The sequence below is a fragment of the Aegilops tauschii genome, chromosome 5 (genome assembly GCF_002575655.3).
Source record: "Aegilops tauschii subsp. strangulata cultivar AL8/78 chromosome 5, Aet v6.0, whole genome shotgun sequence".
Lineage (NCBI taxonomy): Eukaryota > Viridiplantae > Streptophyta > Magnoliopsida > Poales > Poaceae > Aegilops > Aegilops tauschii.
Genome location: NC_053039.3, coordinates 50,726,237 through 50,798,325, shown reverse-complemented (window position 1 = coordinate 50,798,325; position 72,089 = coordinate 50,726,237). Strand labels below are relative to the sequence as shown.

The 72,089-nt window shown below is 45.2% G+C and overlaps 1 protein-coding gene and 1 long non-coding RNA gene across 3 annotated transcripts; both read left to right on the top strand.

Moving 5' to 3' along the window:
* Positions 1 to 16,606: 16,606 nt before the first annotated feature.
* On the top strand, positions 16,607 to 21,159 carry LOC109781919 (uncharacterized). Its single transcript, XR_002237421.3, has 5 exons — positions 16,607 to 17,323; positions 17,391 to 17,565; positions 18,491 to 18,589; positions 19,422 to 20,814; positions 20,945 to 21,159. It is a non-coding gene; the product is annotated as an uncharacterized lncRNA (long non-coding RNA).
* A 15,056-nt stretch (positions 21,160 to 36,215) lies between these two features.
* Positions 36,216 to 39,281, top strand: LOC109781912 (uncharacterized). 2 transcript variants are annotated; one of them, XR_005756144.2, is made up of 3 exons: positions 36,216 to 37,595; positions 38,477 to 38,627; positions 38,877 to 39,281. XR_005756144.2 is itself a non-coding variant. In XM_040388823.3 (3 exons), exons 1-2 carry the CDS (start codon positions 36,311 to 36,313, stop codon positions 38,524 to 38,526), a joined length of 1,335 nt encoding a protein of 444 aa, XP_040244757.1. In that variant the 5' UTR covers positions 36,216 to 36,310; the 3' UTR covers positions 38,527 to 38,568; positions 38,877 to 39,281. The 2 variants fall into 2 exon arrangements, 1 of the variants encoding a protein (XP_040244757.1); XM_040388823.3 differs by having other exon boundaries at positions 38,477 to 38,568.
* The last annotated feature ends 32,808 nt before the right edge of the window (positions 39,282 to 72,089 follow it).

The following is a 72,089-nucleotide window of genomic DNA, read 5'->3' as shown; positions in this document are numbered from 1 at the left end:
TAGAGTCATCCGGATCAGTGTCAAAGCTTGCATCGACGTAACCCTTTACGATGAACTTTTTGTCACCTCCATAACCGAGAAACATATCCTTATTCCACCAAGGATAATTTTGACCGCTGTCCTGTGATCTACTCCTAGATCACTATTGTACTCCCTTGCCAAACTCAAGGCAGGGTATACAATAGGTCTGGTACACAGCATGGCATACTTTATAGAACCTATGGCTGAGGCATAGGGAATGACTTTCATTCTCTTTCTATCTTCTGCCGTGGTCGGGATTTGAGTCTTACTCAATTTCACACCTTGCAATACAGGCAAGAACTTCTTTCTTTGACTGTTCCATTTTGAACTACTTCAAAATCTTGTCAAGGTATGTACTCATTGAAAAAAAACTTATCAAGCGTCTTGATCTATCTCTATAGATCTTGATGCTCAATATGTAAGCCGCTTCACCGAGGTCTTTCTTTGAATAACTCCTTTCAAATACTCCTTTATGCTTTCCAGAAAATTCTACATTATTTCCGATCAACAACATGTCATTCACATATACTTATCAGAAATGTTGTAGTGCTCCCACTCACTTTCGGGTAAATACAGGCTTCACCGCAAGTCTGTATAAAACTATATGCTTTGATCAACTCATCAAAACGTATATTCCAACTCCGAGATGCTTGCACCAGTCCAGAGATGGATCGCCGGAGCTTGCACATTTTGTTAGCACCTTTAGGATCGACAAAACCTTCTGGTTGCATCATATACAACTCTTCTTTAAGAAATCCATTAAGGAATGTAGTTTTGACATCCATTTGCCAGATTTCATAAAATGTGACAATTTGCTAACATGATTCGGACAGACTTAAGCATCGCTACGGGTGAGAAAGTCTCATCGTAGTCAACTCCTTGAACTTGTCGAAAACCTTTCGCAACAAGTCAAGCTTTGTAGATAGTAACACTACTATCAGCATCCGTCTTCCTCTTGAAGATCCATTTATTTTCTATGGCTTGCCGATCATCGGGCAAGTAAACCAAAGTTCACACTTTGTTCTCATACATGGATCTCGTCTCAGATTTCATGGCCTCAAGCCATTTCGCGGAATCTGGGATCATCATCGCTTCCTCATAGTTCGTAGGTTCGTCATGGTCAAGTAGCATGACCTCCAGAACAGGATTACCGTACCACTCTGGTGCGGATCTCACTCTGGTTGAACTACAAGGTTTGGTAGTAACTTGATCTGAAGTTACATGATCATCATCATTAGCTTCCTCACTAATTGGTGTAGCAGTCACAGGAACATATTTCTGTGATGAACTACTTTCCAATAAGGGAGCAGGTACAGTTACCTCATCAAGTTCTACTTTCCTCCCACTCACTTCTTTCGAGAAAAACTCCTTCTCTAGAAAGGATCCATTCTTAGCAACGAATGTCTTGCCTTCGGATCTGTGATAGAAGGTGTACCCAACTATCTCCTATGAAGACACATTTCTTCGATTTGGGTTTGAGCTTATCAGGATGAAACTTTTTCACATAAGCATCGCAACCCCAAACTTTAAGAAACGACAACTTTGGTTTCTTGCCAAACAACATTTCATATGGTGTCGTCTCAACGGATTTAGATGGTGCCCTATTTAACGTGAATGCAGCTGTCTCAAATGCATAACCCAAAAACGATAGTGGTAAATCGGTAAGAGACATCATAGATTGTACCATATCTAATAAAGTACGGTTACAATGTTCGGACACACCATTATGCTGTGGTGTTCCAGGTGGCGTGAGTTGCGAAACTATTCCGCATTGTTTCAAATGAAGACCAAACTCATAACTCAAATATTCTCCTCCATGATCAGATCGTAGAAACTTTATTTTCTTGTTACGATGATTTTCTACTTCACTCTGAAATTATATGAACTTTTCAAATGTTTCAGACTTATGTTTCATCAAGTAGATATACCCATATCTACTCAAATCATCTGTGAAGGTCAGAAAATAATGATACCCGCCGCGAGCCTCAACACTCATCGGATCGCATAAATCAGTATGTATTATTTCCAATAAGTCAGTTGCTCGCTCCATTGTTCCGGAGAACGGAGTCTTAGTCATCTTGCCCATAAGGCATGGTTCGCAAGCATCAGGTGATTCATAATCAAGTGATTCCAAAATCCCATCAGCATGGAGTTTCTTCATGCGCTTTACACCAATATGACCTAAACAGCAGTGCCACAAATAAGTTGCACTATCAATGTTAACTTTGCATCTTTTGGCTTCAATATTATGAATATGTGTATCATTAAGATCGAGATCCAACAAACCATTTTCACTGGGTGTATGACCATAGAAGGTTTTATTCATGTAAACAGAATAACAATTATTCTCTAACTTAAATGAATAACCGTATTGCAATAAACATGATCAAATCATATTTATGCTCAACGCAAACACCAAATACCACTTATTTAGGATCAACACTAATCCCGAAAGTATAGGGAGTGTGCGATGATGATCATATCAATCTTGGAACCACTTCCAACACACATCATCACTTCACCCTCAACTAGTCTCTGTTTATTCTGTAACTCCTGTTTCGAGTTACTAATTTTTAGCAACCGAACAAGTATCAAATACCCAGGGGCTACTATAAACACTAGTAAGGTACACATCAATAACCTGTTTATCAAATATACCCTTGTTCACTTTGCCATCCTTCTTATTCACCAAATATTCAGGGCATTTCCGCTTCTAGTGACCATTTCCTTTGCAGTAGAAGCACTCCATTTCAGGCTTTAGTCTAGCTTTGGGCTTCTTCACGAAAGTGACGGCTTGCTTACCATTCTACATGAAGTTCCCTTTCTTTCCCTTTGCCCTTTTCTTGAAACTAGTGGTCTTGTTAATCATCAACACTTGATGCTCTTTCTTGATTTCTACCTTCATCGATTTCATCATCATGAAAAGCTCAGGAATCGTTTTCGTCATCCCTTGCATACTATAGTTCATCACGGAGTTCTACTAACTTGGTGATGGTGACTAGAGAATTCTGTCAATCACTATTTTATCTGGAAGATTAACTCCCACTTGATTCAAGCGATTATAGTACCCAGATAATCTGAGCACATGCTTACTGCTTGAGCTATTCTCCCCCATCTTTTAGCTATAGAACTTGTTGGAGACATCATATCTCTCAACTCGGGTATTTGCTTGAAATATTAACTTCAACTCCTGGAACATCTCATATGGTCCATGACGTTCAAAACGTCTTTGAAGTCCCGATTCTAAGCCGTTAAGCATGGTGCACTAAACTATCAAGTCGTCATCATATTGAGCTAGCCAAATGTTCATAACGTCTACATCTGCTCCTGCAATAGGTCTGTCACCGAGCGGTGCATCAAGGACATAATTCTTCTATGCAGCAATGAGGATAAACCTCAGATCACGGACCCAGTCCGCATCATTGCTACTATCATCTTTCAACTTAGTTTTCTCTAGGAACATATATAAAACATAGGGAAGCAACAACGCGAGCTATTGATCTACAACATTATTTGGAAAACACTATCAGGACTAAGTTCATGATAAATTAAAGTTCAATTAATCATATTACTTAAGAACTCCCACTTAGATAGACATCCCTCTAATCATCTAAGTGATCACGTGATCCAAATCAACTAAACCATGTCCGATCATCACGTGAGATGGAGTAGTTTTCAATGGTGAACATCACTATGTTGATCATATCTACTATATGATTCACGCTCGACCTTTCGGTCTCAGTGTTCCAAGGCCATATCTGCATATGCTAGGCTCGTCAAGTTTAACCCGAGTATTCTGCGTGTGCAAAACTGGCTTGCACCCGTTGTAGATGAACGTAGAGCTTATCACACCCGATCATCACGTGGTGTCTGGGCACGACAAACTTTGGCAACGGTGCATACTCAGGGAGAACACTTTTATCTTGAAATTTAGTGAGAGATCATCTTATAATGCTACCATCAATCAAAGCAAGATAAGATGCATAAAAGATAAACATCACATGCAATCAATATAAGTGATATGATATGGCCATCATCATCTTGTGCTTGTGATCTCCATCTCCGAAGCACCGTCATGATCACCATCGTCACCGGCGCGACACCTTGATCTCCATCATAGCATCGTTGTCGTCTCGCCAACTATTGCTTCTACGGCTATCGCTACCGCTTAGTGATAAAGTAAAGCAACTATAGGGCAATTGCATTGCATACAATAAAGCGACAACCATATGGCTCCTGCCAGTTGCTGATAACTCGGTTACAAAACATGATCATCTCATACAATAAAATATAGCATCATGCCTTGACCATATCACATCACAACATGCCCTGCAAAAACAAGTTAGACGTCCTCTACTTTGTTGTTGCAAGTTTTACGTGGCTACTACGGGCTGAGCAAGAACCGTTCTGACCTACGCATCAAAACCACAACGATAGTTCATCAAGTTAGTGTCGATTCAAAGGGAGCTAACAAAGTGTGCAAGCTCCAGCGATCCATTTATGGACTGGTGCAAGCCTCTCAGAGTTGGAATAAATGTTTTGATAGTGTGATCAAAGCATATGGTTTTATACAGACTTTTGGAGAAGCCGGTATTTACAAGAAAGTGAGTGGGAGCTCTGTAGCATTTCTGATATTATATGTGGATGACATATTGCTGATTGGAAATGATATAGAATTTCTGGATAGCATAAAAGGATACTTGAATAAAAGTTTTTCAATGAAAGACCTCGGTGAAGCTGCTTACATATTAGACATCAAGATCTATAGAGATAGATCAAGATGCTTGATAGGACTTTCACAAAGCACATACCTTGACAAAGTTTTGAAGAAGTTCCTAGTCAAAAAAAAGTTTTGAAGAAGTTCAAAATGGATCAAGCAAAGAAATGGTTCTTGCCTGTGTTACAAGGTGTGAAGTTGAGTCAGACTCAATGCCCGACCACTGCAGAAGATAGAGAGAAAATGAAAGATGTTCCCTATGCTTCAGCCATAGGCTCTATCATGTATGCAATGCTGTGTACCAGACCTGATGTGTGTCTTGCTATTAGCCTAGCAGGGAGGTACCAAAGTAATCCAGGAGTGCATACCTGGACAGCGGTCAAGAACATCCTGAAATACCTGAAAAAGACTAAGGATATGTTTCTCGTTTATGGAGGTGACAAAGAGCTAGTCGTAAATGGTTACGTCGATGCAAGCTTTGACACTGATCTGGATGATTCTAAATCGCAAATCGGATATGTGTTTACATTGAACGGTGGAGCTGTCAGTTGGTGCAGTTCTAAACAAAGCGTCGTGGCGGGATCTACGTGTCAAGCGGAGTACATAGCTACTTCGGAAGCAGCAAATGAAGGAGTCTGGATGAAGGAGTTCATGTCCGATCTAGGTGTCATACCTAGTGCATCGGGTCCAATGAAAATCTTTTGTGACAATACTGGTGCAATTGCCTTGGTAAAGGAATCCAGATTTCACAAGAGAACCAAGCACATCAAGAGACGCTTCAATTCCATCCGGGACCAAGTCCAGGTGGGAGACATAGAGATTTGCAAGATACATACGGATCTAAATGTTGCAGACCCTTTGACTAAGCCTCTTCCACGAGTAAAACATGATCAGCACCAAAAGTCCATGGGTGTTAGAATCATTACTGTGTAATCTAGATTATTGACTCTAGTGCAAGTGGGAGACTGAAGGAAATATACCCTAGAGGCAATAATAAAGTTATTATTTATTTCCTCATATCATGATAAGTGTTTATTATTCATGCTAGAATTGTATTAACCGGAAACATAATACATGTGTGAATACATAGACAAACATAGTGTCACTAGTATGCCTCTACTTGACTAGCTCGTTAATCGAAGATGGTTAAGTTTCCTAGCCATGGACATGAGTTGTCATTTGATTAACGGGATCACATCATTAGGAGAATGATGTGATTGACTTGACCCATTCTGTTAGCTTAGCACTTGATCGTTTAGTATGTTGCTATTGCTTTCTTCATGACTTATACATGTTCCTATGACTATGAGATTATGCAACTCCCGTTTACCGGAGGAACACTTTGTGTGCTACCAAACGTCACAACGTAATTGGTGATTATAAAGGTGCTCTACAGGTGTCTCCGAAGGTACTTGTTGGGTTGGCGTATTTCGAGATTAGGATTTGTCACTCCGATTGTCGGAGAGGTATCTCTGGGCCCTCTCGGTAATGCACATCACTATAAGCCTTGCAAGCATTGTGACTAATGAGTTAGTTGCGAGATGATGTATGACGGAACGAGTGAAGAGACTTGCCGGTAACGAGATTGAACTAGGTATTGAGATACCGACGATCGAATCTCGGGCAAGTAACATACCGATGACAAAGGGAACAACGTATGTTGTTATGCGGTTTGACCGATAAAGATCTTCGTAGAATATGTAGGAGCCAATATGAGCATCCAGGTTCCGCTATTGGTTATTGACCGGAGACGTGTCTCGGTCATGTCTACATAGTTCTCGAACCCGTGGGGTCCTCACGCTTAAAGTTAGATGATGATCGGTATTATGAGTTTTGTGTTTTGATGTACCGTAGGTAGTTCAGAGTCCTGGATATGATCACGGACATGACGAGGAGTCTCGAAATGGTCGAGACATAAAGATCGATATATTGGACGACTATATTCGGACACCGGAAGTGTTCCGGGTGGTTTCGGAGAAACCGGAGTGTCGGAGGGTTACCGGAACACCCCCGGGAGAAGTAATGGGCCTTATGGGCCTTAGTGGAGAGACAGAGGGCTGACCGGGGCAGGCCGCGCGCCCCTCCCCCTCTGGTCCGAATTGGACCAGGAGAGGGGGGGCGGCGCCCCACTTTCCTTCTCCCTCTCCCCCTTCCTTTCCCCCTCCTAGTAGGAGTAGGAAAGAGGGAAGTCCTACTCCTAGAACAAGGGTCGGCCGTCCTTCCCCCTTGCTCCTTTATATACGGGGGCAGGGGGCACCCTAGAACACAACAATTGATCTCTTAGCCGTGTGCGGTGCCCCCCTCCACCATATTCCACCTCGATCATATCGTAGCGGTGCTTAGGCGAAGCCCTGCATCGGTAGCATCATCATCACCATCACCACACCCTCGTGCTGACGGAACTCTCCATCAAAGCTCGGCTGGATCGGAGTTCGAGGGATGTCATCGAGCTGAACGTGTGCTGAACTCGGAGGTGCCGTACGTTCGGTACTTGGATGGTCGGATCGTGAAGACGTACGACTACATCAACCGCGTTGTGCTAACGCTTTCGCTTTCGGTCTACGAGGGTACGTGGACAACACTCTCCCCTCTTGTTGCTATGCATCACCATGATCTTGCGTGTGCGTAGGAAAATTTTAAAATTACTACGTTCCCCAACATTGGCCCCCTAGTCCAATTCGGTTTGGGCTAGGGGGGCCGCGCGCCCTGCCTCCTCTCTTCCACCACTTGGCCCATGAGGCCCATTACTTCTTCCTCGTATTCCCGTAACTCCTCGGTACCCCCAAAAATACCTGAATCACTCGGAACCTTTCCGATGTCCGAATATAGTCGTCCAATATATCGATCTTTACGTCTCGACCATTTTGAGACTCCTCGTCATGTCCCCGATCTAATCTGGGACTCCAAACTACCTTCGGTACATCAAATCACATAAACTCATAATACTGATCGTCACAGAACTTTAAGCGTGCGGACCCTACGGGTTCGAGAACTATGTAGACAGGACCGAGACACGTCTCGGGTCACTAACCAATAGCGGAACCTGGATGCTCATATTGGCTCCCACATATTCTACGAAGATCTTTATCGGTCAAACCGCATAACAGCATACGTTGTTCCCTTTGTCATCAGTATGTTACTTGCCCGAGATTCGATCGTCGGTATCTCAATACCTATTTCAATCTCATTACCGGCAAGTCTCTTTACTCGTTCCGTAATACATCATCTCGCAACTAACTCATTAGTTACAATGCTTGCAAGGCTTATAGTGATGTGCATTACCGAGAGGGCCAGTGATACCTCTCCGACAATCGGAGTGACAAATCCTAATCTCGAAATACGCCAACTCAACAAGTACCTTCGGAGACACCTGTAGAGCACCTTTATAATCACCCAGTTACGTTGTGACGTTTGGTAGCACACAAAGTGTTCCTCTGGTATTCGGGAGTTGCATAATCTCATAGTCATACGAACATGTATAAGTCATGAAGAAAGCAATAGCAATATAGTAAACGATCAAGTGCTAAGCTAACGGAATGGATCAAGTCAATCACATCATTCTCTAATGATGTGATCCCGTTAATCAAATGACAGCTCATGTCTATGGCTAGGAAACTTAACCATCTTTGATTCAACGAGCTAGTCAAGTAGAGGCATACTAGTGACACTTTGTTTGTCTATGTATTCACACATGTACTAAGTTTTCGGTTAATACAATTCTAGCATGAATAATAAACATATCATGATATAAGGAAATATAAATTATAACTTTATTATTGCCTCTAGGGGCGCTTGAGGCCGTATTCTTTGGCTGCCAGGACATCGGTCCATCTGTCAATGAGTAGGTCTTGATCGGCTTGGAGCTGCTGCTCCTTTTTCTTCAGGCTTCTAGCAGTAGATATTAGCTGGCGCTTGAAGTGCTCCTGATTGAGGGGTGCCTCAGGCACGATGAAATCCTCGATTCCGAGGCTCTCCTCATCCTCGGAGACTGGATGATAACTGTCGTCATCCGGGTTATTGGGCATGGCCTGTTTATCAGGGTTAACTTGCCCGTTGTCTTGTTCCTCCTGTTCGGATGCTGCTCCAACAGGGTCTTCATTGTTTTCGGCGTCGCCCGAAGTACTATTTTCTCCGGTGCCAGTGTTGCCATCTTTTGAGCGACGAGGCTTAGTACGGCGTTTAGGGCGCCGGCACTTGGGCTGTTTCTCAGAAGGTTTATTCGCAATTAGATCTTCTTTGTCATCGTCGCAAGCTTTTTTAGGCGTGTCAACCATGTACACATCGTGCGAAGAGGTGGCCGTCCAACGTCCAGTGAATGGAGGGTCTTGGCCTTGCTCCTTGTCGGCATAGTTGTCCATACCATCGATGTCTTCGGAGCCATAATCAAGCACGTCGGTTAAGTCATCGACAGTGGCTATGAAGTGGGTGGCGGGTGGGAAGCAAAATTCCCCATCGTTAGCCTCTAGCTCAGACCGAACATAGTTTGGCTGTGAGTCCTTCTCCAAGGACAAATTCTTTAAAGAATTTAGCATGTCACCCAAAGGTGAGTGCTGGAAGATGTCAGCGGCGCTGAATTCGAAAATCGGTAACCGATCCAGCTCAGTGTCCGCAGGCGTACATGGTCCGAAACTTATAGCCGGAGGCGAGTCCGGAGTTCCGTTGACGCAAATACTACAGGGTGTCGAGTCTGTGTGCGGCTCCAACGGCGCGGACTCTGTGGCCTCGGATGGCACGATCTGCTCCGGTTCTAAGGCCATTGCAGCAACAGGAACCATCTCCTGGATGTGATCCTATGACAGATTTAGGTCATGTTCATCGGAGCGAGGGGGAGCGATCGCCGCGGTCTCAAATCCATTGAAGATCAAGTCTCCACGGATATTCGCAACGTAGTTCAAGCTTCCAAATATGACCTGGTGGCCAGGGGCGTAGCTATCGATCTGCTCCAGATGGCCAAGCGAGTTGGCCCGCAGTATGAAGCCGCCGAATACGAAAATCTGTCCGGGGAGAAAGGTTTTTCCTTGAACAGCGTCGCTATAGACGATCGAAGGGGCCATCGAACCTTTCGTCGACGACGCAGTGGAACTCTCAATGAAAGCACCAATGTCGGTGCCAAAACCGGTGGATCTCGGGTAGGGGGTCCCGAACTATGCGTCTAGGATCGATGGTTATAGGAGACAGCGGACACGATGTTTACCCAGGTTCGGGCCCTCTCTATGGAGGTAATACCCTACTTCCTGCTTGATTGATCTTGATGAATATGAGTGTTACAAGAGTTGATCTACCACGAGATCGTAATGGCTAAACCCTAGAAGTCTAGCATGTATGACTATGGTAATGAGTATCTGCTATCCGGACTACGCCCCCCGGTTTATATAGACACCGGAGGGATCTAGGGTTACATAGAGTCGGTTACATAAGAAGGAGTCTTCATAGTTGATCGCCAAGCTTGCCTTCCACGCCAAGGAGAGTCCAATCCGGACACGGGTAGAGTCTTCGGCCTTCATGTCTTCACAGCCCACTAGTCTGGCCATGGATAACAGGCCACGCCCGAGGACCCCTTAGTCCAGGACTACCTCAGAGGGAAGGAAGGGGGAGGCGCTTCAAAGGCAGCCAACCCCCCTTTCCTTCCCCCCCATACACAAATATGGAAAGGGGGGATTCAGCCAGGGCAGGTACCCTAGGGGCTGCCTCCCCTCCCCCTCGACCTATATATATGAGAGGAAGGAGAGGGGCAACACACACCACGATTCCCTAGCCATGTGCGGCGCCCCTCTCCCACTAGTTCATCCCTCGGTCATATTTTCGTAGTGCTTAGCCGAGGCCCTATAGAGATCACTTCACCATCACCGTCACCACACCGTCGTGCTGTCAGAACTTATCCACTACTTCACCCATCTTGCTGGATCAAGAAGGCGAGGACGTCACCGAGTTGAATGTGTGCAAAACTCGGAGGTGCCGTACGTTCGGTACTCGATCGGTTGGATCGTGAAGAAGTTTGACTACATCAACCGCGTTACTAAACACTTCCACTTACGGTCTATGAGGGTACGTAGACACACTCTCCCCTCTCGTAGATATACATCTCGATGGATAGATCTTGCAAGTGCGTAGATTTTTTTTTGTTTTCCATGCAACGTTTCTCAACGGTCGTGGGAGTGGAGATCTGCCCCGGCCGGCATTAGACTAGTTTTATCCTAGTCTCGTATAGTTTAGCTAAAATATGTTTGAAATGTAAATATTTTTGTCTTGTTTGTATGAAAATCATCTGATTTGCATGTAATTCGTCCGGTCTATTTGAAATGCATTTTGAAATGTATGCGGATCGCTTTGGATGGTCAGCTACCACAAAGCTCCCTGGTTTGCTTTCGGTTTACGAAAAACAGATGCTCGGGCTGGTCCGTGGACCGATGTTGGGTGTTGTTGTATGACAAGCTCGGTCCAAACGGCTCGATCCGAACGCTTGTGTGTGGTTTGAGATTCCACTTTGAAGATGCCCTAAGCAATGCTTAGGTCGTTAGATCAAAACAAAATAAAACTGGGCAATCTATTGTTGTAATGGGCTTAACCCATGTACAAATCAGAAATTCCTAAAGATTACTCATGTGATGATTTTTAAGTGGGCTAGACGGCTTCTAAAGATTACTCGTGTGTGGTAACTCATGACATCACATACGATTGTGTGGTGAGAATTGTGTGCTCTACTTGACACACACTTTAATTAAAACTATGTGTGATATTGAGGATCATTCCTCATGATTTCCTCACATGGATCGTGTATGATGTGGCTTGCTTTGTCTAGATGAACAACATCATCTATCGTCTGACCAACATACTTAGAAGGATAGTCACAAAAGCATCAACTTATATATTTCCGTTAACATAAACAATTAGGATTTAGCCGAAATCAGAAAACCAAAATGGCCTGGAATTAATATTATTGGGGAACATTGCATGGAAAACAAAAACATTTCCACGCACACGCAAAATTTATCCATGGAGATGCATAACAACGAGAGGGGAGATGTCTACGTACCCTCGTAGACAGTAAGCGGAAGCGTTTATTAACGTGGTTAATGTAGTCGAACTTCTTCGCGATCCAACCGATCGAGTACCAAACGTACGGCACCTCGGCGTTCAGCACACGTTCAGCTCGGTGACGTCCTCGCCTTCTTGATCTAGCAAGACGACAAAGTAGTGCATGAGTTCCGGCAGCACGACGTCGTGGTGAAGGTGGTGGTGATGCTATCTCCGCAGGGCTTCGCCTAAGCACTACGAAAATATGATCGAGGGATGAAACTGTGGAGGGGGGCGCCGCACACAGCTAAGAGATTGTCGTGGTTATGTGTGGCGCCCCCCTCCCACATATATATAGGTGGGGGAGGGGAGGCTGCCAGGAGGCGCCCCAACACTACAAGAAATATGTCAACTAGTGACCTTCTGTCAGTGACCCTGGAAGAATTGGTCATAGATCTATGACCATTTCAGACCAATTGGTCAAACGCTGTTCGGGGGGCTTCAAACCCTAAACTATAACGACCATTTTGGTCAGAAAGGACGTAATTTCCTTACACGAAATGGTCATAAAGCAGATAGCACTGGTCCGCTGCCTTATTTCTAGCTGATCATGACCAATATAGATGGTCATAACCTTGTAAATTGTGGTGGGTTGCTATGACTAGGCGCCACCTCATCAGTTTTGCCCATGTGTCATGTCCATGTGGTAGTTTTTGCCCTAGGTTGTGAAGCAACCTATATTTCTGTCATTCCCAAAATTCCCAAAAAAATCTCATAAATTCTTTGGGTCATATCTTCGCCTAATATGTAAAAAAACCTTCCTTGCCTAGTTCAAAAATAATTCAAAAATATTCATTTTCCTATTCTGTTCAGAAAAACACTTTGTGAAGGAAGTACCACTTTGGCATGTCCAAATAGTATCCATTTTCTACAGTGCTTTCCTATGCCCAAATAACCATCCTCCACCAAATGCCAGCTCAATCCATTCATTATTTTGAGCCCAGCTTCAACATTCGTATTTATGTCCAGTGTGGTACTTTGCAAAGCAAGTACCACCTAGGCTCCTCCTTTTGAGCTGAAAATTTGTGAAGACGGTCTTCTTAGTAACTGATCATCCTCAGCCAAAACTCACGCCCATTAGCCATGTGCATTTCCCGTACCGCTAATCAAACACTTGGCTGCTTATTCATGTTTGAGCATCGATCGGTCTCCTCGTGAGAATCTTATGTTGTGATTTTCTTCCTAGCACCTATCTGGGGAGTTCCCAACCCACTAGACATGCCTAGGCCACCCAGAACACAAGGCAACGCCACGGTCACGCGGTGACCTCACGGCAGGCATGCGAGTTTACGCGCTCTAGAGTTGGGGCCCTCGGCCACCGTCCAAACCTCAACGTATTGCCACCAAACCATGTATTTCTGATTAAATAGGTACTTATGTAACTAGAAATGATTTTTGGAAAAAATAAATAGCAAACTATGAGGCAGGTGCAGTTCAAAATTGACCCACTTCCTACTGAATCGGCGGGAATTTGTCTTTTTCACCAGAGGTGGATCAAAACTTTTGACACCCAACCATTTTGTCAATTGTGCATTAAATATGTCCTAGTATTTTATAAAATTGATTTGGTCCAATTTTGCAACAAATATATGGTAGGTCCTTCACAAAAAAAACTCATTTCAGGCACTCGGAAAATGGAAAATGAATTTTCCGTGCAAAGAAAATGAAAACTCCCTTAGGCAACATTGTTTGGAATTCCAAGATGCACCCTTGTGCACAATATGAGATCATTTGAACAAACTATGCCATGAATGTGGCCATAAGATTGATCACTTGGCTTGAAAGCCATGAATCTTCACGCATGATAGCTCATTTCTGAGAACACTTTCTAAAATAATTCTCGTATTACAAGTTTATTATTTTTCCTGGAAACTTGGCCACATATAATGACACAATGCGAAGGTTTTCCAATTTTTCGATTTTTTTAATTTTTTATGCCCGTTTCAAAATGCGGTCAAAATGGCGGGAATAACCGTTCCTAGCTAGTGGTTGAATCTTGAATTTTTTTTGGTGTTTCTCTGGTTAAATAGATACTTATGTACCTAGAAATGATTTTTGGAAAAAATAAAGAGCAAACAATGAGGCAGCTGCAGTTCAAATTTGACCCGCTTCCTACTAAGTCGGCGGGAATTTGTCTTTTTCACGAGAGGTGGATCAAAACTTTTTACACCGAACCATTTGGTCACTTGTGCATTAAATATGTCTTAGTATCTTAGAAAATTGATTTGGTCCAATTTTGCAACAAATATATGGTAGGTCCTTCAAAAAAAACCTCATTTCGGGCACTCGAAAAATGGAAAATGAATTTTTCGTCCAAAGAAAATGAAAACTCCCTTAGGCAACATTGTTTGGAATTCCAAGATGCACCCGTGTGCACAATATGAGATCATCTGAACAAATTATGCCATGAATGTGGCCATAAGATTGATCATTTGGCTTGAAAGCCATGAATCTTCACGCATGATAGCTCGTTTCTGAGAACACTTTTTTAAAATAATTTCCGCATTACAAGTTTATTATTTTTCCTGGAAACTTGGCCACATATAATGACACAATACGAAGGTTTTCTAATTTTTTGATTTTTTTTGAATTTTTTATGCCCGTTTCAAAATGCGGTCAAAACGGCGGGAATGACCGTTCCTAGCTAGTGGTTGAATCTTGAAATTTTTTGGTGTTTCTCTGATTAAATAGATACTTATGTACCTAGAAATGATTTTTGGAAAAAATAAAGAGCAAACTACGAGGCAGCTACAGTTCAAATTTAACCCGCTTCCAACTGAATCGGCGGGAATTTGTCTTTTTCACGAGAGGTGGATCAAAACTTTTTATACCCAACCATTTGGTCAATTGTGCATTAAATATGTCCTAGTATTTTATAAAATTGATTTGGTCCAATTTTGCAACAAATATATGGTAGGTCCTTCACAAAAAACCTCATTTCGGGCACTCGAAAAATGGAAAATGAATTTTTCGTCCAAAGAAAATGAAAACTCCCTTAAGCAACATTGTTTTTCATTCCAATATGCACCCTTGTGCACAATATGAGATCATTTGAACAAACTATGCAATGAATGTGGCCATAAGATTGATCATTTGGGTTGAAAGCCATGAATCTTCACGCATGATAGCTCATTTCTGAGAACACTTTTTTAAAATAGTTGCCGTATTACAAGTTTATTATTTTTCCTGAAAACTTGGTCACATATAATGACACAATGCGAAGGTTTTCCAATTTTTTGAATTTTTTTGAATTTTTTATGCCTGTTTCAAAATGCGGTCAAAACGACGGGCTTGACAGTTCCTAGATAGTGGTTGAATCCTGGAAAACTTTTGATGTTTCTCTGATTAAATAGGTACTTATGTACCTAGAAATGATTTTTAGAAAAAATAAAGAGCAAACTATGAGGCAGTTGCAGTTCAAATTTGACCCGCTTCCTACTGAATCGGCGGGAATTTATCTTTTTCACCAGAGGTGGATCAAAACTTTTGACACCCAACCATTTTGTCAATTGTGCATTAAATATGGCCTAGTATTTTATAAAATTGATTTGGTCCAATTTTGCAACAAATATATGGTAGGTCCTTCACAAAAAAAACTCATTTCGGGCGCTCGGAAAATGGAAAATGAATTTTCCGTGGAAAGAAAATGAAAACTCCCTTAGGCAACATTGTTTGGAATTCCAGGATGCACACTTGTGCACAATATGAGATCATTTGAACAAACTATGCCATGAATGTGGCCATAAGATTGATCATTTGACTTGAAAGCCATGAATCTTCACACATGATAGCTCATTTCTGAGAACACTTTTTAAAAAGAATTACCGTATTACAAGTTTATTGTTTTTCATGGCAACTTGGTCATATATAATGACACAATGCGGAGGTTTTCCAATTTTTTTATTTTTTTTATTTTTCATACCCGTTTCAAAATGCGGTCAAAACAGCGGGAATGACCGTTCCTAGCTAGTGGTTGAATCTTGGAATATTTTTGGTGTTTCTCTGATTAAATAGATACTTTTGTACCTAGAAATGATTTTTCGAAAAAATAAATAGCAAACTATGAGGCAGCTGCAGTTCAAATTTGACCCGCTTCCAGCTAAAACGGCGGAAATTTGTCTTTTTCACCAGAGGTGGATCAAAACTTTTTACACCCAACCATTTGGTCAATTGTGCATTAAATATGGCCTAGTATTTTATAAAAATGATTTGGTCCAATTTTGCAACAATTATTTGGTAGGTTCTTCACAAAAAAACCTCATTTGGGGCACTCGAAAAATGGAAAATGATTTTTTCGTCCAAAGAAAATGAAAACTTCCTTAGGCAATATTGTTTGCCATTGCAAGATGCACCATTGTGCTCAATATGAGATCATTTCTTTGAATTTTTCATGTGAAAAAGTAGAAAATGACCCCCCCCTAAAAACTCATTTCTCATAACAATTTTTAAAAGATATTTGTCTTATTCCAATTTCAAGTTTGTTAGTTTTCCTAAAAACTATGTCACATTTGGTGACACAATGAGAATGTTTCTTTTTGAATTTCTCATATCATAAAACTGTTTTTATGATTCAACACCTTTTTTTGAAAAATATGGTTCAACACCTTATTTTTAGTCGATTACAACCAATTTAGAAGGTCATAACGTGTACTGCGTTCTGATTGGTCCATGGACATGTCACGCGGATCGTGCTCAAACGCCGTCGGATGCTATTGGATCCAACGACAGCCCTTTCTCCCTCACCCCTCCCCCTCTTTGTCCCAAAAAAAGAAAAAGAAAAAAGAAAACTCCCTCACCCTCTCACCCCACGTACCCTAGCGCTCCAGATGCGCCACCCACCTCACGCACTCCCTCTCCCCCATCGCCGCCGCCACCCCGCCGATCCCATCCCTCCCGATTCAGATCCATTCTCCCCGATTCAGATCCGACCCCGCCGCCCGCGCCCGCGCGCCACCATTCGCTCCTCCTCGCCTCCTGGAGGACGTCTGCCGCTCTTCCTCCGCCCGTCCCGGAGGCCTCGGTCGGCGCCCTCCGCCGCAGGGCCGCCGCGCTCGTCCCGCCCTCGGCGCCACACCTCCTTTTCCTCATGGCCTCGGACCTCCCCGATCCGTGTTCCTCGCACGCTCACCACTTCGCCTCTGTCTCCCACCATGCCGCACGCCCCACGCCGAAAAAGGGCAGGCGAGCCACCTCCGCCTTCCCCTCGCCCCCGCGCTGGTCCCACCGCCGAGCCCAGTTCCCCTCACGTCTCCGTCCAGGCGCCGTCGCCATCAATCGATCTCCCGAGCAAGCGACCTCCCTCCCCGATCTACTCGTTGGCTATGGCTGACGAGCCGGAGGGGCGAGGGGAGGGGGAGCGTGGACGCCAACTGGCGCCCCACCCAAGACTCAGATCCCGCCACCGCGGCCGCCGGAGGCGGGGTTGACCCGAACGCACCAGCGCCCCACCGCCGGAGGTGACTGGCGCTCCGGGCTCCATCCCGACGCCCGCGCTAGGATCGTCAGTAAGATGTAAGCGGCGACCTCAATCTTTGATTTGATCCTTCATCCCCTTGATTTATTGGAGCACTCCTTCCAGATCCAATCGCACTCCTCATCCAGCTCCATGTCTCCTGGTGCGGCGGCACAGTGGGAGGATGTGAACGCGCCACCGCCCAGGGGTGGTGGTGGTGGTGACCTGCCTGCTCGTCCCTCGTCCTTATCACCGGCCTCTCCGAGGTCGCTGCTAGGGCAATCTCCATGGGCCCTTGAGGGTACTTTCTGATCCCTCATCCGCAATTGTAATTCTGCAGTAGTACAAGGCTTCCATCTAGGATAATGTCCGACTGTATTAGACTGCATGTACTGCTAATAGTGAATCTACAGTAGTATTTATACACATCCTAGCTAGTGATGAATACTTTTCATTGCATGGCCTGACTAATGACTCGCATTGGAGCCATTTATTAATCTCGTACTACTAGTTGAGCTTCCAAATGTAACTTATGGAAATATCAGGTTATCCTATGATGCAGAAATCTCGTATTTGCTGCATCTTTCCAGTTTATTAAGGAAGCACTGAGCTAGCTTGAGCAGTAAAAAATGAACACTTGGTACCATTTACTACAACCCCTGATTTTGCTACATCATTTTTATAGTTCAGAAAATCTGGGGCTATACATTATTATTGCATATTTATTGCAGACTGACTGTAATAGTATTCAGAAAATCAGGTTGATGGTCAGATTAGCCCCTTTCAAATTTCATATATTAATCAATGGAGCACTAGCAGCCAACCTTGGAGATGGGCGTGCAAGTGTCTGACCTCCAACCCTGAATGTGTTCTTCCCATATTTCTACAGCCAATAGTACCAAACTGCCATTACAAACATGTCACTCCACTAGCTAGCCGGCAACTCAGTCTTAGTTTCCAAGCAAAAACAAAGCATCTTTCGCCTTTGGCTTCTTATTGGCGTTATCAATGGCTGACATGTTTTGATATACTCAATCCTGCAATTTCTGTTACCGATTTTCAGCTTGACCCACTGTTTTGGTCAGTGATTTGCATTACTCTTGCCGCTGCTCTGTTCTGTACAGACATAACCTAGGACTCTTATCTGTATTACATATTTTCAGCTTGACCCACTGTTTTATTAAGTGAATTCCATGCAAACAACTAACTTTCTCTTGTTCATGTAGATGGAGTAGGAGGATGAGCAGCAGCAAATGAGCCTGATGGTGAAGAAGCACCTGATGACCAGAACTCGTTCAAGAGCTCTTTTGTCCTTCCAAAACAGGGTCTTGATGTCCCCCTTACAGAAAAATGTTCATACATGTTCCTGCATGATGCGTGTGTGCATGTTGGATGGTCATATTCTAGTGTACTAGCTAGCTAGTAAGCTTGTTTTGCTACCGGATGATTGAATGTCATCTCAGTTTTTACCTCATGTAGCTCACCACCTAATTTGTAGGTAAAGATACCGTTGGCATATATTATCAGCAGCATTTTTTCATAAACAAAATAAAAAATGTTGATTTAGGTCCAGAATGTGTATTATCTCCATGTTGTTGGCTAGATGGTAATGGCTCATCAGAATAGACACACACACATGAACGCTATTATTTCTCTTCAGAGAAACCAAGCCAGTATTCTGATCCTCCTAGCCACTGCACATGCCTGTATTCATATGGCCATTGTGGATAATTCTATGCTTTAATAATTCTCCTTATATATCACTGTTTATTAGTAGGAGATTTCTTCTGCTTGGCCATAACAACAATTTCATGTTGTTTCTTTTGTAATTCGATGGTTGATAGTCTCATATATTACACTAGCTAATATATTACAATGGAATGAATCAACTACTCTCATGGTCAGTCCCATCCCATCTAGCATTATTTACCGTCTATTTGTCTGTATGTATTTACTTTGGAAAAAATTCAGTCTGCACATCTGCATCTGCATTGCACAAGTACAGATACATCCACCCCTGCTATTTTCTTGTTATACATTACATAGATGCATACATACGCCAGGCTATTTCGTCTGTCTGTCTGACCTCTCAAGGATGCATATCTCGTTCGTATGTACTGCATTTTGTAACAATTTCGTTTTCCTCAATACTTACAGGATGCTGCGCTCGCTACTTACATGTTTTCTGATGCCGCAACAAAGGACTATATGTGGTTTCTTCAGTGGGACTGTTGCTGTCGCTCCTCATGTTCAATAACATTTCAGCATTGGACCTGCTAGTCACCCAAGCCAAGCCTCGCATCGCTTCAATAAAGCGATACTTCTTCCAATCAACCCCTACTTCGGCTCTGCTCTTTTTTCCATCTTCTCTTATTTAAGCTAAGAAAGATTCTGAGTTTGCATCCATCTCATTACACTAGCTAGCACAATATATTAGTTAATGCAACTCTACTACATATCAATTTCCCCTACTAGATTGGTTCTATATTTTTAAAGTTGTTTCGTGGTGCATGAGCCCAACCCGAAGAAATATAGGCTTATGATGACTATTTTCCTTCCTAAGTAATCATAGTTGTTGGCTTCGGTAGCTTGCTGAATATGCTTTAGTTATATATAGAAATGACGTGCCTTCTATGCTTAAATGATTGTTTGGCTCTATATAATTGTTGACATGAATATCTTGACTTCCCAAACAAGTATAGGACTGTACCTATGCATACATATTATCCTAACAAAACTAAAAATAAAAATTGAAGCATGAAATAAGCAATAAGTGGCTGATTTTTATTTGCATGTTAAGCGGAAAGTTGTAGACAAGGCTTATATATTACGAAATATTGTCACACCTCTGAGCTTCTACTGTTGTTAGGGACATCGTAGTGTGATCTTCATGATTTTTCGCTTGAAGATGTACCGATTCATTAGTCAAGCAGAGACCGAAGTCATCTTTTGCTACTGCTAGCTCTATGGATGTTTATTTACATGCAACTTCTGCCAGCTCTAACTTGGTTATATAGCAGTTCAATTCAGTCAATCTGTTGGAACTAGTTTGTCTATTACTTGTATCCAGATTTTATATCCTGCCCTATGCCATTGTCGACTTGCTTAGGTACATAATTGTTATCTCTTGCAATCTGGTATTGATGATTGTCAATGTATTCATTTATACCTTTCTAGTGTACCTTGTATGTGACCCAGCTGATCTGTATATCAATGCTCTGTTTCCAATAGATGTATGCTGGTGCCTGATGGCTGATTCCTTAAAACTTCACTGTTGCAGTAGCATTTTTCCTTAGTGCATAGATGTATGAGCGATCACTTATGCTTGAAACCTTGCTCTCTTTCCCAGGAACCATCGTGGTCTGCGTCACTACTGGGGCAGGAGAGGAAAGACTGTTGGTGTCTCCAGGAAGCGATAAACTGCTTAAAAAGTTCCCGCATAGCTTCACTACTACTGTGTTGGTCCATTTCCAGAATCATAAGGAGTGTTCTTTTTTAGACGATTACCTTGGATGATGCTTTTGCTTAAGGAGAGGCTCAAGAATATCAGGTATAAACTCCTCCCCCTCTTGTTTGTTTTTGCTTCATACTGTTTGGTGGTTGATACATTACTGTGCAAGTTCTATGGTATGTGAGTTCTTTCTGTTGCTGCAAGCATTGACACAATATGTCATGTGCAGGGAGCTCCGCATCCGAGTTTCAGCCATCCTCTACAGCAAGGAGCTCTAGGCCAAAGGAGCAAGCAGCGCTGCTAGTTTCTTGAGGCCAGATCGAGTAAGATGGTGCACCATGGCGTGTGGTGGCGTATTTTGCTTCCGAGAACAGTACTGTTTATTTGAAGTGAGATGTACTCGTCTAGTGCCTCGCAAAAAAATGAAGGATGAAGTGTCATGTACTGTCTATGTTGTAGTGAGCTATAGTAGGAGTGAAATGAAAATGTATCTGCTGTTGTATGTGCTATTTTGCTATAATGTATTGTGTATATTTTACTTGAACATTAAATTCTCCAGAAAAAATGTTCTTACTGGACCTGATAGTGGCCACGGCCCAAATATACTTGTACTATTAAGATGCCATGGCCCAAAATAACCTGGGCTGAAAAGTTATTCAGAATTATTATAAGCAGGCCTCGACTCAGATAGAAAATAGAAACAAAAAGGAAACAAACTATGCGGAAAGGTAAAGGCCCATTATAGAAAAGGCCCAAAAACATCATTCAAAAAAAATATCATAAAAGGCTGAATTAATGGGCTTGGCCCATGTAGAACACCGAATTGGACCGGGCTGAATCTTACCAACGACCAAAATTGGTCGCAATTTTGCCACGTCAGATTGCCACGTTAGATCCGACGTGGCCTGGGCAGACAGCCAGTGACCAAAACAAAAGGTCATGGGTTCAATGACCTTCTGTTTTGGTCGTAAACGTCTACGACCTTCTCATAGAGAAGTTAATTTCAGTTTACGACTTCCAGCTTTTGACCTTTTGTTTTTGGTCACAAAAAGGTCGCAAATGAAAAACAATGACCTTTCAGTGACCAATAGTCAAGGTGACAAGTTGACATATTTCTTGTAGTGCAAGTAGGCCGAATCCTACTTGGGGCCCTCCCCAAGCCGCGCCCCCTTTCCTTTTTAGGTGAGTGGGGAAAGGCAGGGGAGGGTGCCCCCTCCCCTTTCCTTTCTCCCATGAGAAGGGGGAGGCAGGAGGGACTAGCCCTTCCCCTTTCCTTCCCTGGGGCCGGCGGCCAGGGAGAGGGGCGCGCCAGCCCCCTTGTGGGCTGGTCTGCCCCCTTGGCCCATTAGTGCCATACACCTAGCGGGGTGGTCTGGAACCCCTTCCGGTGACCCGATGACTACCCGGTGCACTATGAAACTCTTCCGGTGTCCGAATACCATCGTCCTGTATATCAATGCTCACCTCCGGACCATTCCAGAGCTCCTCGTCATGTCTGTGATCTCATCCGGGACTCCGAACAACATTGGGTCACCAAATCATATAACTCATATAACACTATATCGTCAACGAATGTTAAGCGTGCGGACCCTACGGGTTCAAGAACTATGTAGACATGACCGAGACACCTCTCCGGTCAATAACAAATAGCGGAACCTGGATGCCCATATTGGCTCCTACATATTCTACGAAGATCTTTATCGGTCGAACCTCATGACAACATATATAATTCCCTTTGTCCACCGGTATGTTATTTGCCCGAGATTCAATCGTCGGTATCTTCATACCTAGTTCAATCTCGTTACCGACAAGTCTCTTACTCATTCCGTAATACATCATCTTGCAACTAACTCCTTAGTCACTTTGCTTGCAAGGCTTCTTATGATGTGTATTTCCAAGAGGGCCCAGAGACACCTCTCCAATACTCGGAGTGACAAATCCTAATCTCGATCTATGCCAACTCAACAAACACCTTCGGAGATACCTGTAGAGCATCTATATGATCACCCAGTTACATTGTGACATTTGATAGCACACAACGTATTCCTCCGGTATTCGGGAGTTGCATAATCTCATAGTCGAAGGAATATGTATTTGACATTAAGAAAACAATAGCAATAAACTGATTGATCAATATGCTAAGCTAATGGATGGGTCTTGTCCATCACATCATTCTCTTAATGATGTAATCCCGTTATCAAATGACAACACATGTCTATGGTTAGGAAACCTTAACCATCTTTAATCAACGAGCTAGTCTAGTAGTGTAACATCCCAAATTTTCAATTTGGAATGTTATACATTAGATCATCATTGCATAGCATATTTTATTGCATTTTGGCAAATCCTCAAAAATCCTAAGCAACTCAAGGACCCTCGGAGAGAGTTGGGGATTTTTCCCGGTTTTCATATTTGGTTTTTATCAAATAGTGAAATGAGGATTTTTGGTTTTAATTATTTTTCTCTCCGAAAAAATATTTCATATTAAAATAAACGAGAGGAGAAAATATGACTTCTCCAAAATAAGTTGATCTTGCAAGAGGCCCATGATTCGCCGTATTCGATTCACCCAGGAAATACCAAGATGTATTTGGATTTGAAGGATACTTTCTGGTGGACCGGAATGAAGAAGGATATTGCGGAGTATGTAGCAGTTTGTGATGTATGTCAGAGAGTAAAGGCAGAGCATCAGAAGCTAGCAGGATTGCTACAGCCATTGCCGATACCCGAATGGAAGTGGGATAAACTAGGCATGGATTTTATCACAGGATTGCCCAGGACTCGTTCAGGCTATGACTCAATATGGGTTGTAGTCGATCGCTTGACGAAAGTAGCTCATTTCATCCCAGTGAAGACCACTTACACCAGTGCTAAGTTGGCAAAAATAGACCTGACCAGAATCGTATGTTTGCATGGAGTTCCGAGGACCATTGTATCAGATAGAGGAACCCAGTTTACCTCAAAGTTTTGGAATCAGTTACATGAAACTGTGGGAACCAGGCTAGAATTCAGTACAGCTTTTCACCCACAGACACACGGACAGACCGAGAGAGTCAATCAGATTTTGGAGGACATGTTGAGAGCTTGTGCGCTAGATTATGGATCTAGTTGGGACGACAATTTGCCGTATGCAGAGTTTTCTTACAACAACAGTTATCAAACCAGTTTGAAGATGGCCCCTTTCGAAGCTTTGTACGGAAGGAGGTGTAGAACACCATTGTTATGGGACGAAGTCGGAGACCGCCAGTTGATTGGACCATATTTTATTAAAGAGTCTGAACGGAAAGTGAAGTTGATTCACAATAGGCTCAAGGTAGCCCAATCCAGGCAGAAGAGTTATGCGGATTCTAAACATAAGGAGACAGTTCACGAAGTCGGAGACAGAGTTTATCTTCGTGTATCACCACTTTGAGGAGTGAAGCGCTTCGGAGTTAAAGGAAAATTAGCGCCACGTTTTGTAGGACCATACAAAGTTTTGAATCGTATGGGAGAAGTTGCTTACAAGCTGGAATTGCCTGAAGGATTGTCAGGAGTTCATGATGTATTTCACGTTTCCCAGTTGAAGAAGTGCCACGCAGAGATGGCTGAGATACCACTGAGAGATACGGTGCCATTGGAAGCGATTCAGCTGGATAGTGACCTGGCTTATGAGGAGAAACCAGTTAGGATTCTTGAGTATGCCAGCCGAGTCACCCACAGCAAGGTTATCAAGTTCTGCAAAGTTCAGTGGAGTCACCACACGGAAGATGAAGCCACCTGGGAGCGAGAGGAAGATCTACAGAAGAACCACTCTCACCTATTTTCCAGCCAACCCGAATCTCGAGGGCGAGATTCATCTTAAGGGGGTAGGTTTGTAACATCCCAAATTTTCAATTTGGAATGTTATACATTAGATCATCATTGCATAGCATATTTTATTGCATTTTGGCAAATCCTCGAAAATCCTAAGCAACTCAAGGACCCTCGGAGAGAGTTGGGGATTTTTCCCGGTTTTCATATTTGGTTTTTATCAAATAGTGAAATGAGGATTTTTGGTTTTAATTATTTTTCTCTCCGATAAAATATTTCATATTAAAATAAATGAGAGGAGAAAATATGACTTCTCCAAAATAATTGAAATATTGGAGGAAAAATATTAAAATCAAATATTGGATTTTATTTGCAATTTTAATTGCATTAGAAAAATTGCACGTTTTCAAAACTGCATTTTTGGGCCAAGAAAATGTTCATCTTGTTCTAATTATTTTAATTAGACGGTGAAAATTTGTTTTGGCATTTTTGGATTTTTAGTTATTTTTCTATAATTTTTTTAGATTCGGCGAAATTATTTAAAACAAACTCGCGAAGCGCGCCGACTGGGCCGAAACCTAGCCGACGACCCAGCCCAGCCCCGTGCCTCGTCTCCCTCCTGGAGACCGAGACGGAGACCGCCGCCGCCCCAAGTCCCGCTCGTCACCGCCGCCCCTTGCCCCTTCCCCAAGGCAACACCCCCCTCATATATACTCCTCCCCGCCGCCCCTCTCCTCACCCCGCCCCGACCCGAAGCCGCCCCGCCGCTGAGAGGACCCGCCGGAGCAGGAGCCCGACGCCGCCGCCTCGGGACGCCCCGTACGCCGCCGCCCTCGTCGCCCCTCGCCGCCCCCGACGACGCCCGAGCCCGCCGCCCTCTCCCGAGCCCGCCGGAGCCCCGTCCCGACCCCGCCGGAGTTCCGCCGGACCGAGGTAGCCGAGCCGCCGCCGTGCCGGTTTTTTTTAAACCGTGCGGTTTATTTTTTTTCTTTGAAACCCTAGATTTTTTTTATAGATCGGTTTATTTTTTTCTTCGGTTTAGTTAGTTAGTGAACGTTCATCGATCCGTTCGTTTTAACGAACGTGTTCACCGGTTAGTCGCAGTTAACGAACGTCCGTTCGTTTAATTGTTCGTCAGTTTTATTTGTGTCGGATTTTCCGCGATTATTTCAGATCGTGATTTCTGATCTGTTTTTCGTTTTAGTTTAACTTTTCGCTCGTTTATCGGAATCAGGCGATTCAAGCGCTTAGAGTTTTGTCTCGAAATTCTCTTTCCGTTTAACCAACTCAAACAAGTTTTTGCTACTGTAAAATTTGACTTAGATCCAGATTAGTAAAGGAAGCTTGTTTCTTTCGCCATTTGACTTTCGTTTCTTCGTTCGATTTGTTTCTTTTTGCAAACCGGAGTTCTTAAGTTGAACTTTCTGGTTAGATATTTTATTTGAGTTTTACCTGTGCATTTGATGAGTGCTTATTGTATGCTTGTTTGTTTGCGATAGAGTACCCGGAGTGCGCCGCTTGCTACTTCGAATCTCTAGGTTTCACGGATCATCAGCAAGGCAAGTAACACTTTGATCATATTTTTTTACTACCCAGTTTTATTGCATTAGACCAATCCTCAAACAATGCATGATTAGGATCTAATTAAATTGTGGGTATTGGGAAGTAGTTGAGGTAGTACCTATCACCTGTTTATTATCAAACCCTTGGGAGTTACTTCTACGTTTGCTTATTTTGCTATGCTATGCTAGTAGACGTGGATTGGGTTTGAGTGTTACCATGACAGATGTGAGATTGTTAATTAATGGTTAACTTTAAGGTGGCAACTAAAACTCACATCTGGGTGGATTGAGGTACCTGTGTATTCCAGGATTGCCTGTTTTCTTTTGGACCGCCACCCAGGTTCAAAGGGATCATGAGATTATTCATGCTAGAAACTTCCGTGTGCAGCCACAAGCTATTATGGGCTATAGCATAGTTGATTAAGTTGTGTGAACTCTTACAGTGGTAGACTAGCAGATGTAGGGGATGTAGGTTGGTACGGTCTATCACATCGTAAGGTGCAAACACTTCTGAAAGACTGTGTCTCGGTCATCCGTTTCTCAAACATCATGTAGTGCGAGAATCAAGCGGAGGCGATCGAATCTTGTGGGGAAAAGTGCACAAACCTCTGCAGAGTGTATAAACTAACGTTAGCCGTGTCCCCGGTTATGAACATCTGGAGTATCTAGTATCTGGATTATCATGTGAATCTCATCATCATGTTACTTTAATTAATTTTGTTGGGTTTTGATGATGATACTTAATTGGGATTGAGGATGCTGTCAACCATTCTCAATGTTTAACAACCACCATGATAGTTAAATAAAATTTATTCCTTTGCAGTAGGGAAAAATTGGCTTTTCGCAAAACTATAACCATAGAGCCTTCTACCAGCCATATATGCATGTCGTATAGCATTGTAATGTTCTTTACTCTCTATGTGTTACATTGCCAGCATATTCCATGTGCTGACCCGTTTTCGGGCTGCAACGTTTCATGTTGCAGACTTTTCAGACGACGAGTAAGGTGCCTTAGGTCGTGGTCTTATAGTCAGTGATGCCGTTGGAGTTGATGGACTCACTTATCTTCCAAGTCTTCCGCTGTTATCGTATTAGATGGCCTTAAGCCATGTTTATCATACTTATTCTCTTTTGAGATACTCGTTGTAATAAGTGTGTGATTGCTACTCTGTTATAAATCCTCCATTTGTATTGTGCGTGTCAGCATTACTGATCCAGGGATGACACTGGTGCACAGCATCACAGACTGTTTGAGGTCTGGTCGCTACAAAGGTGGTATCAGAGCACACGCTGACTGTAGGACACGACCACTAAGCTTAAACCCTAGAACACTACTCTCTTCTCATTTCTGACTCCTCTCCACTTTCTACTCTTTTAGGAATGGCGGATGCAAGGAACAAGTTCATGCAACCGGATGAAGATACACCTTTTGGATGACACTTGAAGGAAGTCACTAAGTACTTGAACATCGGAATACCAAGCGTCACCGTGACTTACAAAGCCACACTACCAGAAGAGGAGCGCTGGAAGATTCAAGTTCAAGTTCCAGGAAGGACGTTTACGCCAGTCACTGAGCCTATAGAGTTTTCTTTTGATGCACCAACCTGGAGTTTAGGGAAGAGCATGGCAGCCCACATCTCTATGGGACGAATTGGAGAAGTCTAGCATAGGGAGCTTAAGGATACTATTTATCAGATTTGTGGATGCCGAGATGAGCAATGGGAGATGATCAGCACCAAGAAGGATGGATCAATTGCAGCTTTCATCCAGGAGCAAAACCAACACATTCGTCGCCAGGAGAACCAGATGTGCGCAGACATGTTGGATCTGAAGAAGGCATTGACCAAGATCACGGAGTTGGAGGAAGAACTCAAGTCTACGCGCGATGGATATGAGGAGGAGATCGCCACGTTGTTGGAGAAGAATGACGACCTGGAAAAGAAGATCGGAGTATTCATGGGAGACCCAGCACCAGGAGGAGAAGATGACGATTCTACTTGCCCGGATAACTACATCATCATCGACGACACCGACTCGGACCCCAGTGAAGATGACTTTGTTGATGAAGCTGGAGCAGATATCATGGAGTCTTCGACCGATCAAAATTTCTAGTAGACCACCATAATCAGTAGTAGTATTTCCCCATGTATATAGTATAGTCCGAGCACTTTGTAACGATAGTTAGATCGATTGTATGCTTTGTTTGATTGAGTGATATTGTTTGTGTTTGTCTCATGTGCATATGGGTAGTGTTTTCCCTCTAGACCTCATTCTATTCTAAATTCTCATCTTTTCTAAACCTATCAGATGCCTCCGAGATGCGACACCGGATTTGTTTTCCCACCGGAGATCACTCAGTTGATTCAGCAGCAAAATGCCCTGATGCAAGTGTTAGTACAGAACCAAGGCAACAACAACAACAACAACCCACCACCACCACCTGTTGATCACTTAGCCCGTTTCTTGAGGCTGAATCCCCTTGATATGTATGAATGGATTTGTGGATAAGTATAAACTGCCAACCCAAGCCCTTAGGTCACCCATGATAGTAACCTCGCCAGGAGCAGAGTATATGGCTAGTTTATGGTGTGATCGGTTACCATTAAGGATTGGTAACTACGTGTTTCCCTCGGACCTAATAATATTGGAATCGCAAGGATTGGATGTGATATTAGGCATGGATTGGTTATCGAAGTATGGAGGGAACATTGATTGTGCCAGTAAGACAATTTTGCTTACCACCCCAGAAGGAAGAAGGATTAAGTATGTATCCCGGCATATGCCGAAGAGGACTCAGGTGAATTTCTTATCAGGAGTTGTACAGGAGGAAGTACCAGTGGTGAAGGATTACCCGGATGTATTTCCAGAAGAGTTGCCAGGCATGCCACCAGATAGAGACATAGAGTTTTTGATTGAACTTTTGCCAGGCACAGGGCCGATATCTAAGAGACCATACAGGATGCCCGCAAAAGATTTGGAGGAGATTAAGAAGCAGATTAAGGAGTTATTGGATAAAGGCTATATTCGCCCAAGTTCGTCACCTTGGGGATCACCCGTACTTCTAGTGGAGAAGAAAGATGGATCGTTGAGGATGGTTGTTGATTATCGTGGATTGAATGAAGTGACCATCAAGAATAAGTACCCACTGCCGATGATCAATGATTTGTTTGACCGATTACAAGGAGCTAAGGTATTTTCCAAGATCGATCTACGATCAGGATACCATCAGTTGAATATTCGAGAGCAGGATATACCTAAGACGGCTTTTACCACTAGGTATGGGCTGTATGAGTATACCGTTATGTCATTTGGTCTGACTAACGCACCTGCCTATTTCATGAACCTGATGAACAAAGTGTTTATGGAGTTTTTGGATAAGTTCGTCGTAGTGTTCATTGATGACATTTTGGTCTACTCAAAGAACGAAGAGGAGCATAAGGAGCATTTGCGTTTGGTACTTGAGAAGCTCAGAGAACATCAGTTATACGCCAAGTTCAGCAAATGTGAGTTTTGGCTGAAGGAAGTTGGATTCCTCGGACATGTTATATCCGGAGAAGGAATAGAAGTAGACCCCACTAAAGTTGACACAGTAACAAGTTGGGAATCACCCACGTCAGTTGGAGAAATCCGGAGTTTCCTTGGACTCGCAGGATACTACCGGAGATTCATTGAGAATTTCTCAAAGATTGCAAAGCCCATGACTGAGCTATTGAAGAAAGACACCAAATTCAATTGGACTGAGGATTGTGAAGCTAGTTTTCAGGAGTTGAAGAAACGTTTGGTTACATCACCAGTGTTGATTCTGCCAGACCAACGCAAGGATTATGAAGTTTATTGCGACGCTTCTCGTCGAGGACTTGGAGCAGTGCTTATGCAGGAAGGAAGAGTTGTTTCATATGCTTCACGACAACTTAAACCCCATGAGAAGAATTATGCCACGCATGATCTGGAGTTAGCAGCCTTAGTCCATGCGTTGAAGACATGGAGACATTTTCTCATCGGAAATCACTGTGAGGTGTACACGGATCACAAGAGTTTGAAGTACATTTTCACGCAAAAGGAGTTGAATCTCAGGCAAAGGAGATGGTTGGAGCTCATAAAGGATTATGATATGAGATTGCATTATCACCCCGGAAAGGCTAATGTAGTAGCAGACGCGTTGAGCCGCAAGAGCCATGTCAACACACTCATGACCGGAGAGTTACCGAAAGTATTAGCCGAGGATCTTTGCGAGCTATGTTTGGAGATAGTTCCAAGAGGCTATTTAGCAACGTTGTTGGTTTAGTCTACCTTGATGGAAAAGATCAGGGAAGCCCAAAAGACAGACAAGGAGATTGATGAGATAAAGGAAAGGATGAGCAAAGGAAAAGCCAAAGGATTTTGCGAGGATGAGCACGATACCTTATGGTTTGAGGACCGCGTTTATGTGCCTAATGATCCGGAGATCAGGAAGTTGATCTTGCAAGAGGCCCATGATTCGCCGTATTCGATTCACCCAGGAAATACCAAGATGTATTTGGATTTGAAGGATACTTTCTGGTGGACCGGAATGAAGAAGGATATTGCGGAGTATGTAGCAGTTTGTGATGTATGTTAGAGAGTAAAGGCAGAGCATCAGAAGCTAGCAGGATTGCTACAGCCATTGCCGATACCCGAATGGAAGTGGGATAAACTAGGCATGGATTTTATCACAGGATTGCCCAGGACTCGTTCAGGCTATGACTCAATATGGGTTGTAGTCGATCGCTTGACGAAAGTAGCTCATTTCATCCCAGTGAAGACCACTTACACCAGTGCTAAGTTGGCAAAAATATACCTGACCAGAATCGTATGTTTGCATGGAGTTCCGAGGACCATTGTATCAGATAGAGGAACCTAGTTTACCTCAAAGTTTTGGAATCAGTTACATGAAACTGTGGGAACCAGGCTAGAATTCAGTACAGCTTTTCACCCACAGACACACGGACAGACCGAGAGAGTCAATATGATTTTGGAGGACATGTTGAGAGCTTGTGCGCTAGATTATGGATCTAGTTGGGACGACAATTTGCCGTATGCAGAGTTTTCTTACAACAACAGTTATCAAACCAGTTTGAAGATGGCCCCTTTCGAAGCTTTGTACGGAAGGAGGTGTAGAACACCATTGTTATGGGACAAAGTTGGAGACCGCCAGTTGATTGGACCATATTTGATTAAAGAGTCTGAACGGAAAGTGAAGTTGATTCGCGATAGGCTCAAGGTAGCCCAATCCAGGCAGAAGAGTTATGCGGATTCTAAACGTAAGGAGACAGTTCAAGAAGTCGGAGACAGAGTTTATCTTCGTGTATCACCACTTCGAGGAGTGAAGCGCTTTGGAGTTAAAGGAAAATTAGCGCCACGTTTTGTAGGACCATACAAAGTTTTGAAGCGTATGGGAGAAGTTGCTTACAAGCTGGAATTGCCTGAAGGATTGTCAGGAGTTCATGATGTATTTCACGTTTCCCAGTTGAAGAAGTGCCACGCAGAGATGGCTGAGATACCACTGAGAGATACGGTGCCATTGGAAGCGATTCAGCTGGATACTGACCTGACCTATGAGGAGAAACCAGTTAGGATTCTTGAGTATGCCAGCCGAGTCACCCGCAGCAAGGTTATCAAGTTCTGCAAAGTTCAGTGGAGTCACCACACGGAAGATCAAGCCACCTGGGAGCGAGAGGAAGATCTACGGAAGAACCACTCTCACCTATTTTCTAGCCAACCCGAATCTCGAGGGCGAGATTCATCTTAAGGGAGTAGGTTTGTAACATCCCAAATTTTCAATTTGGAATGTTATACATTAGATCATCATTGCATAGCATATTTTATTGCATTTTGGCAAATCCTCAAAAATCCTAAGCAACTCAAGGACCCTCGGAGAGAGTTGGGGATTTTTCCCGGTTTTCATATTTGGTTTTTATCAAATAGTGAAATGAGGATTTTTGGTTTTAATTATTTTTCTCTCCGAAAAAATATTTCATATTAAAATAAATGATAGGAGAAAATATGACTTCTCCAAAATAATTGAAATATTGGAGGAAAAATATTAAAATCACATATTGGATTTTATTCGGATTTTATTTGCAATTTTAATTGCATTAGAAAAATTGCACGTTTTCAAAACTGCATTTTTGGGCCAAGAAAATGTTCATCTCGTTCTAATTATTTTAATTAGACGGTGATTTTTTTTGGCATTTTTGGATTTTTATTTATTTTTCTATGATTTTTCTTAGATTCGGCGAAATTATTTAAAAAAAACTCGCGAAGCGCGCCGACTGGGTCGAAACCCAGCCGACGGCCCAGCCTAGCCCCGCGCCTCGTCTCCCTCGTGGAGACCGAGACGGAGACCGCCGCCACCCCGAGTCCCGCTCGTCGCCGCTGCCCCTTGCCCCTTCCCCAAGGCAACACCCCCCATATATACTCCTCCCCGCCGCCCCTCTCCTCACTCCGCCCCGACCCGAAGCCGCCCCGCCGCCGAGAGGACCCGCCGGAGCAGGAGCCCGACGCCGCCGCCTCGGGAAGCCCCGTACGCCGCCGCCCTCGTCGCCCCTCGCCGCCCCCGACGACGCCCGAGCCCGCCGCCCTCGCCGCCCTCTCCCGAGCCCGCCGCCCTCGCCGCCCTCTCCCGAGCCCGCCGGAGCCCCGTCCCGACCCCGCCGGAGTTCCGCCGGACCGAGGTAGCCGAGCCGCCGCCGTGCCGGTTTTTTTAAAAACCGTTCGGTTTATTTTTATTCTTCGAAACCCTAGATTTTTTTATAGATCGGTTTATTTTTTCTTCGGTTTAGTTAGTTAGTGAACGTTCATCGATCCGTTCGTTTTAACGAACGTGTTCACCGGTTAGTCGCAGTTAACGAACGTCCGTTCGTTTAACTGTTCGTTAGTTTTATTTTCGTCGGATTTTCCGCGATTATTCCAGATCGTGATTTCTGATCTGTTTTTCGTTTTAGTTTAACTTTTCGCTCGTTTATCGGAATCAGGCGATTCAAGCGCTTAGAGTTTCGTCTTGAACTTCTCTTTCCGTTTAACCAACTCAAACAAGTTTTTGCTACTGTAAAATTTTACTTAGATCCAGATTAGTAAACGAAGCTTGTTTCTTTCGCCATTTGACTTTCGTTGCTTCGTTTGATTTGTTTCTTTTTGCAAACCGGAGTTCTTAAGTTGAACTTTCTGGTTAGATCTTTTATTGGAGTTTTACCTGTGCATTTGATGAGTGCTTATTGTATGCTTGTTTGTTTGCGATAGAGTACCCGGAGTGCGCCGCTTGCTACTTCGAATCTCTAGGTTTCACGGATCATCAGCAAGGCAAGTAACACTTTGATCATATTTTTTTACTACCCAGTTTTATTGCATTAGACCAATCCTCAAACATTGCATGATTAGGATCTAATTAAATTGTGGGTATTGGGAAGTAGTTGAGGTAGTACGTATCACCTGTTTATTATCAAACCCTTGGGAGTTACTTCTACGTTTGCTTATTTTGCTATGCTATGCTAGTAGACGTGGATTGGGTTTGAGTGTTACCATGACAGATGTGAGATTGTTAATTAATGGTTAACTTTAAGGTGGCAACTAAAACTCACATCTGGGTGGATTGAGGTACCTGTGTATTCCAGGATTGCATGTTTTCTTTTGGACCGCCACCCAGGTTCAAAGGGATCATGAGATTATTCATGCTCGAAACTTCCGTGTGTAGCCACAATCTATTATGGGCTCTAGCATAGTTGATTAAGTTGTGTGAACTCTTACAGTGGTAGACTAGCAGATGTAGGGGATGTAGGTTGGTACGGTCTATCACATCGTAAGGTGCAAACACTTCTGAAAGACTGTGTCTCGGTCATCCGTTTCTCAAACATCATGTAGTGCGAGAATCAAGCGGAGGCGATCGAGTCTTGTGGGGAAAAGTGCACAAACCTCTGCAGAGTGTATAAACTAACGTTAGCCGTGTCCCCAGTTATGAACATCTGGAGTATCTAGTATCTGGATTATCATGTGAATCTCATCATCATGTTACTTTAATTAATTTTGTTGGGTTTTGATGATGATACTTAATTGGGATTGAGGATGCTGTCAACCATTCTCAATGTTTAACAACCACCATGATAGTTAAATAAAATTTATTCCTTTGCAGTAGGGAAAAATTGGCTTTTCGCAAAACTGTAACCATAGTGCCTTCTACCAGCCATATATGCATGTAGTATAGCATTGTTATGTTCTTTACTCACTATGTGTTACACTGCCAGCATATTCCATGTGCTGACCCATTTTCGGGCTGCAACGTTTCATGTTGCAGACTTTTCAAACGACGAGTAAGGTGCCTTAGGTCGTGGTCTTATACTCAGTGATGCCGTTGGAGTTGATGGACTCACTTATCTTTCAAGTCTTCCGCTGTTATCGTATTAGATGGCCTTAAGCCATATTTATCATACTTATTCTCTTTTGAGATACTCGTTGTAATAAGTGTGTGATTGCTACTCTGTTATAAATCCTCCATTTGTACTGTGCGTGTCAGCATTACTGATCCAGGGATGACACTGGTGCACAGCAGTACAGACTGTTTGAGGTCTGGTCGCTACAAGTAGATGCTCACTAGGGACACGGTATTTGTTTATGTATTCACAAATGTATTTAAGTTTCTGATCAATAGAATTCTAGCATGAATAATAAACCTTTATCATGAATAAGAAAATATAAAATAACAATTTTATTATTGCCTCTAGGGCATATTTCCTTCAAATATCACATTATATCTTCTAGAGCTGCCTGAAGATATAAGATCAAGGAAACAGAGCCAGAAGGGTATGAGCACAAAGTCTAGGTAACCAAATGTGTAAAGGACCAGTGCATCAACTGTAGATAATAGGAAGGAAGTATGACATAGGGAATATAAATAAGCGTGAAAACTGTAACAACATACTAGTCTAGTCATTATTCTTGGATGCCCCTGCGCGATCGTCTTGGAGAGGACGCTTGCCAGTGGTCATCGTCGCCTCCGTCCTCGTCCTTTTCCTTCTCCTCCTCCTCACCGTCGTCGTCTTCATCATGGTTCTTTGGGTACTTCTCCCCTGACCCGGGCTCTAACTCTGCGGTCTTCGATGGCGGCTTTGGACCTTCCTTGAACTGGATAAATTCGAGGTCGGGGCGCGAGGGCGGAGTGATGGATTGTGAGCACGATGATTCCTCACTTGAAGCGACCAAACTGCTTGTCTCGTCCTCGTTGGAGGAGTCCGGGTTCTTCCCTGGCCCTTCCCAAAAGGACATGGCGGCGCTGCTAGATATTGCAGAGAAAGTGGGAGAACGCGGGGATGAAGATGACAAATTGGAGCGGGGGTGAAGAAGAGAGCAGTGACGATTGAAGCAGGGATTGACGAATTATATTAGCACATTGCAGGGCAGTTAGAGTTTGTATATAATCAACCGCAATCACTACCACCGCTCCAAGTTCCCTCGGTTGCAATTCTCTAGATGATAACTATGCACACGGTTTTAAACGTCACACGTCTGCAGTTGTCACCCAACTGATGTTGCGTCCATAGGGCGGCGACCGTGGCATTTGCCGGATTGTCCCCACCACATCCTGCCGTGCTCCGGTGTCGAAGAGGTGCCATGGTAGCAATACTGTCCACTGTCTCTCTCTGTGTTGAGGACTTGGGGTCATAATGACGGCGGCTGCTGCCCCCTTTACTCCTTTCGTTGCTCTGGTTACTCCACTGCTTGGTGCAGTTGCTGCGTGCCGACGTCGAAGGCGAGAGAAGAAGTGCCACCATGTCCATTGCTTCGAGTCGTCATTGGCATCTTGCCACTTGTCATCCAATCAGCCATGGGAATAGAGTCTCGCCGCCGCCGTCAGCTCCGCGGGCAAGCCCAACGACGACGGAAGGGTGCCCGATTTGAACGCCGCCCAAGACACATACGAGGCAGGGGGGCGTTTCCGACAACTGATGCCACTTAAGTAAATGGGAGGCTTGCAGTCTATTTCTTTCAAATTAGAAATTGTATTTTTTTTTCAAATTTGAAATTGATAAAGAGGGTTTAAAAAGTTCAAATTCGGTCGCTGTCCATGCGCACGCAAATACGCAATCTTTTGCTTTTGCCAGGCTCAGGCAGACCCGTGGTCTACAGCTGTGCGCTGCCAGGAGTCTACAGGAGACTAGAACTGGCCCATCACTCGGTCCAACGGACCACACCACGCTCTGCTCTGCTGCGAGGACAGACACCACCACCCCAACGCCATGTCACTCCGCCGCCTCGTAGCCCGCTCCCTCTCCACCGCTGACCTCTCCGGCCGCCTCAGCCCGCTCTCCACCGCCGTCGCTGTCCCAGGCCGCTCCCTCTCCACCGCCGACCTCGCAGGCCGCCGCCGCACGCACCCGCCATGGGCAATCATCCACGACACGTCGGAGGTCGACCGGTCGTCGTCGGCCCCGGGCGCGCGCTTCCGCCCCGTGGATCCTCCGGGTGTCTCCCACATCTTCGCCCCAGCGCACCTCATCGATCCCACGGAACGCCCACACGCCGGTAGCAGCGACGACGTCCTCCGATACATCGGCGGCAACGTCGTCCAGCTCCTCTTCGGCAACGTCGGCGCCACCAGCGGCGACGGCCACCTCCTGCTCAGCTACCACGACCTCCGGGCGGAGGGCCCTTGCACCCGCTGGGACTTGGCCGAGGACCCCGAAGCCCACCGCTTCGTCTGCAACCCTCTCACCGGCCAGATGCTCCGCCTGCCCGACATCGGCGGCTCCAGGAGGAACTACGCCCTCCACAGCATGGGCCTCCTCACCCAGGCCGACGGGGGGCTCGGGTGCGGGCCGCCCGACAGGTTCGCCGTCGCCGACTTCGTCCTCAATGGCGCCGCCATCTTGCGGTTTCTCTCTGAGGAAGGGAAGTGGAGGGCGGTACGGCCGGTCCATGGCAATCCATCGCTCCCGCGCCCGATAGAGATGAACCAGGAGACGGTTGCCTTCGGCGGCCGGCTGTGGTGGGTCGACCTGACCTTGGGTGCCGTCTCCGTCGACCCGTTCGCCGACCGGCCGGAGATCCGCTTCGTCGAGCTGCCCAGCGGCAGCGTGCTGCCTGCGCCTGCACGTGTGGACGAAGCAGACCCCTGCAAGGTCGAGGAACGGGGGCTGCTCATTATGGAGGTGACCAATCGCCGGCGCATCGGCGTGAGCGAGGGGAGGCTGCGCTACGCCGAGGTGACTCCGGGCGGGCCGTTTCTGCTCAGCTCATATGCGCTCGACGACGACGAGGGCAGCGGCTGGAAGCTGGAGCACCAGGTGTCGCTCAGGCAGGTGTTGGCGGACGGAGGCTACTCGGCACAGGCGGCGCCGCAGATCGCCGTCCTTGACCCCGTCGACGCCAACATCATTTACCTCAAGGTCGGCAAGGACGTCGTCGTCGTGGACATGCATAATGGGAATGTGATTGGGGGCTGTCGGCTTCAAGGAGAGTACGTTTCTCTTGTACCATGCGTGCTTCCACACTGGCTTGGATCAAGCCGGATCCCCGCCCAAGGTACCTACCAATTTTCTTACGTTTTCAGTTTTGCATTTGTTGCAGCATTGCTTCAGATGTTCTGTGCTAGCTTGGGGAGAATTTTATAGTAATGTGGGTGGAAACATACAAATGGATGAATTTTGTGATTGGTAACAATGTTGTGAGCATGTTGTAGATGGTGGTGAGGAATTGACATTGTGAGTAAGAATGTAAGATCCAAACATGAATTGGAATCAGAGACTAGGATTGGTGCTATCGATCTAGCTAGACCGACTTGATGTTTGGGTGTGCTGGGAGATGTATGCGTTTACTGTGTTAAGCAGCGGTATTCATACAAGCGAGTGCTCCAATCATATCCGATTAGCTGATCACAATGGTACATTTTTCTGAAGCCTGAAATCATGTGTATTCACACCAGTACTCTGTTCATAAAACTCATATGGTGTTCAAATCTTGTGTCACAAACAGGTAATGCATCTCTTAATTAGCTAGCAGCGGTCTCTTTCGGTGATATGTTGCAGTTGAGGATGGTGTCTAAACACACATACATCATCCCCTTTGGTTTCTGTGAATTTTGAATTTACACATGTACATGTTCTACATGTTATTTCCACATCTCTATATGTCGTTTTCAGTTAATGGCTGTTGTACTCTTGTTTATTCAACTGATCACCCAACTTTTGGCTTGAAAAGAAATTTTGTTCCTCTGATCAGTGTCAAGCTATATGAGCAATGAGCTGTGCTGAATTCTTGATAGCCTGTTCTATGTATGAGTCCTGTCCGCTGGCACATTTCTTATAAGCAACACGTAGTTTACACCGTACAAAATTGTTCCGAGTTAACATAGATTGTATCTGTTATTCAACTTCCTGTATCTTGACAGAGAAAACTTTTTTCAGGCAAGAAGGATGGCATGGAAGTGACAGATGATCTGGTCAGTAGCGCCTAGAAGTCGTGAATGGGCATCAGTCTACCAGCTTATGTATCTCTGGTTGGGAACTATCTTAGTCTCTTAACTAATGCTTCCATTATTAGTCATCCATTGGCATTGTGAGTACTCAAGACGCATCGTGCTTCCTTGTCCTAATGGCGACTGCTCTTTTCTTTTTCTTAAATTTTTACCAACAACTGTTAAGAAGTCTAAAACTGAAGCTTATTACTTTCAAACAACTTATAATGATGTAATTTGGTGCTATAAGTAAACATGTGGTCCAGATGTTATTTGGTGTTTATTCCATTTATTCGTTTTCTTTTCCATGTTGAGTCAAACATCTCTAATATGTTTTCTCTACTTCTCAGGTTTTCTGAAACTAATAGATGGAGGGGTTGCACTATATTAGGATAGAAGCTGGCGGTAGTTTGTCGAACTCTCATTTTGGGTGAAATCTGGAATGTTTTGGATTTATTGTAGTTTCTTGATGAGTTACCATCTCGTTTAGAGGGAAATCTAGCAGTTGGCTCAACAGTCCATTAGGATATTGCAGTAGAACTAAATTAAATCAGCATGTGACGACTGTCACAAAACCGCATGCATGAAGTTACTTGCAAGACAATATGCTCATCTTTTCTTTTCAAGTTCAGAGAAAGAAAAATACAAGATCGTCCTTTTGTAGGAAAACATGGATGCATCCATGATTTTAAATGCTTGTAGACTTGTAGTCTAAGTGACATCTGTTATGAATTGATGAATGTTTCAACGGTTCAGGATTTCTCATGACAAATGCATGTTCTTCGCCGCCCTTATTGCTTGACAACAACATAGATCACCAGCACAACAAAGTTCTCTGCCATAATATGTTTACAAAAAATTCAAAATATATGTACAAAGTAATCACAATCATGCATCAATGCACACCAATCCTTTTATGGCTTCTATAGACTTGGTATAGTGTGAAAATTTAAATTTATTTTGATATTTGAATTTATCGTGGCTAGCTCTTCAAGATAAGTCAAATGAGCAATGTATTTCAAGTTGTGGAGCAAAAGCTAGGACTGAGCATGTTGATCAAGTGAAACCTCATTAATTAACTTACATTTATTGGAAGGTTCTTTGCTTTTCGTTAACAAAGAGATGATTTTCTTTTTTTATGTTTTGAGACAGATGGTCATCATGTAGGAACATATTATGTACCAACTAAAAAGGGTTGAGTTCTTTTGTACAACTTTGCCACATTGTCACAAGTCATAGACATACTCACGAGTGCACGCGCTATATACATGCCCAGGGCAGGCCAAGGCAACACTAGCGATGGCATGGGGCATGAGAGCTAGACACACCGTTCACCGTAGCTATTCTAGCTGCCGTTGTGCATTGTTTATCACTGTAGCACGAAGTTGGCCTAGGCCATTGCTTTATCCTGGCTACGCAACTGAACATGTGTGGGTGTGTGCGCGTGCGTGCTTAAATCACAAGTCTTCATGTATTCTACTCCATTTATTCTATAATGCAGTGTGTATGTTTTTTTACGGAAGTTAATTTTTTTTAATAAACTTTGACCAAATTTATAGGGAAGAGTATCTACATAGTTATTATCAAATTTGTATCACTACATAAAACACAGGATAGACTTTTATATTATATTACTGTATTATTATTGTTGTTGATGTTTTCCTCGATAAACTTGGTCAAACTTTATGATGATTGAGTTAAAGAAAAAACTATACGCACTACATTATAAAATGTAGGGAGTAGTATTTAGAAAACAATGAGAAGTCTCCCTTATATATTGATCACCCCCTCCCGAACCTGGCTGAATTCTTTTCCGGTTTAAATTTTCATGCAGACGACCGTATATTTATTAAAGTTCAAATAACATTATAGTACTACCAGCGAAAATAGGGAAATATGCCTACACACATAACATACTATTGGACCGTCATCCAAATCGGTTGTATGTATCTCGTGCTACCATCTCATCGGTTGCACTCAGAGACCATAAACTCCCGTACTTCCACATCTTGCGGTAAGGACCCCATATGGATCCATCATGTGCTCGCAAGATGGGAAAGTATCAGGCGCTCCAAAGCTTGGTGTACTCCCGGTGCTCCAAGTTCAAAAAAGAATTCTTAGATGTTTCAAAAAATTCCAGAAAAAATTGTGAATGTTCATAAGGAATGTGACTACAATTCCTAAAAATTCTAGATCCAAACTCGAAATGCACATTGAGAAACAAAAAGGTGAAATCCAGATGTGAATAGTATCAATGTTGCTTTTGTCTTTTTTTTACACTATTCATGCTGGATTTCACATTTTTGTTTCTCAATGTGCATTTTGAGTTTGAACCTGAAATTTTTAGGGGTTGTAGTCACATTCCTCATGAACATTCACATTTTTTGTCGGATTTATTTGAAAATTTTAAGAATGTTTTTTTGAATTTGGAGCATCGGGAGTACACCAAGCTTTGGAGCACCTGATACTTTTCCCTCGCAAGATACCAACTGTGACGCCCCCGATTTGACCGTACACTAATCATGCACGCAAACGTGTACGATCAAGATCAGGGACTCACGGGAAGATATCACAACACAACTCTAAAACACAAATAAGTCATACAAGCATCATAATACAAGCCAGGGGCCTCGAGGGCTCGAATACAAGTGCTCGATCATAGACGAGTCAGCGGAAGCAACAATATCTGAGTACAGACATAAGTTAAACAAGTTTGCCTTAAGAACGCTAGCACAAACTGGGATACAGATCGAAAGAGGCGCAGGCCTCCTGCCTGGGATCCTCCTAACTACTCCTGGTCGTCGTCAGCGGGCTGCACGTAGTAGTAGGCACCTCTGGTGTAGTAGGAGTCGTCGTCGACGGTGGCGTCTGGCTCCTGGGCTCCAGCATCTGGTTACGACAACCATATAGAAAGGAAAGGGGGAAAAGAGGGAGAAAAGCAACCGTGAGTACTCATCCAAAGTACTAGCAAGCAAGGAGCTACACTACATATGCATGGGTATATGTGTAAAGGGCCATATCGGTGGACTGAACTGCAGAATGCCAGAATAAGGGGGGATAGCTAGTCCTGTCGAAGACTACGCTTCTGGCAGCCTCCATCTTGCAGCATGTAGAAGAGAGTAGATTGAAGTCCTCCAAGTAGCATCGCATAGCATAATCCTACCCGGCGATCCCCTCCTCGTCGCCCTGTTAGAGAGCGATCACCGGGTTGTATCTGGCACTTGGAAGGGTGTGTTTTATTAAGTATCCGGTTCTAGTTGTCATAAGGTCAAGGTACAACTCCGGGTCGTCCTTTTACCGAGGGACACGGCTATTCGAATAGATAAACTTCCCTGCAGGGGTGCACCACATAACCCAACACGCTCGATCTCATTTGGCCGGACACACTTTTCTGGGTCATGCCCGGCCGCGGAAGATCAACACGTCGCAGCCCCACCTAGGCACAACAGAGAGGTCAGCACGCCGGTCTAAATCCTATGCGCGCAGGGGTCTGGGCCCATCACCCATTGCACACCTGCACGTTGCGTACGTGGCCGGAAGCAGACCTAGCCCCCTTAATACAAGTGCGAGCTTACGGTCCAATGCGGCGCGCGCCGCTCGGTCGCTGACGTCACGAAGGCTTCGGCTGATACCACGACGTCGAGTGCCCATAACTGTTCCCGCGTAGTTGGTTAGTGCGTATAGACCAAATGGCCAGACTCAGATCAAATACCAAGAACTCGTTAAGCGTGTTATTTTGAAGTAATCGCGGACGCCGTCCAGGGCCAGGCCCACCTCTCGCCTAGGTGGTCTCAACCTGCCCGTCGCTCCGCCTCAAAGATCCACTCGCGGGTACTCCTACGAGCCGACCCGACTTTAGTCACCACATGTATCATGTATAAAGTATATAAGTATATACCCGTGATCACCGCCCAAGTGATAACGGCCCGATAGTATAGCACAGCAAACGGACAAGAATGTAGGGCCACTGATGGAAAACTAGCATCCTATACTAAGCATGTAGGATTGCAGGTAAAGGTAACAATAGTAGTGGCAAAGACAGGCTATGCAGCAGAATAGGATTAACGGAAAGCAGTAACATGCTACACTATAATGCAAGAGTATAGAGAAGAATAGGCGTTATCTGGTGATCAAGGGGGGGGGGGCTTGCCTGATTGCTCTGGCAAGAAGGAGGGGTCGTCAACAGCGTAGTCGGTCGGAGCACCAGCAGCGGCGTCGGTCTCGTAGTCTACCGGAGAGAAGAGGGGGAAGAAACAATAAATACAATGCAAACAAATGCATGGCGATGCATGACAAGACAAAGCGTGATGCTAGGTGTGCCCAATCGCGGTAGTAGGTGATACCGGCGAAGGGGGGAATATCCGGGAAAGTATTCCCGGTGTTTCGCGTTTTCGGACAGATGAACCGGAGGGGGAAAGTTGCGAGTTCGATAGGTTAGGGATGTGTGGCGAACGAACGGGCTGCATATTCGGATTCGTCTCGTCGTTCTGAGCAACTTTCATGTAGAAAGTATTTTCATCTGAGTTACGGATTATTTTATATGATTTTCTAAAGATTTAATCATTTTCTGAATTTCATTATTTATTTAAATCCAACATTATCCAGAACAGTATGGGATGACGTCAGCATGACGTATGTGTGATGTCAGCAGTCAATAGTACGGTTGACCAGGTCAAACTGACCAGTAGGGCCCACCTGTCATTGGCAGTGGGCTAACAGCAGATCATTTTAACTTAAACAGACTAATTAGTGACTGGACCCCACCAGTCAGTGACTCACTAGTTTAGCTAATTACTTTTATTTAGGAAAATGTTTTAATTAGGTTAATTATGTGGTGGGGGCCCGCGTGTCAGTGGCACTGAGTGCCCAGTCAGCATAGTTGACCACGGTCAACATGGTCAACTAAGTCCAGGGGCCCACGGGCAGCGACCCAGAGGCGGGCCCCGCCGGTGCCAGGTCAGTGCCGGCGCCGGAGCAACGCCGGCGAGGCCATCCGCGGCGGCCGAACGCCGGAGACGGCCGGAATCGCGCTATGGCGCACCATTTGAGTCGTGGTCGGGCGCGTTCGAACGGTGAGGCTGGGCCGCATGCAACCGTCGTGGTGGCGCGGGCCGTAACGGCCGGAATCTTCGCCGGCGGCGAGTGGAGGCGGTGGTGGCGTTCGGGACATCGTCGGGATCACGCTACGAAGCACCAAACCGCGCGCGACAACTTGTGTTCGAACCGTGGAAGCGTTCCGCGTCGACTGGTGGTGGTGCCAGACCAAAAGGTCGCCGGAAACGGGACCGGCGACGAGCTATGGCGGCCGCGCGTATGGGACCTCGACGGAGGCTATGCTAGGAGGCACGGGGAGGCACGTGCTCAGGCTCGTTGGCTCCTGGGAGCTCCAGGAGTTCGGCTACGAGCTCGGACGCGAGCTCGGGCCACGGTGGCCACGACGGCGAGGTGATGTGCGGCGGCGAGCTCAAAGCAACGGCGACGAGCGCTAGGGAGACTCACGCAGTGCGAGGAGAAGAATGGAGGGAGGGAGGAGCTCACCGAGCGGCTACGAAAAGCCTGCGACAGCTTAGGAGCGCAGAGGTGGCCGGAGACGACGGCGGTCACCGGCGACCGAGAAGATAGGGACGAGCTCGATCCCGACCGTGCGGTGCTCCTCAAGCTTGTTGGCGAGGCATAGACGAGGTAGAGGACGAGGCGCGTCTCGTGGACGTGCTGGCGAGGCACGGGGTGGCCGGTGGCCGCGGCTATGGTGCAACCATGGCGACGGCGGCGCTCGGTGAGGCGCGGCAGAGGTGGATCAGGAGGGGAGTGGGAGAGGCGCAGGAACCAAGGCGAGAGTGGGGGCGAGTGGGAGGCAGGATCGAGGAGGCGGGGGCGTGGCGGCCTTATCCTCCCCGGCGTCGGTGCCGGCGAGGTGGTCGGGCGGGAGCGTGCCCCTGTTCCGACCCGGGTCGGGGGAACAGGGAAAGGAGGCGGCAGGGGGAGGCGGGCCGGGCCGGCTGGGTCGGTCGGCTGGCTGGCTATTAGCTGGGCCGTCTGGTCCAAGAGGGGGGGGTTCGTTTCCTTTGGTTTTATTTTCACTTTTTTCCTTTTATTTATTTTCTTTTCTGTTTTAACTCAATTTAAGTATTTAGACATTTTCTAAAAATGTATTTACTTCACCATAATTACCTATGCAATATTTGGCACCCACCGAACATTTTTGTTTTGGCTTTTGGAAACTTTGGGTGTTTGTCACTAATTCATTTTTTGAATTTGAGATGTTTTGAACTAACACTTGATTAGCAACAGTAACAAAGATGACATGGCATCATCAGGAGAGTTTTACTGTAGCCTAATTATCCGGGCGTTACAAATCTCCTCCACTACAAGAAATCTCGTCCCGAGATTTAGGAGGTAGAAGGAAACAGTGCGGGGTATTCATCACGCAGGCGATCCTCGCGTTCCCAAGTGGCTTCATCTTCAGAATGGTGCGACCACTGAACTTTGAGGAACTTGATCGCCTTCTGACGTGTGTGGCGTTCAGCTTGGTCGAGAATGAGGACCGGGTGCTCTTTATAGGAGAGGTCCTGCTGCAATTCGAGCACTTCATGATCCACTGCTCGGATTGGGTCCTTGAAGCAACGGCGGAGCTGTGACACGTGGAACACATCATGAACCTGAGAAAGGTTCGGCGGAAGCTCCAGCTGGTATGCCACTTTTCCACGCCTTTCGAGAATAGTGAATGGGCCAATATAGCGAGGAGCTAGTTTGCCCTTGATCCCGAAGCGGTGAGCACCCTTCATTGGTGTGACTCGAAGATAAGCCTTTTCGCCAGGTTGATAGACCATGTCTTTATGATGACGGTCATACTGACTCTTCTGACGTGACTGAGCAGTCTTGAGATTCTCACGAATAATGCGGACTTGTTCTTCGGCATGTTGGATAATATCCGAACCAAAGAGTGGACGTTCCCCAGTTTCTGACCAGTTCAGAGGGGTTCGACACTTTCGTCCATATAACACTTCGAAGGGGGCCATCTTCAGACTAGCTTGATAGCTATTATTATAAGAGAACCCAGCATATGGGAGAGATTCCTCCCATTTCTTGCCGAAGGAAATAACACAAGCTCGAAGCATGTCTTCGAGAACTTGGTTGACACGTTCAACTTGCCCTTGCGACTGAGGATGAAACGCAGTACTGAATGACAGATGAGTTCCCATAGCTTCTTGGAAACTTGCCCAGAATCTTGAAGTGAATAAGCTGCCACGGTCTGAGCTGATAACCAATGGAATACTGTGGGGTGAAACAATCCTGGACATATAGAGCGTTGCCAGCTGACTAGCAGTGATCGTTTCTTTGACTGCCAGAAAATGTGCAACCTTAGAAAGCCGGTCAATGACGACAAGAATAGCATCATTAACTTTCTGCGATTTGGGAAATCCAGTGACGAAGTCCATCTCAACATGGTCCCATTTCCATTCAGGAATAGAGATAGGTTGCAGAGTTCCAGCAGGCCTTTGATGTTCTGCTTTGATACGACGGCAAACGTCACACTCAGCAACATAACGAGCAATGTCTTGCTTCATATTAGACCACCAGAATCTCTGACGGATGTCTTGGTACATCTTTATACTACTAGGATGGATACATAGAGGCGTATCATGAGCTTCTTTCATAACTTCCTGAGTCATATCCAGGTTTTTCTCTGCACATGGCACCACTAGGCGGCCCTTGAAGTACAAAGTGCCATCATCAGCAATAGTGAAGAATGAGGGCTTTCCTTCTGCGAGGTAGCACTTAATCTTGTGGGCTTCAGAGTCATATCCCTGTATTCTCTTGATGGAGTCCAAGAGATCTGGTTCAACAGCCAGGGTATTGAGGGAACCCTGGGAAACAACACGGAGGTTCATCTTGTGAAACTCCTTAGGAGGGGGAGCGAGTGCACCCGGAGGAACAATATGGAGGTTCAGCTTTCTGAATTCTTCAACAAGCGAGGGCTGAACTTTGTGAACCTGGAGGTGGTTGCAGTAAGACTTGCGGCTCAAGGCATCAGCCATTACATTAGCCTTGCCTGGCGTATAGGAAATACCCAAGTCAAAGTCTGCAACAATCTCCATCCATCTCTGCTGACGGAGGTTCAGGTCTGGCTGAGTAAACAGATACTTCAGACTTTGGTGGTCAGTGAAGATCTCGCAACGATTACCGAGAAGGTAATGTCGCCACTGCTTCAGCGCATGAATGACAGCAGCAAGTTCCAGGTCATGAACTGGGTAGTTCTCTTCGTGAGGGCGCAATTGCCGAGAGGCATAAGCAATCACTTTGCGGTCTTGCATTAGGACACAGCCTAATCCTTGACGGGAAGCGTCGCAGTAAATGACAAAGTCCTTCTTAGTATCAGGTGGAGCTAGAACTGGGGCAGAAGTCAACTTGTCTTTGAGTGCCTGGAAACTTTCCTGACATTTGTCTGTCCATTGGAACTTGACGCCCTTATGCAACAGGTTAGTCAGAGGCCTGGTGATCTTGGAGAAGTTCTCGACGAATCGACGGCAATAGCTGGCGAGACCGAGAAAACTTCTGACTTGCTTAATGTTCTTGGGAGGAGTCCAATCAAGGATAGCCTGGACTCGTTCAGGGTTGACGGCAATACCATCCTTAGAGATGACATGCCCAAGGTAGGTTACTTCGGGTAGCCAGAATTCACATTTGGAGAACTTGGCATATAGTTGATGCTCTCGTAGCTTTTCCAGCACAAGACGAAGATGTTCAGCATATTCCTCTTCGTTCTTGGAAAATACCAGGATATCATCCAGATAAACCACGATGAACTTGTCGAGGTAATCCATGAATATATAGTTCATCAGACAAGAGAAGGTGGCTGGAGCATTGGTTAAACTGAAAGACATGACGGTGTACTCGTATGAACCATATCGAGTCACGAAGGCGGTCTTTGGGATATCCTCTTTGCGAACACGGATCTGGTGGTAACTCAACCTCAAGTCGAGCTTAGAGAACACTGATGAACCAGCGAGTTGATCATACAAATCATTGATCCGAGGAAGAGGATACTTATTCTGAATGGTAGCTTGGTTTATAGGACGGTAGTCTTGGACCAATCGGTTTGTCCCATCCTTCTTCTTGACAAAGAGAGAAGGTGCTCCCCAAGGAGAGCAACTTGGGCGGATGAATCCTTTGCGAAGAGATTTGTCGATTTCCTCCTTAAGCTCAAGGAGTTCATGCGGCGGCATCTTGTAGGGTCGCTTGGCTATAGGAGTGGTGCCTGGTTTCAAGTCGATGATGAATTCAACAGCTCTAGCAGGGGGAATCCCTGGAAGTTCTTCAGGAAAGACGTCGAGGAATTCACGCACGACGGGAATGTTTTCAATGGCCTCGAGTGGTGCAGCGTTCAATGCATTCAATGCATAGAGCCTGGCCTTGGCATTTTGCACCAGATGAGCTTGGTAAGTAATTATTTCATCTGAAGGGTGAAGTAGATGGACGGTCTTAGTGGCGCAAACTATAGAAGCAGTATGCGCTTTCAACCAATCCATCCCCAAAATGAGGTCGATGTTAGATGACTTCAGGATAATGGGAGAGACATAGAATTCCAGCCCTTCGATTTCCACGGGGACGTCGATGCCAACCAGGGAGGTTTGACACTATCCCACGGGGGGTTTGACCACTACCGAGGTGTTCATCTCCTCACATTTAACATCGTGCTTGTATGCAAAATCTTCTGACATGAATGAATGCGATGCACCTGTATCAAATAAAACGGATGCTGGTACTAAATTTACGAGGAGTGTACCCATCACAGTAGTAGGCTGGTCTTGAGTTTCGTTCAGATCAACGTGGTTGGCATGAGCACGACCATAAGACTTAGCATTGTTGTTGCGGGGCTGGTTGTTACCACGGCCAGCTGCGGGAAGGGCAAGTTGATTCTGATTCTGATTGCAGTCCCTGGCACGGTGACCTGGTTGACCACACTTGTAGCACAGACCATTATTGGGAGTGGGAACAGGAGCTTGGGGTGGTGGAGCTGGAAGTCTTGGCTGCCTAGATGGTGGTGGAGGCAGACGAGGTGCAGCATAGGTCTGCCTTGGGGCAGATGCATTTGGATGGTACATGCTGTTCGGGATCCATATCTTACGCTTCTGCGAGGGCGGGCCCGAAGATGAGCCCGTGTCACGGTTGCGCCTGTGAGAGCTCTGGTATTCCTGCAGACCAGTTTCGACATTGATGGCCTTGTTCACCAAGGTGGCGAAATCAGCAAAGTCATGCACTAGAAGTGCGAGCTTGATGTCAGCTTGAAGGCCATCACGGAACTTCTCCTGTCTGCGTGCATCAGTTGCAATGTCCTCTTCACCATAGTGAGACAAGTCCAGAAACTCCCGCTGATAAGCTTCAACAGTTTTGTTGCCTTGGGTGAGGTTGCGAAACTCACACTTCTTCCGGTCCATGACTCCCTGAGGAATGAAGCGGGCACGGAAAGTAGCTTGGAAGTCTGGCCAGGTGATGATTGTTCCAGCTGGCAGAGTACGCCTGTGGCTGTCCCACCATTGAGCTGCGGGTCCCTTCAGGAAGAAGGAAGCAAAGGTGACATAGCTAGCAGGGGCTACATCGGCAGATTCCATCTCATAGGTGATGTCACGGAGCCAGTCATCAGCATCCAGAGGCTGAGTTGAGCTGCGGTACACAGTTGGGTTGAGGCGCAAGAATTCCTGCAGAGTTACTGGGGTTGGCTGCTGGTTCATATTGGGGCGAGGAAACTGAACCATCATATTTTCCATGAATTGGCGATTCAGTTCGAACTATTGGATCATACCAGCCATGTACTCAGGTGGTGGTGGGGCGTTGCCACCGCTACCACGACCACCTGGTCTAACCATCCTGCTAATATGTAACAGGGGTTGTTCAGCATTGAGAAATTTGCAAAGACAAGAATCATTCATGATGAAACATGCATAATGAAAGGAGCACGATAGCTATTACATAGTAGTCGGCATAACTTACAAAAGGGGTCATGCATAGAGTTCAGTACACAGAGTTCAGTACATAGACTAAAACACCATATGCATCTAACACTAACAAGCAAGCCTACATCAGTCCCAAGAGGTACTGTGGAGGTAGGTGTAGCCTGAAAGCTGGTAGTGTCGCATCGGGAACTCCATGTCAGCAACCTGGGGTCCGCGAATACTCTGGTGCAGAACCTGACGCTCAGGTAGCAGAAGAGGACCAAGTGCGGGAGAGTAGCCTCCCACATCTGGCCAGCCGACACCCTGGGGCATCACAGTCCTGGCTGGGTAGATCGCAGAATGGGGCAGCTCTCTAGATCGGACAAAGGGGTGCAACAGCGTCAGAGCACGGTAAAGGTGCTGACGGGTGGTGTACAACTCGTGGCGAAGAGCTCGGTTAGCTCGATCCAGCCCATCGGCATGCAGAACCAGGTTCTGATGGTAGAAGGGCTCTCGGGTGACAGTGGAGTAGGCAGCAGTATAGTATCCCTCCGCACCAACATTAGATGTGATAGCAATGTGCCTGAAAGGGGAGGTGTCCAACTCGCGATACTCTCCACGAAGACGTGTCAGAGCAGCATAAGCAACATCGTGGACAGCCATATCGATGGTCACTCCAACACCATGAGCGGTGTGCAACACAGTAGTGGAGTCATACTCCCGAGAGTAGAGGTGGACGATGGCACGGTACTGCTCCTGGTTAAAGTCCTGGTACTCCTCGTAGACGGTGTAGTCAGGGTGCCAGCGATAACCCAGATAGGTCATCATCTCAGCTAGCACAGCAGGTGATCCCGAGGCTCCAATGGCCGCCGTGTGGCGCACGATCTACCTCGTGGGTTCCATCTGAAAGCAAAGATGTTTCAAACGAGTTAAATGACAGTGTGGGAATTGTTCAAAATACTATTCTAAGAAATAACTATGGCTTATCCAACTTTGGGGTGAATGTGGTCACGGGATCCTAGTGTTAGAGTTAGTAAATTCGTTTAACCCGAGTAGAAGAGAGTTCAGAGTCCCAGAGTAAGGTCGAGGAGTAAAAGATCCTAGTACACCCAATGGCGACGTGGGCCCGTAAGACACACAACCATGTTAGTAAAAGTTTTGTAATGTCTAGACTCGACTTCGGCTAAGGAGTGTGGAAAGGGGGATTCCTACAGGCAGTCGGCTCTAATACCAACTTGTGACGCCCCCGATTTGACCATACACTAATCATGCACGCAAACGTGTACGATCAAGATCAGGGACTCACGGGAAGATATCACAACACAACTCTAAAACATAAATAAGTCATACAAGCATCATAATACAAGCCAAGGGCCTCGAGGGCTCAAATACAAGTGCTCGATCATAGATGAGTCAGCGGAAGCAACAATATCTGAGTACAGACATAAGTTAAACAAGTTTGCCTTAAGAATGATAGCACAAACTGGGATACAGGTCGAAAGAGGCGCATGCCTCCTGCCTGGGATCCTCCTAACTACTCCTGGTCGTCGTCAGCGGGCTGCACGTAGCAGTAGGCACCTCCGGTGTAGTAGGAGTCGTCGTCGACGGTGGCGTCTGGCTCCTGGGATCCAGCATCTCGTTGCGACAACCAGGTAGAAAGGAAAGGGGGAAAAGAGGGAGAAAAGCAACCGTGAGTACTCATCCAAAGTACTCGCAAGCAAGGAGGTACACTACATATGCATGGGTATATGTGTAAAGGGCCATATTGGTGGACTGAACTGCAGAATGCCAGAATAAGGGGGGGATAGCTAGTCCTGTCGAAGACTACGCTTCTGGCAGCCTCCATCTTGCAGCATGTAGAAGAGAGTAGATTGAAGTCCTCCAAGTAGCATCGCATAGCATAATCCTACCCGGCGATCCCCTCCTCGTCGCCCTATTAGAGAGCGATCACCGGGTTGTATCTGGCACTTGGAAGGGTGTGTTTTATTAAGTATCCGGTTCTAGTTGTCATAAGGTCAAGGTACAACTCCGGGTCATCCTTTTACCGAGGGACACGGCTATTCGAATAGATAAACTTCCCTGCAGGGGTGCACCACACAACCCAACACGCTCGATCTCATTTGGCCGGACACACTTTTCTGGGTCATGCCCGGCCGCGGAAGATCAACACGTCGCAGCCCCACCTAGGCACAACAGAGAGGTCAGCACGCCGGTCTAAATCCTATGCGCGCAAGGGTCTGGGCCCATCGCCCATTGCACACCTGCACGTTGCGTACGCGGCCGGAAGCAGACCTAGCCCCCTTAATACAAGTGCGAGCTTACGGTCCAATGCGGCGCGCGCCGCTCGGTCGCTGACGTCACGAAGGCTTCGGCTGATACCACGACGTCGAGTGCCCATAACTGTTCCCGCGTAGTTGGTTAGTGCGTATAGACCAAATGGCCAGACTCAGATCAAATACCAAGAACTCGTTAAGCGTGTTATTTTGAAGTAACCGCGGACGCCGTCCAGGGCCAGGCCCACCTCTCGCCTAGGTGGTCTCAACCTGCCCTGTCGCTCCGCCTCAAAGATCCACTCGCGGGTACTCCTACGAGCCGACCCGACTTTAGTCACCACAGGTATCATATATAAAGTATATAAGTATATACCCGTGATCACCGCCCAAGTGATGACGGCCCGATAGTATAGCACAGCAGACGGACAAGAATGAAGGGCCACTGATGGAAAACTAGCATCCTATACTAAGCATGTAGGATTGCAGGTAAAGGTAACAATAGTAGTGGCAAAGACAGGCTATGAAGCAGAATAGGATTAACGGAAAGCAGTAACATGCTACACTACTCTAATGCAAGAGTATAGAGAAGAATAGGCGATATCTGGTGATCAAGGGGGGGGGGGCTTGCCTGATTGCTCTGACAAGAAGGAGGGGTCGTCAACAGCGTAGTCGGTCGGGGCACCAGCAGCGGCGTCGGTCTCGTAGTCTATCGGAGAGAAGAGGGGGAAGAAACAATAAATACAATGCAAACAAATGCATGGCGATGCATGACAAGACAAAGCGTGATGCTAGGTGTGCCCAATCGCGGTAGTAGGTGATACCGGCGAAGGGGGGGAATATCCGGGAAAGTATTCCCGGTGTTTCGCGTTTTCGGACAGATGAACCGGAGGAAGAAAGTTGCGAGTTCGATAGGTTAGGGATGTGTGGCGGACGAACGGGCTGCATATTCGGATTCGTCTCGTCGTTCTGAGCAACTTTCATGTAGAAAGTATTTTCATCTGAGTTACGGATTATTTTATATGATTTTCTAAAGATTTAATCATTTTCTGAATTTCATTATTTATTTAAATCCAACATTATCCAGAACAGTATGGGATGACGTCAGCATGACGTATGTGTGATGTCAGCAGTCAACAGTGCGGTTGACCCGGTCAAACTGACCAGTAGGGCCCACCTGTCATTGGCAGTGGGCTAACAACAGATCATTTTAACTTAAACTGACTAATTAGTGACTGGACCCCACCAGTCAGTGACTCACTAGTTTAACTAATTACATTTATTTAGGAAAATGTTTTAATTAGGTTAATTATGTGGTGGGGGCCCACGTGTCAGTGGCACTGAGTGCCCAGTCAGCATAGTTGACCACGGTCAACGTGGTCAACTGAGTCCAGGGGGCCCACGGGCAGCGACCCAGAGGCGGGCCCCGCCGGTGCCAGGTCAGCGCCGGTGCCGGAGCAACGCCGGCGAGGCCCTTCGCGGCGGCCGAACGCCGGAGACGGCCGGAATCGCGCTATGGCGCACCATTTGAGCCGTGGTCGGGCGCGTTCGAACGGTGAGGCTGGGCCGCATCCAACCGTGGTGGTGGCGCGGGCCGTAACGACCGGAATCTTCGCCGGCGGCGAGTGGAGGCGGTGGTGGCGTTCGGGACATCGTCGGGATCACGCTACGAAGCACCAAACCGCGCGCGACAACTTGCGTTCGAACCGTGGAAGCGTTCCGCGTCGATTGGTGGTGGTGCCAGACCAAAGGGTCACCGGAAATGGGACCGACGACGAGCTATGGCGGCCGCGCGTATGGGACCTCGACGGAGGCTATGCTAGGAGGCACGGGGAGGCACGTGCTCGGGCTCGTTGGGCTCCTGGGAGCTCCAGGAGTTCGGCTACGAGCTCGAACGCGAGCTCGGGCCACGGTGGCCACGACGGCGAGGTGATCTGCGGCGGCGAGCTCAAAGCAACGGCGACGAGCTAGCTAGGGAGACTCACGCAGTGCGAGGAGAAGAATGGAGGGAGGGAGGAGCTCACCGAGCGGCTACGAAAAGCCCGCGACAGCTTAGGAGCGCAGAGGTGGCCAGAGACGACGGTGGTCACCGGCGACAAAGAAGATGGGGACGAGCTCGATCCCTACCGTGCGGTGCTCCTCGAGCTCGATGGCGAGGAGTAGACGAGGTAGAGGACGACGACGCGTCTCGTGGATGTGCTGGCGAGGCGCGGGGTGGCCGGTGGCCGCGGCTATGGCGCAGCCATGGCGACGGCGGCGCTCGGTGAGGCGCGGCAGAGGTGGATCTAGAGGGGAGTGGGAGAGGCGCAGGAACCAAGGCGAGAGTGGGGGCGAGTGGGAGGCGGGATCGAGGAGGCGGGGGCGTGGCGGTCTTATCCTCCCCGGCGTCGGTGCCGGCGAGGTGGTCGGGCGGGAGCGCGCCCCTGTTCCGACCCGGGTCGGGGGATCAGGGAAAGGAGGCGGCAGGGGGAGGCGGGCCGGGCCGGTTATTAGCTGGGCCGTCTGGTCCAAGAGGGGGGGGGGTTCGTTTCCTTTTGTTTTATTTTCATTTTTTCCTTTTATTTATTTTCTTTTCTATTTTAACTCAATTTAAGTATTTAGACATTTTCTAAAAATGTATTTACTTCACCATAATTACCTATGCAATATTTGGCACCCACCGAACATTTTTGTTTTGGCTTTTGGAAACTTTGGGTGTTTGTCACTAATTCATTTTTTGAATTTGCGATGTTTTGAACTAACACTTGATTAGCAATAGTAACAAAGATGACATGGCATCATCAGGAGAGTTTTACTGTAGCCTAATTATCTGGGCGTTACACCAACAAAAATTTGCGTACCTTTACTCTTGTTTTTTTTGATAAAGAGCACATTTATTATCTCAAATATAGCATCAAGCAGATACATATCATGATGAGCAACAGCCGAGCTCTGCATAATAAGGATGCACACAACCAAATATCTAAAGTCTGACAAAAACGAGTAAATAAAATCGACATATTGGCAACACTAGAGTCCTATAAGACCGACACTATGCCTATATCGAAGGAGATGGTTGACTGATCTGGAGAGTATGCAACCACCCATGTTGGATAAAAACCTCCCTGGTCACCTGGTCCAACGGCATACACACCGTCTTGAACATCAGTTGGTACTGAAGGAAATATGGCCTAGAGGCAATAATAAAGTTGTTATTTTATATTTCCTTATATCATGATAAATGTTTATTATCTATGCTAGAATTGCATTAACCGGAAACTTGATACATGTGTGGATATGTACACAAAACATCGTGTCCCTAGTAAGCCTCTACTAGACTAGCTCGTTAATCAAAGATGGTTAAGTTTCCTAACCATAGACATGTGTTGTCATTTGATGAACGGGATCACATCATTAGGAGAATGATGTGATGGACAAGACCCATCCGTTAGCTTAGCATAATGATCGTTAAGTTTTATTGCTATTGGTTTCTTCATGACTTATACATATTCCTTTGACTATGAGATTATGCAACTCCCGAATACCGAAGGAACACCTTGTGTGCTATCAAACGTCGCAACGTAACTGGGTGATTATAAAGATGCTCTACAGGTGTCTCTGAAGGTGTTTGTTGGGTTGGCATAAATCGAGATTAGGATTTGTCACTCCGAGTATCGGAGAGGTATCTCTAGGCCCTCTCGGTAATGCACATCATGATAAGCCTTGCAAGCAATGTGACTAATGAGTTAGTTGCAGGATGATGCACTACGGAACGAGTAAAGAGACTTGCCGGTAACGAGATTGAACTAGGTATGATGATACCGACGATCGAATCTCGGGCAAGTAACATACCGATGACAAAGGGAATAACGTATGTGGTTATGCGGTTTGACCGATAAAGATCTTCGTAGAATGTGTAGGAGCCAATATGAGCATCCAGATTCTGCTATTGGTTATTGACCTGAGATGTGTCTCGGTCATGTCTACATAGTTCTCGAACCCGTAGGGTCCGCACGCTTAATGTTCGATGACGATTTGTACTATGAGTTATGTGTTTTGGTGACCAAAGTTTGTTCGGAGTCCCGAATGAGATCACGGACATGACGAGGAGTCTCGAAATGGTCGAGAGGTAAAGATTCATATACTGGAAGGTTATATTCGGACATCGGAATGGTTCTGAGTGATTTGGGTATTTTATCGGAGTACCGAGGGGTTACCGGAACCCCCCGGGGGAAATCATGGGCCTCATGGGCCATGGGAGAGAAGAAGGGACAGCCCACAAGGGGGAGCCCCCCCCCAAAGGGAGTCTGAATAGGAAGGGGAGGGGGCGCGGCCCCCCTTTCCCTCCTCCTCTCCTCTACTTCCGTCTTTCCCCCTCCATTGGAAGGAAAAGGTGGGGGGGGGGGGCGAATCCTACTTGGACTAGGAGTTCAAGTAGGACTCCCCCCTTGGCGCGCCCCTCCTAGGCCGCCGGCCTCCTCCTCCCCCTTTATATATGGGGGCGGGGGGCACCCCAAAGGCACACCAAGATTTGTCTTAGCCGTGTGCGGGGCCCCCCTCCACAGTTTACTCCTCCGGTCATAGCGTCGTAGTGCTTAGGCGAAGCTCTACGCAGATCACATCACCAACACCATCGCCACGCCGTCGTGCTGACGGAACTCTCCCTCGACCCTCTACTGGATCAAGAGCTCGAGGGACGTCATCGAGCTGAACATGTGCTGAACACGGAGGCGCCGTACGTTCGGTACTTGGATCGGTTGGATCGTGAAGACGTTCGACTACATCAACCGCGTTGACATAACGCTTCCGCTTTCGGTCTACGAGGGTACGTGGACACACTCTTCCGTCTCGTTGCTATGCATCTCCTAGATAGATCTTGTGTGATTGTAGGAATTTTTTTGAATTACTACGTTACCCAACAATGGTATTAGAGCCAGGTCTATGCATAGATGATATGCACGAGTAGAACACAAAGAGTTGTGGGCGTTAATAGTCATACTGCTTACCACCAACGTCTTACTTTGATTCGGTATTGTTGAACGAAGCGGCCCGGACCAACATTACATGACCGCGTTCATGAGACTGGTTCTACCGACGTGCTTCTCACACAGGTGGCTGGCGGACTACAGCCGGTCCTTGTTGAAGGTTAAAACAACACACTTGACGAAAAATCGTTGTGGTTTTGATGCGTAGGTAAGAACGGTTCTTGCTAGAAGCCCGTAGCAGCCACGTAAAACTTGCAATAGCAAAGCAGAGGACGTCTAACTTGTTTTTGCAGGGCATGTTGAGATGTGATATGGTCAAGACGTGATATGAGATGATCATGTTTTGTAGAAGTTATCGGCAACTCGCAGGAGCCTTATGGTTGTCGCTTTATTGTATGAAATGCAATCGCCATGTAATTGCTTTACTTTATCACTAATCGGTAGCGATAGTCATAGAAGCAATAGTTGGTGAGACGATAACGACGCTACGATGGAGATCAAGGTGTCAAGCCGGTGACGATGGAGATCATGACGGTGCTTTGGAGATGGAGATCAAAGGCACAAGATGATGATGGCCATATCATGTCACATATTTGAAGGAAATATGCCCTAGAGGCAATAATAAAGTTATTATTTATTTCCTTATATCATGATAAATGTTTATTATTCATGCTAGAATTGTATTAACCGAAAACATAATACATGTGTGAATACATAGACAAACATAGTGTCACTAGTATGCCCCTACTTGACTAGCTCGTTGATCAAAGATGGTTGAGTTTCCTAGCCATGGACATGAGTTGTCATTTGATTAATGGGATCACATCATTAGGAGAATGATGTGATTGACTTGACCCATTCCATTAGCTTAGCACTTGATCGTTTAGTATGTTGCCATTGCTTTCTTCATTACTTATACATGTTCCTATGACTATGAGATTATGCAACTCCCGTTTACCGGAGGAACACTTTGTGTGCTACCAAACGTCACAACGTAACTGGGTGATTATAAAGGTGCTCTACAAGTGTCTCCGAAGGTACTTGTTGAGTTGGCGTATTTCGAGATTATGATTTGTCACTCCGATTGTCGGAGAGGTATCTCTGGGCCCTCTCGGTAATGCACATCACTATAAGCCTTGCAAGCAATGTGACTAATGAGTTAGTTGCGAGATGATGCATTATGTTATGAGTAAATAGACTTGCCGGTAACGAGATTGAACTAGGTATTGAGATACCGACGATCGAATCTCGGGCAAGTAACATACCGATGATCGGTATTATGAGTTTATGTGTTTTGATGTTCAGAGTCCCGGATGAGATCGGGGACATGACGAGGAGTCTCACAATGGTCGAGACGTAAAGATCGATATATTGGACGACTATATTCGGACATCGGAAAGGTTCCGAGTGATTCGGGTATTTTTCGGAGTACACGAGAGTTACGGGAATTCGCCGGGGAGTATATGGGGCTTATTGGGCTTTAGGGGAAAGAGAGAGGGGAGGCTGCACGCCCCCCCAAGGCTTAGTCCGAATTGGACTAGGGGGAGGGCGGCGCCCCCTCCTTCCTTCTCTTCTCTTTTCCCTTTCCTTCTCTCCTACTCCTACTACTTGGAAGGGCTCCTAGTTCTACTAGGAAAGGGGGAATCCTACTCCCGGTGGGAGTAGAACTCCCCTAGGGCGCACCATAGAGAGGGCCGACCCTCGCCCTCCTCCACTCCTTTATATACGGGGGAGGGGGCACCCCATAGACACAACAATTGATCTCTTGATCTCTTAGCCGTGTGCGGTGCCCCCTCCACCATATTCCACCTCGATCTTATCGTAGCGGTGCTTAGGCGAAGCCCTGCGTTGGTAGCATCATCATCACCGTCACCACGCCGTCGTGCTGACGGAACTCTCCCGTGAAGCTCTGCTGGATCAGAGTTCGCGGGACGTCATCGAGCTGAACGTGTGCTGAACTCGGAGGTGCCGTACGTTCGGTACTTGGATCGGTCGGATCGTGAAGACGTACGACTACATCAACCGCGTTGTGCTAACGCTTCCGCTTTCGGTCTACGAGGGTACGTGGACAACACTCTCCCCTCTCGTTGCTATGCATCACCATGATCTTGTGTGTGCGTAGGATTTTTTTTGAAATTACTACGTTCCCCAACAGTGGCATCCGAGCCAGGTTTATGCGTAGATGTTATATGCACGAGTAGAACACAAGTGAGTTGTGGGCGATACAAGTCATACTGCTTACCAGCATGTCATACTTTGGTTCGGCGGTATTGTTGGATGAAGCGGCCCGGACCGACATTATGCGTACGCTTACGCTAGACTGGTTCTAGCGACCTGCTTTGCACACAGGTGGCTGGCGGGTGTCTGTTTCTCCAACTTTAGTTGAACCGAGTGTGACTACGCCCGGTCCTTGAGAAGGTTAAAACAACACTAACTTGACGAACTATCGTTGCGGTTTTGATGCGTAGGTAAAAACGGTTCTTGCTCAGCCCGTAGCAGCCACGTAAAACTTGTAACAACAAAGTAGAGGACGTCTAACTTGTTTTTGCAGGGCATGTTGTGATGTGATATGGTCAAGGCATGATGCTATATTTTATTGTATGAGATGATCATGTTTTGTAACCGAGTTATCGGCAACTGGCAGGAGCCATATGGTTGTCGCTTTATTGTATGCAATGCAATCGCCCTGTAATTGCTTTACTTTATCACTAAGTGGTAGTGATAGTCGTAGAAGAAATAGTTGGCGAGACGACAACGATGCTACGATGGAGATCAAGGTGTCGCGCCAGTGACGATGGTGGTCATGACGGTGCTTCAGAGATGGAGATCACAAGCACAAGATGATGATGGCCATATCATATCACTAATATTGATTGCATGTGATGTTTATCCTTTATGCATCTTATTTTGCTTTGATTGACGGTAGCATTATAAGATGATCTCTCACTAAATTTCAAGATAAAAGTGTTCTCCCTGAGTATGCACCGTTGCCAAAGTTCGTCGTGCCGAGACACCACGTGATGATCCGGTGTGATAAGCTCTACGTTCATCTACAAACGGGTGCAAGCCAGTTTTGCACACGCAGAATACTTGGGTTAAACTTGACGAGCCTAGCATATGCAAATATGGCCTCGGAACACTGAGACCGAAAGGTCAAGCGTGAATCATATAGTAGATATGATCAACATAGTGATGTTCACCATTGAAAACTACTCCATCTCATGTGATGATTGGACATGGTTTAGTTGATTTGGATCCCGTGATCACTTAGATGATTAGAGGGATGTCTATCTGAGTGGGAGTTCTTAACTAATATGATTAATTGAACTTTAATTTATCATGAACTTAGTCCTGGTAGTATTAGTGATAACCCACAAGTATAGGGGATCGCAACAGTTTTTGAGGGTAGAGTATTCAACCCAAATTTATTGATTCGACACAAGGGGAGCCAAAGAATATTCTCAAGTATTAGCAACTGAGTTGTCAATTCAGCCACACTTGGATAACTTAATATCTGCAGCAAAGTATTTAGTAGCAAAGTAGTATGATGGTAACGGTAACAGTAGGAAAAGTAGTATTTTTTGTTTTTGTAGTGATTGTAACAGTAGCAACAGAAAAGTAAATAAGCGAAGAACAATATGTGAAAAGCTCGTAGGCATTGGATCGGTGATGGAGAATTATGCCGGATGCGGTTCATCATGTAACAGTCATAACATAGGGTGACACAGAACTAGCTCCAATTCATCAATGTAATGTAGGCATGTATTCCGAATATAGTCATACGTGCTTATGGAAAAGAACTTGCATGGCATCTTTTGTCCTACCCTCCCGTGGCAGCGGGGTCCTAGCAGAAACTAAGGGACATTAAGGCCTCCTTTTAATAGAGTACCGGACCAAAGCATTAACACATAGTGAATACATGAACTCCTAAAACTATGGTCATCACCGGGAGTGGTCCCGATTATTGTCACTTCGGGGTTGCCGGATCATAACACATAGTAAGTGACTATAGACTTGCAAGATAGGATCAAGAACTCACATATATTCATGAAAACATAATAGGTTCAGATCTGAAATCATGGCACTCGGGCCCTAGTGACAAGCATTAAGCATAGCAAAGTCATAGCAACATCAATCTCAGAACATAGTGGATACTAGGGATCAAACCCTAACAAAACTAACTCGATTACATGATAAATCTCATCCAACCCATCACCATCCAGCAAGCCTATGATGGAATTACTCACGCACGGCGGTGAGCATCATGAAATTGGTGATGAAGGATGGTTGATGATGATGACGGCGACGGATTCCCCTCTCCGGAGACCCGAACGGACTCCAGATCAGCCCTCCCGAGAGGTTTTAGGGCTTCGCGGCGGCTCCGTATCGTAAAACGCGATGAATCCTTCTCTCTGATTTTTTTTCTCCCTGAACACGAATATATGGAGTTGGAGTTGAGGTCGGTGGAGCGTCAGGGGGCCCACGAGGCAGGGGGCGCGCCCGGGAGGGGGGGGGGGCAGGCGCGCCCCCACCCTCGTGGACAGGTGGAGGCCCCCTGACGTGGATTCTTCTTCCAGTATTTTTAATATTTTCCAAAAATAAGTTCCATGGAGTTTCAGGTCATTCCGAGAACTTTTGTTTCTGCACATAAATAACACCATGGCAATTCTGCTGAAAACAACGTCAGTCCGGGTTAGTTCCATTCAAATCATGAAAGTTAGAGTCCAAAACAAGGGCAAAAGTGTTTGGAAAAGTAGATACGACGGAGACGTATCAATTAGCATATCTATGTTGTAGATTAATTGCTCGCGTTTAGCTCCCCTATTTTATTTTTGATATGTTCCTAGAGAAAACTAAGTTGAAAGATGTTAGTAGCAATGATACGGATTGGATCCATGATCTGAGGATTATCCTCATTGCTGCACAGAAGAATTATGTCCTTGATGCACCACTAGGTGACAGGCCGATTGCAGGAGCAACTGCAGACGTTATGAACGTTTGGCAAGCTCGATATGTTGACTACTTGATAGTTTAGTGCACCATGCTTTACGGCTTAGAATTGGGGCTTCAAAGACGTTTTTTGAAACGCCACGGGGCATATGAGATGTTCCAAGAGTTGAAATTAGTATTTCATACTCATGCTCATGTCGAGAGGTATGAGACCTCTGACAGTACTTTGCCTACAAGATGGAGGAGAATTGCTCAGCTAGTGAGCATGTGCTCAGAATGTCTGAGTACTACAATCACTTGAATCAAGTGGGAGTTAATCTTCCAGATAAGATAGTGATTGGCAGAGTTCTCTAGTCACTATCACCAAGTTACGAGAACTTCGTGATGAACTATAATATGCAAGGGATAACGGAAACGATTCCCAAGCTCTTCGTGATGCTGAAATCGATGAAGGTAGAAATCAAGAAAACATCAAGTGTTGATGGTTGACAAGACCACTAGTTTCAAGAAAAGGGCAAAGGGAAGAAGGGGAACTTCAAGAAGAATGGCAAGCGAGTTGCTGCTCAAGTGAAGAAGCCCAAGTCTGGACCTAAGCCTGAGACTAAGTGCTTCTACTGCAAAGGGATTGGTCACTAGAAGTGGAACTGCCCTAGATACTTGGCGGATAAGAAGGATGGCATAGTGAACAAAGGTATATTTGATATACATGTCATTGATGTGTACTTTACTAGTGTTTATAGCAACCCCTTGTATTTGATACTAGTTCAGTTTCTAAGATTAGTAACTCGAAACGGGAGTTGCAGAATGAACAGAGACTAGTTAAGGGTGAAGTGACGATGTGTGTTGGAAGTAGTTCCAAGATTGATATGATCATCATCGCACACTCCCTATACTTTCGGGATTAGCGTTGAACCTAAATAAGTGTTATTTGGTGTTTGCGTTGAGCATGAATATGATTTGATCATGTTTATTGCAATACGGTTATTCATTTAAGTTAGAGAATAATTGTTGTTCTGTTTACATGAATAAAACCTTCTATGGTCATACACCCAATGAAAATGGTTTGTTGGATCTCGATCGTAGTGATACCCATATTCATAATATTGAAGCCAAAAGATGCAAAGTTAATAATGATAGTGCAACTTATTTGTGGCACTGCCGTTTAGGTCATATTGGTGTAAAGCGCACGAAGAAAATCCATGCTGATGGGCTTTTGGAATCACTTGATTATGAATCAGTTGTTGCTTGCGAACCATGCCTCATGGGCAAGATGACTAAGACTCCGTTCTCCGGAACAATGGAGCGAGCTACTAACTTATTGGAAATAATTCATATCGATGTATGCGGTCCGATGAGTGTTGAGGCTCGCGGCGGGTATCGTCATTTCCTGACCTTCACAGATGATTTGAGCAGATATGGGTATATCTACTTAATGAAACTGAAGCAGTTGAAAAGCTCAAAGAATTTCAGAGTGAAGTGGAGAATCGTTGTGAAAATAAAAGTTTTTCTGCGATTTGATCGCGGAGACGAATATTTGAGTTACAAGTTTGGCCTTCAATTAAAACAATGTGGAATAGTTTCACAAACTCATGCCACCTGGAACACCATAGCATAATGGTGTGTCCGAACGTCATAACCGTACTTTATTGGATATAGTGCAATCTAAGATGTCTCTTACCGATTTACCACTATCGTTCTGGGGTGATGCATTAGAGACAGCTGCATTCACATTAAATAGGGCACCGTCTAATCCGTTGAGACGACACTGTATGAGCTATGGTTTAGCAAGAAACCTAAGCTGCCATTTCTTAAAGTTTGGGGATACGATGCTTATGTGAAAAAGTTTCAACCTGATAAGTTCGAACCCAAATCGGAGAAGTGCGTCTTCATAGGATACCCAAAAGAAAATGTTGGGTACACCTTCTATCACAGATCCGAAGGCAAGACATTCATTGCTAAGAATGGATCCTTTCTAGAGAAGGAGTTTCTCTCGAAAGAAGTGAGTGGGAGGAAAGTAGAACTTGATGAGGTAACTGTACCTGCTCCCTTATTGGAAAGTAGTTCATCACAGAAATCTGTTCCTGTGACTCCTACACCAATTAGTGAGGAAGCTAATGATGATGCATGTAACTTCAGATCAAGTTACTACCGAACCTCGTAGGTCAACCAGAGTGAGATCCGCACCAGAGTGGTACGGTAATCCTGTTCTGGAGGTCATGTTACTTGACCATGACGAACCTATGAACTATGAGGAAGCGATGATGAGCCGAGATTCCGCGAAATGGCTTGAGGCCATGAAATCTGAGATGGGATCCATGTATGAGAACAAAGTGTGGACTTTGGTTGACTTGCCCGATGATCGGCAAGCCATAGAAAATAAATGGATCTTCAAGAGGAAGACGGACGCTGATAGTAGTGTTACTATCTACAAAGCTAGACTTGTCGAAAAAGGTATTTGACAAAGTTCAAGGTGTTGACTACGATGAGATTTTCTCACTCGTAGCGATGCTCAAGTCTGTCCGAATCATGTTAGCAAATTGCCACATTTTATGAAATCTGGCAAATGGTTATCAAAACTACATTCCTTAATGGATTTCTTAAAGAAGAATTGTATATGATGCAACCAGAAGGTTTTGTCGATCCTAAAGGTGCTAACAAAATGTGCAAGCTCCAGCGATCCATATATGGACTGGTGCAAGCATCTCGGAGTTGGAATATACGCTTTGATGAGTTGATCAAAGCATATAGTTTTATACAGACTTGTGGTGAAGCCTGTATTTACAAGAAACTAAGTGGGAGCACTACATCCTTTCTGATAAGTATATGTGAATGACATATTGTCGATTGGAAATGATGTAGAATTTTTTGTAAAGCATAAAGGAGTGATTGAAAGGAGTTTTTCAAAGAAAGACCTTGGTGAAGCTGATTACATATTGAGCATCAAGATCTATAGAGATAGATCAAGACGCTTGATAAATTTTTTCAATGAGTACATACCTTGACAAGTTTTTGAAGTAGTTCAAAATGGAACAGTCAAAGAAAGAGTTCTTGCCCGTGTTGCAAGGTGTGAAGTTGAGTAAGACTCAAAACCCGACCACGGCAGAAGATAGAGAGAGAATGAAAGCCATTCCCTCTGCCTCAGCTATAGGTTCTATAAAGTATGCCATGCTATGTACCAGAGCTATTGTATACCCTGCCCTGTGTTTGGCAAGGGAGTACAATTGTGATCTAGGAGTAGATCACTGGACATTGGTCAAAATTATCCTTAGTCGAATAAGGATATGTTTCTCGGTTATGAAAGTGACAAAAAGTTCATCGTAAAGGGTTACGTCGATGCAAGTTTTGGCACTGATCCGGATGACTCTAAATCTCAATCTGGATACATATTGAAAGTGGGAGCAATTAGCTAGAGTAGCTCCGTGCAGAGCGTTGTTGACATAGAAATTTGCAAAATACATACGGATCTGAATTTGGCAGACCCGTTGACCAAACTTCTCTCACAAGCAAAACATGATCACACCTTTGTACTCTTTGGGTGTTAATCACATGGTGATGTGAACTATTGATGTTAAATCACATGGCGATGTGAACTATGGGTGTTAATCACATGGTGATGTGAACTATTGATGTTAAATCACATGGCGATGTGATCTAGATTATTGACTCTAGTGCAAGTGGGAGACTGAAGGAAATATGCCCTAGAGGCAATAATAAAGATATTATTTATTTCCCTATATCATGATAAATGTTTATTATTCATGCTAGAATTGTATTAACCGGAAACATAATACATGTGTGAATACATAGACAAACATAGTGTCACTAATATGCCTCTACTTGACTAGCTCGTTGATCAAAGATGGTTGAGTTTCCTAGCCATGGACATGAGTTGTCATTTGATTAACGGGATCACATCATTAGGAGAATGATGTGATTGACTTGACCCATTCCGTTAGCTTAGCACTTGATCGTTTAGTATGTTGCCATTGCTTTCTTCATTACTTATACATGTTCCTATGACTATGAGATTATGCAACTCCTGTTTACCGGAGGAACACTTTGTGTGCTACCAAACGTCACAACGTAACTGGGTGATTATAAAGTTGCTCTACAGGTGTCTCCGAAGGTACTTGTTGAGTTGGCGTATTTCGAGATTAGGATTTTTCACTCCGATTGTCGGAGAGGTATCTTTGGGCCCTCTCGGTAATGCACATCACTATAAGCCTTGCAAGCAATGTGACTAATGAGTTAGTTGTGGGATGATGCATTACGTAACGAGTAAAGAGACTTGCCGGTAACGAGATTGAACTAGGTATTGAGATACCGACGATCGAATCTCGGGCAAGTAACATACCGATGACAAAGGGAACAACTTATGTTGTTATGCGGTTTGACCGATAAAGATCTTCGTAGAATATGTGGGAGCCAATATGAACATCTAGGTTCCGCTATTGGTTATTGACCGAAGACGTGTCTCGGTCATGTCTACATAGTTCTCTAACCCGTAGGTCCGCACGCTTAAAGTTTGGTAATGATCGGTATTATGAGTTTTTGTGTTTTGATGTACCGAAGGTAGTTCAGAGTCCCGGATGAGATCAGGGACATGACGAGGAGTCTTGAAATGGTCGAGACGTAAAGATCGATATATCGGACGACTATATTCGGACATCGGAAAGGTTCCGAGTGATTCGGGTATTTTTCGGAGTACCGGAGAGTTACGGGAATTCGCCGGGGAGTATATGGGCCTTATTTGGCTTTAGGGAAAAGAGAGAGGGGAGGCTGCGCGCCCCCCAAGGCTTAGTCCGAATTGGACTAGGGGGAGGGGCGGCGCCCCCTCCTTCCTTCTCTTCTCTTTTCCCTTTCCTTCTCTCCTACTCCTACTACTTGGAAGGGCTCCTAGTTCTACTAGGAAAGGGGGAATCCTACTCCCGGTGGGAGTAGATCTCCTCTAGGGCGCGCCATAGAGAGAGTCGGCCCTCCCCCTCCTCCACTCCTTTATATACGGGGGAGGGGGGCACCCCATAGACACAACAATTGATCTCTTGATCTCTTAGACGTGTGCGGTGCCCCCCTACACCATATTCCACCTCGATCATATCGTAGCGGTGCTTAGGCGAAGCCCTGCGTCAGTAGCATCATCATCACCGTCACCATGCTGTCGTGCTGACGGAACTCTCCCGTGAAGCTCTGCTGGATCGGAGTTCGCGGGACGTCATCGAGCTGAACGTGTGCTGAACTCGAAGGTGCCGTAAGTTCGATACTTGGATCGGTCGGATCGTGACGACGTACGACTACATCAACCGCGTTGTGCTAACGCTTCCGCTTTCGGTCTACGAGGGTACGTGGACAACACTCTCCCCTCTTGTTGCTATGCATCACCATGATCCTGTGTCTGCGTAGGATTTTTTTTGAAATTACTACGTTCCCCAACAATATTTTGATAGCATGTGATGTTTATCTTTTATGCATCTTATTTTTCTTAGTATGGCGGTAGCATTATAAGATGATCCCTCACTAAATTTCAAGGTATAAGTGTTCTCCCTGAGTATGCACCGTTGCGACAGTTCGTCGTGCCGAGACACTACATGATGACCGGGTGTGATAAGCTCTACGTTCACATACAACGGGTGTCAGACAGTTTTGCACGTGCAGAATACTCGGGTTAAACTTGACGAGCCTAGCATATGCAGATATGGCCTCGTAACACTGAGACCGAAAGGTCGAACGTGAATCATATAGTAGATATGGTCAAGATAGAGATGTTCACCATTGAAAACTACTCCATCTCACGTGATGATCGGACATGGTTTAGTTGATATGGATCATGTGATCATTTAGATGACTAGAGGGATGTCTATCTAAGTGGGAGTTCCTAAGTAATATGATTAATTAAACTTAAATTTATCATGAACTAAGTCCTAATAGTTTTTGCATATCTATGTTGTTGTAGATCAATAGCTTGCGATGTAGCTCCCCTTTTATTTTTGATATGTTCCTAGAGAAAAATAATTTGAAAGATGATAGTAGCAATGATGTGGACTGGGTCCGTGATCTGAGGATTATCCTCATTGCTGCACAAAAGAATTATGTCCTTGATGCACCGCTAGGTGACTGACCTATTGCAGGAGCAGATGCAGACGTTATGAACGTTTGGCAAGCTCGGTATGATGAGTACTTGATAGTTTAGTGCACCATGCTTTACGGCTCAGAACTGGGACTTCAAAAATGTTTTGAACGCTACAGAGCATATGAGATGTTCCAAGAGTTGAAATTGGTATTTCAGACTCATGCCCGTGTTGAGAGGTATGAGACCTCTGACAAATACTTTGCCTACAAGATGGAGGAGAATAGCTCAACCAGTGAGCATGTGCTCAGAATGTCTGAGTACTACAATCACTTGAATCAAGTGGGAGTTAATCTTCCAGATAAGATAGTGATTGACAGAGTTCTCTAGTCACTATCACCAAGTTACTGGAACTTCGTGATGAACTATAATATGCAAGGATGACGAAAACGATTCCCGAGCTCTTCGCGATGCTAAAATCGGCGAAGGTAGAAATCAAGAAAGGGCATCCAGTGTTGATAGTTAACAATACCACTAGTTTCAAGAAAAGGGGCAAAGTAAAAGAAAGAGAACTTCAAGAAAGAATGGCAAGCAAGTTGCCACTCCCGTGAAGAAACCCAAAGCTAGACATAAGCCTGGAACTGAGTGCTTCTACTGCAAAGGAATGGTCACTGGAAGCGGAACTACCCCAAATACTTGGCGGATAAGAAGGATGGCAAAGTGAACAAAGGTATATTTGATATACATGTCATTGATGTGTACTTTACTAGTGTTCATAGTAACCCCAGGGTATTTGATACTGGTTCAGTTGCTAAGATTAGTAACTCAAAACAGGAGTTGCAAAATGAACACAGACTAGTTAAGGGCGAGGTGACGATGTGTGTTGGAAGTGATTCCAAGGTTGATAAGATCACCATCGCATACTCCCTCTACCTTCGGCGTTATTATTGGACCTAAATAAATGTTATTTGGTGTTTGCGTTGAGCATGAACATGATTGGATCATGTTTATTGCGATACGGTTATTCATTTAAGTTAGAATAATTGTTGTTCTGTTTACATGAATAAAACCTTCTATGGTCTTACATCCAATGTAAATGTTTTACTGAATCTCGATCGCAGTCATACACATATTGATAACATTGATGCCAAAAGACACAAAGTTAATAATGATGTGTGATGTCGCTTGAAGCTACGTCGGTATTTCCCCAAAGAGGAAGGGATGATGCAGCACATCGGCGGTAGGTATTTCCATGAGATATGATACCAAGGTTATCGAACCAGTAGGAGAACCAAGAAGCACAACGTAAACAGCCCCTGCACACAAATAACAAATCCTCATAACCCGACGTGTTAAAGGGATTGTCAATCCCTCCCAGGGTACGACGCCTCAAGATAGGCAAACAGACATGAGGTAAATTGTAGTAGATTGATAGATTGAACGCCAAATAAAATAAATAGAAATAAAACACAACAAGGTATTTTTGTATTTTTGGTTTAATAGATCTAAAAATAAATGCAAGAGAAAAGTAGATCGCAAAGGCAAATTTGTGAAAAGAAGACCCGGGGGCCGTAGGTTTCTCTAGTGGCTTCTCTCGAGAAAAATAGCAAACGGTGGGTGAACAAATTACTATTGGGCAATTGAAAAAACTTCAAATGATTATGAAGATATCCAGGCAATGATCATTATATAGGCATCACGTCCAAGATTAGTAGACCGACTCCTGCCTGCATCTACTACTATTACTCCACACATCGACCGCTATCCAGCATGCATCTAGTGTATTAAGTTCATGGAAAAGCGGAGTAATGCAATAAGAACGATGACATGATATAGACAAGATCTATCTATGTAGAGATAGACCCCATCGTTTTATCCTTAGTAGCAACGATACATATGTGTCGTTTCCCCTTCTGTCACCGGGATCAAGCACCGTAAGATCAAACCCACTACAAAGCACCTCTTCCCATTACAAGATAAATATATCAAGTTGGCCAAAGAAAACCCAAATATCAGAGAAGAAATACGAGGCTATAAGCAATCATGCATATAAGAGATCAAAGAAACTCAAATAAATTTCATGGATATAAAAAGGTAGATCTGATCATAAACTCAAAGTTCATCGATCCCAACAAACACACCGCAAAAGAGTTACATCATATGGATCTCCAAGAGACCATTGTATTGAGAATTCAGTGAGAGAGAGGAAGCCATCTAGCTATTAACTACGGACCCGAAGGTCTACAAAGAACTACTCATGCATCATCGGAGAGGCACTAATGGAGGTGGTGAACCCCATCCGAGATGGTGTCTAGATTGGATCTGGTGGTTCTGGACTCATCGGCGGCTGGATGATTATTTCGTTGATGCCTCTAGGCTTTCTGGAATATTGGGGTATTTATAGAGCAAAGAGGCGGTCTGGTGGCACCCGAGGTGGGCACAACCCACCAGGGCGCGCCTGGGCCTCCTGGCGAGCCCTGGTGGGTTGTGCCCCCCTCGAGGCACCCCCCAGGCGCAACTAGGGCCCATTACATTCCTTCTGGTCCATAAAAAATCACCGTGGAGTTTCGTTGCATTTGGACTCCGTCTGATATTGATTTTCTGTGATGTAAAAAACATGCAGAAAACATCAACTGGAACTTGGCACTATGTCAATAGGTTAGTACCAAAAAATGATATAAAATGACTATAAAATGATTGTAAAACATCATATAACAACATGGAACAAACAAAAATTATAGATACGTTGGAGACGTATCAGCATCCCCAAGCTTAACTCCTACTCGTCCTCGAGTAGGTAAGTGATAAAAACAGAATTTTTGATGTGGAATGATGCCTAACATGTCATATCATGTTATTTTCTTTATAGCATGGAAAATTGGACTTTTATGTGATTCAAAACAATAGTCTAGTTTTGACATAATAATTTAGATACTCAAGCATATCAACAAGCAACCATGTTTTTCAAAATATCAACGCTAAACTAAGTTATCCCTAGCCCATCATGCTCAACCATTGATCCATTGTAACATCCCAAATTTTCAATTTGGAATGTTATACATTAGATCATCATTGCATATCATATTTTATTTCATTTTGGCTAGATCCTAGAAATTCTACGCAACTCAAGGACCCACAGGAGAGAGTTGGGGATTTCGTTACTTTCAAATTTGGGTTTTCTCAAATTTTGAAAATCGGATCATTTGGTTTTATTTATTTTATCTTCAATTATTCCAATTATAAAAATATAAGAGAGGCAATAAAATGACTTTCCCAAAACAAAGGAATAATGAGGAATTAATAAAAAAATCAAAGAAGATTTTATTTTGGAGGTTTTCGCTATTTTATTTGGATAGGAAAAAATGCGTGTTTTTCAAAATTGCATTTAGGCCCCAAATAAATGTTCATCTTATCCGGCATGATTTTAGAATTCGGGGAAAATTTATTTCGGGATTTTTCGAGTTTGTTTAGTATTTCTTTTGTTTGTTTTCCTGCGTGTATTTATTAAAAAAACGAAACCGACTATGGGCTGTGTTCGGCGAGGACTCCGCCTGGCCGGGTCCTTTATAAGTTGCGGCCCGACCCCGCCGTTGGCCCAAGCCGCCACCGCCCCCGAACCCTAACCCTAGCCCGCCGCCGCCGGATCCGCCGCCGCCGTCGCCGACGTCCCCGCCCCGTCGCCCGTCGCCGCCCCGTCGCCCGACGCTGTTGCCACCGCCGCCCGCCCCGACGCCCGACCCCGCCGCCCGTCGTCCCGCTGCCGCCCGCCGGAGCCGCCGCCCCTCGCCGAGGTAGCCGCCGGAGTTGTCGCCGCCGCCGGCGGTTTTCTCTAGAAAACTGCCCGGTTTAAAAAAAACTGCGGTTGTTTTATTTTTTTAGATCGGTTATTTTTTCTTTTTTTCTCGGTTTAATTAATTAGCGAGCGTTCGCTCGTTCGTTCATTTTAACGAACGTGTTCATCGTTTAGTTACAGTTAACGAACGTTCGATCGATAAACTGTTCGTCAGTTTTTTCTTTTTCTCGGATTTTCCGCGATTATTCCAGATCGCGATTTCTGATCCGATTTTCGTTCTAGTATATCTTTTCGCTCGTTTATCGGAACCAGGCGATTCAAGCGCCTAGAGTTTCGTCTCGAAATTCTCTTTCCGTTTAACCAACTCAAACAAGTTTTTGCTACTGTAAAATTTGACTTAGATCCAGATTAGTAAACGAAGCTTGTTTCCTTCGCCGTTTGACTTTCGTTGCTTCGTTTGATTTGATTCTTTTTGCAAACCGGAGTTTTTAAGTTGAAGTTTTTGGTTAGATATTTTATTTGAGTTTTACCTATGCATTAGTTGAGTGCTTACTGTATGCTTGTTTGTTTGCGATAGAGTACCCGGAG

Excerpts from the sequence above, each read along its gene's own strand:
- LOC109781912 (XM_040388823.3), top strand. The coding sequence starts at position 36,311 with ATGTCACTCCGCCGCCTCGTAGCCCGCTCCCTCTCCACCGCTGACCTC. Across the intron at positions 37,596-38,476 it reads AAGCCGGATCCCCGCCCAAG|GCAAGAAGGATGGCATGGAA; the intron begins GTACCTACCAAT and ends AACTTTTTTCAG.